The sequence below is a fragment of the Mesoplodon bidens genome, assembly GCF_964165515.1.
Source record: "Mesoplodon bidens genome assembly, chromosome: X".
Taxonomy (NCBI): Eukaryota; Metazoa; Chordata; class Mammalia; order Artiodactyla; family Ziphiidae; genus Mesoplodon; species Mesoplodon bidens.
In genome coordinates this window covers 53906907-53978995 of record NC_138163.1, presented here as the reverse complement: position 1 = coordinate 53978995, position 72089 = coordinate 53906907, and the positions used below count along the sequence as shown (strand labels likewise).

At 41.4% G+C, this 72089-nt stretch overlaps 2 protein-coding genes across 2 annotated transcripts in view; both read right to left on the bottom strand.

The window, feature by feature from the left end:
• Positions 1-33335: 33335 nt before the first annotated feature.
• Positions 33336-49255, bottom strand: LOC308609333 (nuclear RNA export factor 2-like; the record flags this gene model as incomplete). Its single annotated transcript, XM_081223024.1, has 19 exons — positions 33336-33531; positions 34075-34147; positions 34720-34762; positions 34858-34973; positions 35082-35140; positions 35247-35354; positions 35496-35551; positions 35635-35815; positions 36051-36122; positions 37933-38063; positions 38225-38332; positions 38452-38540; positions 38687-38756; positions 38895-38975; positions 39092-39196; positions 39313-39396; positions 40007-40160; positions 40394-40577; positions 49108-49255. 19 exons carry the CDS (start codon positions 49253-49255, stop codon positions 33345-33347), a joined length of 2049 nt encoding a protein of 682 aa, XP_081079150.1. The 3' UTR covers positions 33336-33344.
• Positions 49256-70725: 21470 nt separating this feature from the next.
• Positions 70726-72089, bottom strand: part of LOC308609332 (nuclear RNA export factor 5-like) — a gene marked incomplete at both ends in the record, with an annotated part of 13002 nt that continues 11638 nt past the window's right edge. Inside the window, 1 exon segment of the mRNA XM_081223023.1 lies at positions 70726-70869. Coding sequence (XP_081079149.1) covers positions 70726-70869 — 144 coding nt within the window.

Here is a 72089-nt window from a genome sequence, read left to right as displayed (position 1 = left end):
GGTGTAAATATTACTTTCTTTTGTTGTACAAGGATTCCTTTTATAAGCTCTTGTATAATGACCACAGTCCCCTTTTTGTCAAGGAGTGATGATCCACATTTCATAGATCAGGAAATCAAGAACAAAAATGATGTTACAGAAAAAGGACTAGAAATAAGTAACCTTTTATTCATGCAAATCTCAGTTACAAGTTCACATAGTGAAGGCAGAAATGTCAACCAGATGTCTAGATTACAGAAAGTCATCACTAGTCTTTGCTGAGCTTTGAATACTATTTTTTAAAATTCTATTAATACAAAAGACTCAGGACACCTTTTACCTTAACTTATAAAGTTTTATCTGCTAATACATGAACAGTGTTTACAAGAGAAAAGAAACCTATTTTTCATTCGACTCTGAAAAAAAAATTCACCAGTTCAAAAATCTCATTGTCAAAATTACACAGGAAGCATAGAACATAATTTCCTACTGCAAGATTTTTCTTGAAATTAAATATTTTAATTTTAATGCAATCACCAATATGAGATTGAATGACAATCTATTTGCTTGTGGGTAATATAAATTCAGACCACACCAATTGAGAACAAAATTAGATTGCCTTCATTCCTACTTAAGGGCTGTCTGACAAAAACATAGTCTCACTCTGAATACTCTCTATTAAATTCTCAAAATAAATATGACTGAATACAAAGCATCATTGTTCTCCCATTGAGACAGTACATTTTCATGCACTGGGAACAGAAATGATTTGGCAGAAGGCATGAGTGCAGGGAGTTATTTTTTTTTCAATTTTAACATCTTTATTGGAGTATAATTGCTTTACAATGGTGTGTTAGTTTCTGCTTTATAACAAAGTGAATCAGCTATATGTATACATATATCCCCATATGCCCTCCCACTTGAGCCTCCTTCCCGCCCTCCCTATCCCAACCCTCTAGGTGTTCAAAAACCATCGAGCTGATTTCCCTGTGCTATGCAGCTGCTTCCCACTAGCTATCCATTTTACATTTGGTAGTGTATATATGTCCATGCCACTCTCTCACTTCATCCCAGCTTACCCTTCCCCCTCCCCGTGTCCTCAAGTCCATTTTCTATGTTTGCGTCTCTATTCCTGTCCTGCCCCTAGGTTCCTCAGACCCATTTATTTTAGATTCCATATACACGTGTTAGCATACAGTAATTGTTTCTGTCTTACTTCACTCTATATGACAGACTCTAGGTCCATCCACCTCACTAGAAATAACTCAATTTGATTTCTTCTTATGGCAGAGTAATATTCCATTGTATATATGTGCCACATCTTCTTTATCCATTCATCTGTCGATGGACACTTAGGTTGCTTCCATGTTCTGGCTATTGTAAATAGTGCTGCAAGGAACATAGTGGTACATGATGCTTTTTGAATTATGGTTTACTCAGGGTATATGCCCAATAGTGGGATTGATGGGTCATATCGTAATTCTATTTTTAGTTTTTTTTTTGTTGTTGTTTTGTTTTTTGCAGTACACAGGCCTCTCACTGTTGTGGCCTCTCCTGTTGTGGAGCGCAGCCTCCGGACGTGCAGGCTCAGTGGCCATGGCTCACGGGCCCAGCCACTCCGCGGCATGTGGGATCTTCCTGGACCGAGGCATGAACCCACGTCCCCTGCATTGGCAGGCAGACTCTCAACCACTGCGCCACCAGGGTAGCCCTATTTTTAGTTTATTAAGGAACCTCCATACTGTTCTCCATAGTGGCTGAATCATATCCCACCAACAGTGCAGGAGGGTTCCCTTTTCTCCACACCCTCTCCAGCATTAGTTGTTTCTAGAGTTTTTAATAATGGCCATTATGGCCAGTGTGAGGTGATACCTCATTGTGGTTTTGATTTGCAATTCTCTAATGATTAGTGATGCTGAGCATCCTTTCATGTGTTTGTTGGCAATCTGTATATCTTCTCTGGAGAAAAGTCGTTTTAGGTCTTCTGCCGATTTTTGGATTGGGTTGTTTGCTTTTCTTATATTGAGCTGCATGAGCTGCTTGTATATTTTGGAGATTAATACTTTGTCAGTTGCTTCATTTGAAAATATTTTCTCCCATTCTGAGGATTGTCTTTTCATCTTGTTTATGATTTCCTTTGCTGTGCAAAAGCTTTTAAGTTTCATTAGGTCCCATTTGTTTATTTTTGGTTTTATTTCCATTTCTCTAGGAGGTGGGTCAAAAATGATCTTGCTGTGAGATATGTCATAGAGTCTTCTTCCTATGTTTTCCTCTAAGAGTTTTATAGTGTTTGGCCTTAAATTAAGGTCTTTAATCCATTTTGAGTTTATTTGTGTGTATGGTGTTAGGGAGTGGTCTAATTTCATTCTTTTACATGTAACTGTCCAGTTTTCCCAGCACCACTTATTGAAGAGACTGCCTTTTCTCCATTGTATACTCTTGCCTCCTTTATCAAAGATAAGGTGACCATACGTGCATGGATTTATCTCTGGGCTTTCTATCCTGTTCCATTAATCAATATTTCTGTTTTTGTGCCAGTACCATACTGTCTTGTTTACTGTAGCTTTGTAGTATAGTCTGAAGTCAGGGAGGTTGATTCCTCCAGCTCCATTTTGCTCTCTCAAGAATGCTTTGACTCTTTGGGGTCTTTTGTGTTTCCATAAAAATTGTGAAACTTTTCCTTCTAGTTCTGTGAAAATTCCATTGGTAGTTTGATGGGATTGCATTAAATCTGTAGATTGCTTTGTGTAGTATAGTCATTTTCACAATGTTGATACTTCCAATCCAAGAACATGGTATATCTCTCCATCTGTATGTATCATCTTTAATTTCTTTCATCAGTGTCTTATAGTTTTCTGCATCCAGGTCTTTTGTCTCCCTAGGTAGGTTTATTCCTAGGTATTTTATGCTTTTTGTTGCAATGGTAAATGGGAGTGTTTCCTTAAATTCTCTTTCTGAACTTTCGTTGTTAGTGTATAGGAATGCAAGAGATTTCTGTGCATTAATTTTGTGTCCTGCTACTTTACCAAATTCATTGATTACCTGTAGTAGTTTCCTGGTAGCATCTTTAGGACTCTCTATGTATAGTATCATGTCATCTGCAAACAGTAACAGTTTTACTTCTTCTTTTCTGATTTGGATTCCTTTTATTTCCTTTCATTCTCTGATTGCTGTGACTAAAACTTCCAAAACTATGTTGAATAATAGTGGTGAGAGTGGGCAACCTGGTCTTGTTCCTGATCTTAGTGGAAATGGTTTCAATTTTTCACCATTGAGAACAATGTTGGCTGTGGGTTTGTCATATATGGCCTTTATTATGTTGAGGTAAGTTCCCTCTATGCCAACTTTCTGGAGAGTTTTTATCATAAATGGGTATAGAATTTGGTCAAAAACTTTTTCTGCATCTATTGCGATGATCATATGGTTTTTCTCCTTCAATTTTTTAGTATAGTGAGTTATGTTGATTGATTTGTGTATATTGAAGAATCCTTGCATTCCTGGGATAAACCCCACTTGATCATGGCGTATGATCCTTTTAATGTGCTATTGGATTCTGTTTGCTAGTATTTTGTTGAGGATTTTTGCATCTATGTTAATCAGTGATATTGGCCTGTAGTTTACTTTTTTGGGGACATCTTTGGTTTTGGTATCAGGGAGGTGGTGGCCTCATAGTATGTGTTTGGGAATGTTCCTCCTTCTGTTGTATTTTGGAAGAGCTTGAGAATGAAAACTGTTAGCTCTTCTCGAAATGTTTGATGGAATTCACCTGTGAAGCCATGTGGTCCTGGGCTTTTGCTTGTTGGAAGATTTTTAATCACAGTTTCCATTTCAGTGCTTGTGATTGGTCTGTTCATATTTTCTATTTCTTCCTGGTTCAGTCTTGGAAGGTTGTACTTTTCTAAGAATTTGTCCATTTCTTCCAGGCTATCCTTTTTATTGGCATATAGTTGCTTGTAGTGATCTGTCATGATCCTTTGTATTTCTGCAGTGTCAGTTGTTACTTCTCCTTTTCATTTTTAATTCTGTTCGTTTGAGTCATATTCCTTTTTTTCTTGATGAGTCTGCTAATGGTTTATCAATTTTGTTTATCTTCTCAAAGAACCAGCTTTTAATTTTATTGATCTTTGCTATTGTTTCCTTCATTTTTTTCATTTATTTCTGATCTGATCTTTTTGATTTCTTTCCTTCTGCGAACTTTGGGGTTTTTTTGTTCTTTTGTCTCTACTTGCTTTAGGTGTAATGTTAAGTTGTTTATTTAAGATGTTTTTTGTTTCTTGAGGTAGGATTGTATTGCTATAATCTTCCCTCTTAGAACTGCTTTTTCTGCATCCCATAGGTGTGGGTCATAGTGTTTTCATTGTCATTTTTCTCTAGGTATTTTTTGATTTCCTCTTTGATTTCTTCAGTGATGTCTTGGTGAATTAGTAATGTATTGTTTAGCCTTCATGTGTTTGTATTTTTACAGTGTTTTTACTGTAATTGATATCTAGTCTCATAACGTTGTCTTCAGAAAAGCTACGTGATATGATTTCAATTTTCTTAAATTTACTGAGGCTTGATTTGTGACCCAAGATATGATCTATCCTGGAGAATGTTCCATGTGCACTTGAGAAGAAAGTGTGTTCTGTTGTTTTTGGATGGAATGTCCTATAAATATCAATTAAGTACATCTGGTCTAATATGTCTTTTAAAGCTTGTGTTTCCTTATTTATTTTCATTTTGGATGATCTGTCCATTGGTGAAAGTGAGGTCTTAAAGTTCCCTACTATGATTGTGTTACTGTCAATTTCTCTTTTATGGCTGTTAGCATTTGCCTTATGTATTGAGGTGCTCCTATGTTGGCTGCATAAATATTTACAGTTGTTATATCTTCTTCTTGCATGACCTGTTGAACATTATTTAGTATTCTTCTTTGTCTCTTGTCTTTATTTTAAAGTCTATTTTGTCTGATATGAGAATTGTTACTCCAGCTTTCTCTTGATTTCCATTTGCCTGGAATATCTTTTTCCATCCCCTTACTTTCTGTCTGTATGTGTCCCTATGTCTTAAGTGGGTCTCTTGTAGACAGCATACATATGGTCTTGCTTTTGTATCCATTCAGTGAGCCTGTGTCTTTTGGTTGGAGCATTTAATCCATTTACATTTAAGGTAGTTATCGATATGTATGTTCCTATTACCATTTTCTTAATTGTTTTGGGTTTGTTATTGTAGGTCTTTTCCTTCTCCTGTGATTCCTGCCTAGAGAAGTTCCTTTAGCATTTTTTGTAAAGCTGGTTTGGTGGTACTGAATTCTCTTAACTTTTGCTTGTCTGTAAAGTTTTTAATTTCTCCGTCAAATCTGAACCTTGGTTGTAGGCTGTTCCCTTTCATGACTTTAAATATGTCCTGCCACTCTCTTCTCGCTTGCAGAGTTTCTCCTGAAAGATCAGCTGTTAACCTTATGGGGGTTTCCTTGTATTTTATTTGTTGCTTTTAATATTTTTTCTTTGTATTTAATTTTGATAGTTTGATTAATATGTGTCTTGGTGTGTTTCTCCTTGGATTTATCCTGTATCAGACTCTCTGTGTTTCCTGGACTAGATTGACTATTTCCTTGCCCATATTAAAGAAGTTTTCAACTATAAGCTCTTCAAATATTTTCTCAGTCCCTTTCTTTTCCTCTTCTTCTTCTGGGACCCCTATGATTCGAATGTTGGTGCATTTAATGTTGTCCCAGAAGTCTCTGACACTGTCCTCAATTCTTTTCATTCTTTTCTCTTTATTCTGCTCTGCTGTGGTTATTTCCATTGTTCTCTCTTCCAGGTCACTTAACCATTCTTTTGCCTCAGTTATTCTGCTATTGATTCCTTCTAGAATATTTTTTAATTCATTTATTGAGTTGTTCATCTTTGTTTGTTTGCTCTTTAGTTCTTCTAGGTCCTTGTTAAACGATTCTTGTGTTTTCTTCATTCTATTTCCGAGATTTTGCATCATCTTTACTATCATTACTCTGAATTCTTTTTCAGGTAGACTGCCTATTTCCTCTTCATTTGTTTGGTCTGGTGGGTTTTTACCTTGCTCCTTCATCTGCTCTGTATTTCTCTGTCTTCTCATTTTGTTTAACTTACTGTGTTGGGGATCTCCCTTTCGCAGGCTGCATGTTCATAGTTCCCATTATTCTTGGTGTATGCTCCCAGTGGATGAGGTTTGTTCAGTGGCTTGTGTGGGCTTCCTGGTGGAGGGGACTGGTGCCTATGTTCTGGTGGTTGAGGATTGTTCTTTTCCTTCTGGTGGGCAGGGCCATGTCCAGGGGTGTTTTTTGGGGTGTCTGTGAACTTAGTTTGACTTTAGGCAGCCTCTCTACTAATGGTTGTGGTTGTGTTCCTGTCTTGCTAGTTCCTTGGCATGGGCGTCCAGCACTGGAGCTTACTGGCCATTGGGTGGTGCTGGGTCTTAATGTTGAGATGGTTATATATGGGAGAGCTGTCACTGATTGATATTACATGGGGCCCGCTGTTTTCTTGTGGCCCAGTGTCCTGGACTCGGCTCTCCCACCTTGGAGGCTCAGGGCCAACACCAGCCAGAGCACCAAGACCGTGCCAGCTGCACGTCTTGGAAGAAAAGGAAGAAAAGAAAAAAAAATTGAACAGATAGAACCCCAAACCAAATGGTAAAAGCAAAACTAAACAGACAAAATCACACAAAGAAACATACACACATACACTCACAAAAAGAGAAAAAGGTAAAGAAATTAAAAATTTGAAAAATTAAAAAATAAAACAAAATTTTAAAAGTTAAAAAAATATTAATAAAAGAAGAGGAAGATAGCAATGAAACCAATAAACAAATCCACCAGTGATAGCAAGCACTAAAAACTAAACTAAGATAAACATAAAACCAAAAACAACTCAGACACAGAAAGCAAACCCCAAGTCTACATTTGCTCCCAAAGTCCACTGCCTCAATTTTGGGAACATTCTTTGTCTATTCAGGTATTCCACAGATGCAGGGTTTATCAAGTTGACTGTGGATATTTAATCTGCTGCTCCTGAGGTTGCATGGAGAAATTTCCCTTTCTCTTCTTTGTTCACACATCTCCTGGGGTTCAGCTTGGGTTTTGGTTCCACCTCTGAGTGTAGGCCACCCTCAGGCATCTGTTCCCTGTCCAGACAGGAGGGGGTCAAAGCAGTGGCTCATTAGGTCTTTCTTGCTCACTCAGGCCGGGGAGAGGGAGGGGTATGGTAGTTATAATTGGAATACAGGGCAAGTCTGCGGCAGCAGAGGCCAACATGACATTGCAACAGCCTGAGGTGTGCTGTGTGTTCTCCCAGGGAAGTTGTCTCTGGATCACAGGACCCTGGAAGTGGCATGCTATACAGGCTCTCAAGGGGGTGTGGGTAGTGACCTGCACTTGCACATAGGATTCTTGCTGGCAACAGTGGCAGCGTTAGCGGTCCATGCCCATCTGGGATCCAAGCTGATAGCTGTGGCTCAGGCCCGTCTCTGGACCTCACTTAGTCAGTGCTCTGCCATCTGTGGGCACACAGAGCAAGAATCCCCTCTCCTTGCATACCCGGAAACAATGGTCTCTTGCTTCTCTGGCAGGTCCAGACTTTTTCCTGGACTCTCTCTGGGCTAGGTGTGGTGCACTAGCCCCTTTCAGGCTGTCTTCTCGCAGCCAGCCCTAGTCCTCTCCCTGGGGTCTGACCTCCGAAGCCCGAGCCTCAGCTCCCAGCCCTCACCCGCCCCACTGGGTGAGCAGATCAGCATCTCAGGTTCATGAGTGCTGGTTGGCACTGATCCTCTGTGCGGGAATCTCCCCACTTTGCCCTCTGCACCCCTGTTGCTGTGCTCTCCCCCATGGTTCTGAATCTTCACTTCCCCACTCCCCATCCCCACCAGTGAAGGGGTTTCTAGTGTGTGGAAACCTTTCCTCCTTCACAACTCCCTCCGAGAGGTGCAGGTTCCATCCCTATTCTTTTGTCTCTGGTTTTTTTTTTTTTACCCTACCCAGGTATGTGGGGATTTTCTTGCCTTTTGGGATGTCTGAGGTCTTCTGCCAGCGTTCAGTAGGTGTTCTGTAGGAGTTCTTCCACATGTAGATGTATTTTTGATGTATTTGTGGGAAGGAAGGTGATCTCCACATCTTACTCCTCTTCCATCTTGAAGGTCTCCCCCCAGGGTGTTACTTCATAGTGAAGAGGTAAGGGTCCACAATGAAAAGGAAATAGACTTTTTACTTGAAATATGAACTTATGCATTGATCACTAAACAGAGAATTCCAATTTGATTACCTTCTAGTACAGTAGTGCCCAAATTTGCTCACTCTGCACTCAGAGGAATAAAACTATGTAGGGCTTTTATCTCTGTATAATTCGTGTGGTTGTCCTCATTGGCTCCCACTGCACCTGGCTTTGCTTAGTCCAGCACCCTCCATCTGTCCCCTTGAGACTATACAGTATCTAAGGGTGGCATTTCCCTCAATCCACCTATTCTCCTTCATGAGGTTTTGGTTATATGGGTGTTTGTAGGGTGGTGTTTGTAGGCCAGGGGCAGTGGTGGCTTACTTGACCCTGTGGCACCAGGTTGCTCTCTGCACTGGTGACTGCTGAAGTGTGATAGATGTTGGCTGTGACCTTTTTCTTTGTCTCCATCCTTTGCATCAATGCAGTGTTTTCATAGATAGTTAATTACATCTTTATTACCACATTCACGTATGTAATATTTTATCATATGTACATATGAATGGAAAATAATAACAAATGAAACAGATATTGCTTAGCAGCAAAAATCCTGCTAACAGAATTTTATGAAGATCAGATGAGCTATAGAAAGTATCTGGCACATACGAGGCCTTTAAGAAATGTTAGTTCCAGAGTCCTCCCTTCCATAAATGAGGAGATTCTGATGTAAAATAAATAGCATAACTATAATAAAGGGCGTATGTATATTTATCCACAAGACATGAAATGTACACACATTTATGGGCTGTGGTGCTATTTTGTTGTTTTTGTTGTTGTATATGTTTCCTGATGGAGTTTGGAAGAGGATAGGATATTTGTGCCATTTCTTTTTATTATTTAATGAGTTATCCTATCTGATTCTTTACTCTTCAGTTTAACACCAGAAACACATACACACACTGACTCCACTCACGTAGAAAGGAATTGTAGTCATCTTTCTCCAAGTGAACCCGTCTTGTAGGTAGTTGGAAATGAGAATCCGGGGATCAGAGAGAAGAGTGGGATGGACAAAAGGACTCAAGCTAGCAGTGCCCTACATAGGTGTGCTGAATAAATTAATTGTTGTGAAAGACTCAGTTTTGTGAATCATTACCAACAAGTGAAACTGTATATACACTTTCGGTTTCATATATATATGAAAAATTCATATATGTATGAAATTTTCAAGTATATTTAGGACTATTCATTTCACATCGTCTTTGTTTCTCTTTGCAAAAATTGATACATTTTCTTTGCAGTAAAAGTAACCTATTGAGATGATCGCCACCTGCTGGTCAGAACCAGAACAACATCTCTCAATATCTCTGGGAGGCGGCTAGGTAAGGATTCTGGGAGGGAGGGGTCTCAGGTCTGACCCACCAACCAGGGCTTGTTGGAAGCTTGAATGGCACAGACAGGCCTTCTTACAGTATCAGATGCTGCCTTGTTCTCTTCAGCTCTCCACAGGAAGTTCCACCCGTACCTCATGTAGAGAAAGCAGCCAGAGTGAGGGTGTCTGAGGGAATGTATATCTGTGTGTGCGTGGCTATTTTTGGTTATATCCTTTTAGACACAATGCTTTATATATGTATTTACACATACACATAGGTGTATTATCAACAATTGGGATTATATCGTTCATACGTCATGTAATCTTTTTTTTTAATTCAACAATTAACTGTGAATTCCTTTTCAGGTCAGTAGATTTATATGAAATGTTTCTGAGATTGGATTATAACAAATCTTTTTCCTGTTTTCAAAAGTGTCATTTTACTCAATTATAAAACTAATGTATGTTTGTAATTGGTAGAAATCAAAAGATAAAGATATGTATATGTAGAAAATGAAATGATCCTGTATCTACCTCATTTCCCTCTACTGAGATACCCTATGTCAGCAGTGTGGAACACAATCTGCAGATGCCTTTCTCAAATATATATGTACACAATACATGCAGATGTACAAGATGTATGAGCAGATGTACACATAATTTTTGTGTGTGAGAATGAGATTACAGCAAACATTATCATGCAATTTACCTTTTTTAAAGCTAAAATTACCAAAACTTTAATTTGTATATTTATTGTTGGTATCTTTTCATAAGTTTAATTACAATCCTATAGTTTTCATTTATTTATCTGTATCCTAGTTCAAGAGAGTTCCTGGCATATAAAGTGTTTTCTGAGGTGTATGTGGATAATTTCCTTTCCAATTTTTCATACATCTTTTAATCTTTCAATCTCATTGATTTTTATAATGAAGAAATCAGTACAGTTCATTGTTAATATTTTGAAGGAGTGTTTTGAAATGTCTTTATTGCTGAATTAAGGAATTAATCATGATTTTATTTTACATAGTTTCACAACCTCCATTCAAAGTAGAATTTGCTCATTTTGCCAAATGATTATTTTTTCCATTGGAAAATAAAATTAAAATTGGAGGTCAGTGCCATCTGGTGACCAAATCCAAAATTGCAGCTTGGCATCATTTTTTAGCAATAGGCCTATAAGGGAGACAGGGAAAGAGGACTTTTTTTCTTTCTTCTTTTTCTTTTAAATTTATTTATTTATTTATTTATTTTTGGCTGTGTTGGGTCTTCGTTGCTGCACGTGGGCTTTCTCTAGTTGCAGTAAGCAGCGGCTACTTTTAGTTGTGGTGCACGGGCTTCTCATTGCAGTGGCTTCTCTTCCTGTGGAGCACAGGCTCTATGCGTGTGGGCTTCAGTAGTTTTGGCACACAAGCTCAGTAGTTGTGGCACACGGGCTTAGTTGCTCCACGGCATGTAGAATCTTCCAGGACCAGGGCTTGAACTCGTGTCCCCTGCATTGGCAGGCGGATTCCTAACCACTGCGCAACCAGGCAAGTTCCAGGACTTTCTCTGTGAGAGCCCACTGGAGGAAACTTTCTGGAATTTATATGGCAAAGGAAATGTTAAATGGTGATGCAGACAGAACCCATGGATATTAACTCCTTTGACAGGAAGTTTTTTTCGGCCTTCTCTCAAATTAAAAAAGTGCATGTATGTGCGTAGTTATAAATCTGTGTAACATTTTTTTTCTGCTTTGTAACAAGGTGAATCAGTCATACATATACATCTGTTCCCACTTCCCTTCCCTATTGCATCTCCCTCCCTCCCACCCTCCCTATCCCACCCCTCCAGGCGGTCACAAAGCACAGAGCTGATCTCCCTGTGCTATGCGGCTGCTTCCCACTAGCTATCTACCTTACGTTTGGTACTGTATATATGTCCATGCCTCTCTTTCGCTTTGTCTCAGCTTACCATTCCCCCTCCCCATATCCTCAAGTCCATTCTCAAGTAGGTCTGTGTCTTTATTCCTGTTTTACCCCTAAGTTCTTCATGACATTTTTTTTTCTTAAATTCCGTATATATGTGTTAGCATACGGCATTTGTCTTTCTCTTTCTGACTTACTTCACTCTGTATGACAGACTCTAGGTCTATCCACATCATTACAAATAACTCAGTTTCGTTTCTTTTTATGGCTGAGTAATATTCCATTGTATATATGTGCCACATCTTCTTTAGCCATTCATCCGATGATGGACACTTAGGTTGTTTCCATCTCCGGGCTATTGTGAATAGAGCTGCAATGAACATTTTGGTACAAGTCCCTTTTTGAATTATGGTTTTCGTAGGGTATATGCCTAGTAGTGGGATTGCTGGGTCATATGGTAGTTCTATTTTTAGTTTTTTAAGGAAACTCCATATTGTTCTCCATAGTGGCTGTACCAATTCGCATTCCCACCAGCAGTGCAAGAGTGTTCCCTTTTCTCCACACCCTCTCCAGCATTTATTGTTTCTAGATTTCTTGATGATGGCCATTCTGACTGGTGTCAGATGATATCTCATTGTAGTTTTCATTTGCATTTCTCTAATGATTAATGATGTTGAGCTTTCTTTCATGTGTTTGTTGGCAGTCTGTATATCTTCTTTGGAGAAATGCCTATTTAAGTCTTCTGCCCATTTTTGGATTGGGTTGTTTGTTTTTTTGCTATTGAGCTGCATGAGCTGCTTATAAATTTTGGACATTAATCCTCTGTCAGTTGCTTCATTTGCAAATATTTTCTCCCATTCTGAGGGTTGTCTTTTGATCTTGATTATGGTTTCCTTTGCTGTGCAAAAGCTTTGAAGTTTCATTAGGTCCCATTTGTTTATCTTTGTTTTTATTTCCATTTCTCTAGGAGGTGGGTCCAAAAGGATCTTGCTGTGATTTATGTCATAGAGTGTTCTGCCTATGTTTTCCTCTAAGAGTTTGATAGTTTCTGGCCTTACATTTAGGTCCTTAATCCATTTTGAGCTTATTTTTGTGTATGGTGTTAGGGAATGATCGAATCTCATACTTTTACATGTCCCTATCCAGTTTTCCCAGCACCACTTATTGAAGAGGCTGTCCTTTCTCCACTGTACATTCCTGCCTCCTTTATCAAAGATAAGTTGACCATATGTCCGTGGGTTTATCTCTGGGCTTTCTATCCTGTTCCGTTGATCTGTCTTTCTGTTTTTGTGCCAGTACCACACTGTCTTGATTCCTGTAGCTTTGTAGTATAGTCTGAAGTCAGGGAGCCTGATTCCTCCAGCTCCGTTTTTCGTTCTCAAGATTGCTTTGGCTATTCGGGGTATTTTGTTTTTCCAAACAAATTTTGAAATTTTTTGTTCTAGTTCTGTGAAAAATGCCAGTGGTAGTTTGATAGGGATTGCATTGAATCTGTAGATTGCTTTGGGTAGTAGAGTCATTTTCACAATGTTGATTCTTCCAATCCAGGAGCATGGTATATCTCTCCATCTATTTGTATCATCTTTAATTTCTTTCATCAGTGTCTTATAATTTTCTGCATCCAGGTCTTTTGTCTCCTTAGGTAGGTTTATTCCTAGATATTTTATTCTTTTTGTTGCAGTGGTAAATGGGAGTGTTTCCTTGATTTCACTTTCAGATTTTTCATCATTAGTGTACAGGAATGCCAGAGATTTCTGTGCATTAATTTTGTATCCTTCTACTTTACCAAATTCACTGATTAGCTCTAGTAGTTTTCTGGTAGCATCTTTAGTATTCTCTATGTATAGTATCATGTCATCTGGAAACAGTGACAGCTTTACTTCTTCTTTTCCAATTTGGATTCCTTTTATTTCCTTTTCTTCTCTGATTGCTGTGGCTAAAACTTCCAAAACTATGGTGAATAAGAGTGGTGAGAGTGGGCAACCTTGTCTTGTTCTTGATCTTAGTGGAAATGGTTTCAGTTTTTCACCATTGAGGACGATGTTGGCTGTGGGTTTGTCATATAGGGCCTTTATTATGTTGAGGAAAGTTCCCTCTACGCCTACTTTCTGCAGGTTTTTTTTTTATCATAAATGGGTGTTGAATTTTGTCGAAAGCTTTCTCTGCATCTATTGAGATGATCATATGGTTTTTCTCCTTCAATTTGTTAATATGGTGTATCACATTGATTGATTTGCGTATATTGAAGAATCCTAGCATTCCTGGAATAAACCCCACTTGATCATTATGTAGTGTCCTTCTTTGTCTCTTCTAATAGTCTTTATTTTAAAGTCTATTTTGTCTGATATAAGAATTGCTACTCCAGCTTTCTTTTGATTTCCATTTGCATGGAATATCTTTCCATCCCCTTACTTTCAATCTGTATGTGTCTCTAGGTCTGAAGTGGGTCTCTTGTAGACAGCATATATATGGGTCTTGTTTTTGTATCCATTCAGCCAATCTGTGTCTTTTGGTGGGAGCATTTAGTCCATTTACATTTAAGGTAGTTATTGATATGTATGTTCCTATTCCCATTTCCTTAATTGTTTTGGGTTCGTTATTGTAGGTATTTTCCTCCTGTTGTGTTTCTTGCCTAGAGCAGTTCCTTTAGCATTTGTTGTAAAGCTGGTTTGGTGATGCTGAACTCTCTCAGCTTCTGCTTGTCTGTAAACGTTTTAATTTCTCCATCAAATCTGAATGAGATCCTTGCTGGGTAGAATAATCTTGGTTGCAAGTTTTTCTCCTTCTTCACTTAAATTATGTCCTGCCACTCCCTTCTGGCTTGTAGAGTTTCTGCTGAGAGATCAGCTGTTAACCTGATGGGGATTCCCTTGTGTGTTATTTGTTGTTTTTGCCTTGCTGCTTTTAATATGATTTCTTTGTGTTTAATTTTTGACAGTTTGATTAATATGTGTCTTGGCATATTTCTCCTTGGATTTATTCTGTATGGGACTCTCTGTGCCTCCAGGACTTGATGAACTATTTCCTTTCCCATATTAGGGAAGTTTTCAACTATAATCTCTTCAAATATTTTCTCAGTCCCTTTCTTTTTCTCTTCTTCTTCTGGAACCCCTATAATTCGAATGTTGGTGCGTTTAATGTTGTCCCAGAGGTCTCTGAGTCTGCCCTCTGTTCTTTTCATTCTTTTTTCTTTATCTTGCTCTGCAGCAGTTATTTCCACTATTTTATCTTCCATGTCACTTATCTGATCTTCTGCCCCAGTTATTCTGCTGTTTTTCCCATCTAGAGTATTTTTCATTTCATTTATTGTGTTTTTAATCCATGCTTGATTCATCTTTAGTTCTTCTAGGTCCTTTTTAACTGTTTCTTGCATTTTGTCTATTCTATTTCCAAGATTTTGGATCTTGGAAATAGAATCTTGGATCATCTTTACTATCATTATTCTGAATTCCTTTTCAGGTAGACTGCCTATTACCTCTTCATTTGTCAGGTCTGGTAGGTTTTTATCTTGCTCCTTCACCTGCTGTGTGATTTTCTGTCTTCTCATTTTGCTTATCTTACTGTGTTTGGGGTCTCCTTTTTGCAGGCTGCAGATTCGTAGTTCCCGTTGTTTTTGGTGTCTGTCCCCAGTGGCTAAGGTTGTTTCAGTATGTTGTGTAGGCTTCCTGGTGGGGGGGACTAGTGCCTGTTTTCTGGTGGTTGAGGCTCGATCTTGTCTTTCTGGTGGACAGGTCCCCGTCTGGTGATGTGTTTTGGGGTGCCTATGGCCTTATTATGTTTTTAGGCAGCCTCTCTGCTAATGGGTGGGGTTGTGTTCCTGTCTTGCTAGCTGTTTGTCATAGGGTGTCCAGCACTGTAGCTTGCTGGTTGTTGAGTGAAGCTGGGTGTTGGTGCTGAGATGGAGATCTCTGGGAGATTTTCACCGTTTGATATTACGTGGATCTGGGAGGTCTCTTGTGGACCAGTATCCTGAAGTTGGCTCTCCCACCTCAGAGGCACAGCACTGACTCCTGGCCTCAACTCCAAGAGCCTTTCATCCACACGGCTCAGAATAAAAGGGAGAAAAAGTAGAAAGAAAGAAAGAAAGAAGAAAGAAAGAGAAAGAAAGAGGATAAAATAAAGTAAAATTAAAATAAAATAAAGTTATTAAAATAAAAAATAATTATTAAGAAAAAAATTGTTTTAAAAAGTAAAAAAACGAACAAACAAACAAAAATAAACGGACGATTAGAACCGTAGGACAAATGGTGAAAGCAAAGCTATACAGACAAAATCTCACACAGAAGCCTACACATATACACTCACAAAAAGAGGAAAAGGGGAAAAATGATAAATCTTGCTCTCATCATCCACCTCCTCAATTTGGGATGATTCGTTGTCTATTCATGTATTCCACAGATTCAGGGTACATCAAGTTGATTGTGGACCTTTAATCCGCTGCTTCTGAGACTGCTGGGAGAGATTTCCCTTTCTCTTCTTTGTTCGCACAGCTCCCGGGGCTCAGCTTTGGATTTGGCCCCGCCTCTGTGTGTACGTCTCCGGAGGGCGTCTTTTCTTCGCTCAGACAGGACGGGGTTAAAGGAGCAGCTGATTCGGGGGCTCTGGCTCACTCAGGCCTGGGGGAGGGAGGGGCATGATGCGGGACGAGCCTGCAGCGGCAGAGGCCTGCGGGACCTTGCACCAGCCTGAGGCGCGCCATGCATTCTCCCAGGGAAGTTGTCCCTGGATCACGGGACCCTAGCAGTTGTGGGCTGCACAGGCTCCCGGGAGGGTAGGTGTGGATAGTGACCTGTGCTTGCACACAGGTTTCTTGGTGGCGGCAGCAGCAGCCTTAGCGTCTCATGCCCGTCTCTGGGGTCTGCTGAGCATTACTTTTGTAAATAAAAACACAACCAGGTTTATCTCATGCTGTCATAGTTTTATCTTAGTTATTTTGTTTACTAAAAATTAGTGTACTTTTTCCCCCCAGCCCTTGGAAACACTGCCAAAATATACATCTATAAAAGGAATTATCTTGTATCTCCCCTCTTCAACTTCTATGTCCCACCTCAAGATAACCATTTGATATATTTCTTAATATTCTCCAGATATGTTTGTGTGAGATTGTTTATTTGAAAATAACATATGTACGTTCTTACAAAAATGTATGTTCTTCAAAATTTAGATCATGTTGTACATTATGTTCTGTATCTCATTATTACATTTCTTTCATTTTTGGTGTGGTTGAGCAATTTTACTTATGTTTGATTGCCATTCATTTTTCTTCTTTGAATTACCTGTTGGTACATGTGAACAAGACTCTTTCAACTAGTCAGATTTCCTCATACATCAGGCATATTAATTATGTCTGTAAATGTGTTGTGTCTGGTGTAGACACTCCCCCATAACACTGATCCTATATCTGCCTACTTCCCCCTTGCACAGACACTTTATTGATATTCTCCTGAGAAGGATATTCTCTGGCATCCACTGTGGACTACTAGTGAGCTGTAACTGGTCCCTTCTGCCTTCAGGGAGGTAACATATACTGGCACCCATCACTTACTTCTGGTATCCTGGCCACTGCTCTAGGGGCATTACATCTGTGCACATTGTAGCTTCTTTGCTGTGACCCTAGGCAGTTCTGTCCACTGGCTCTCTCAGCAGAGGGTTGTAGCCATTTAAATATGGTAGCTCTTAAATTGAATTATGTATTTTAAAATAAGAAAGAGGAAGGAAAAATAGTCACTTCAGAATAGGGATAATCATTATTTTATTGAAAAGAGTGTTCCATCACCAGTATTTGAAAATAGCATTTTGGGTATTTTATTCATTTTGCCAAATTAATATATCAGGATATTAATACTCTAGTCCAAACTCCCACCTCAACCAGAAGATAGTCATTATTAATCATTTGGTACATATTCTGTTGATTTTTCCAGTATATATCTTAATAAAATGTATAGATATTTATCCAAGTATAAAAGCATATTCTTTTACAAACTTGTGATCACTCTGTGCGTATTGTGTTGGTATTTACCTGTTTTACTTAGAATGAGAGCTCTTTTGTCATTTCACCACTATAGGTTCGGGCATGTTTTCAAGTATTTCACTGGGTATTTATATTGCTTTTAATGCACATTCTCTGTTGTAATCTTTGGCTTATTTCTCTGTTGGTTAAGAGATCAAAGATATTAACTCCATATCTGCAATACAGGTTGTATTCTTTTATATACATTGTACTTTTATGTGTTTTTATGTATATACAGTGTGTATATATAGCATATATACAGATATATACCACACAACACCACACACACACATATATATATAATATATATCTTCAGACATAAAAGCAGTAAAGCTCATGTTAAAGAGAAACCCTAAACTCTACACTTAGGCTTCCTGTGGACTGCCTGCCCACATAACAGAACAGTAAAACATTGGCACTTTGTGTAATTCCAGATTTTGAGTTTCTGAGGATTAATTTACAAAGTTCTTTTCCCTGGGGAAAGTTGCCTAACTTCTCATAAGTCCTGTACCCTGATCTGAATTATGTCAACAATGAACAGCAACTTGAATAGCTGTAAGGATTAAATTAGATAAAGTATAAAGTACCTATTGATTAAAGTCCTTGTGTAAATGTCAGTAACCCTTTCTCAGGTCACCGTCCAGAGAGAGCAATGGCTCTGCTTTCACTTCAGCCTTGCTTAACACTTCAGGGACCAGCTCAACCATCCTGATAAAAGGTTTCAGCTCATAATCAGTATCATGTTGAGTAAGTATCCATGGACACAATTCCAGGAGAGTTTGAAACAGTCAGTCCTTAAGCTTTGGAAGCCCATCCTTGAAAAGGGAAGCTAATGGATATATTGGGGGGGTGGAAGTAAGAGTACCCCGTTTCTGCTCCTGACTCGCTGCGTGACCCTGGAAGAGTACCATGCTCTGTGGACCTATCCTTGAACATTCATAAAATGGGAATAATGATTCCTTCCTCACAGAGCCCTGGTGTGAAAAAAGGAGAAAACCTACAGAAATGTTTGGCCCATTGCAGGACTAGGACAAACAGTACTGCCCAACCTGCTCCTCCCTCCCATGAAAGAGACTACTTTTAAATAAACCAACAAGCATATCTGTCATAGAGAGCACCTGGAAATGTAGCCAAGGAAGAGAAACTACAGATATTTACCTGATGCATGAGCTTTTGGTGTCATTTCTGTGTTGTGGGATGAATTATGCGAGAATTTTGAGAAAGAAAAGAAAAGAATTTGCTTTTACTCCAGGTGATTTCCTGTCCCCTTCTTTTACCTTCTGGTTTGATATTGGAGCAGCAGTTTCCAACTGAGCCTCAGATGAAGAGAGTGTATATGGGCACAAATCAATAAAAGGTCTGCTGGACAGAAGACTGGGTTCAGCAGGCCTGTGCCTATGCCAAAACACAGGACCTTGGGTGAGTCCCTTACCTTGTGTTGACCTCAGTTTTAACACAGAAGAATGGTCACTCCAGAAACTGTGGTTCAAGGTGTGGGTTTAGACCCTAGGTGCCTTTAGTTGCAAAACGCATGATCTTTAGTTAGCAGTTAGTTTCCTTTCTCTGAGTCTCACTTTTTCTCTTAGGTGGGAATTGAGGTGGTATCTGCTCCTTAAGTTTATGGTGAAGATTAAATGAAGCACTACATTGAAAGCACTCAGAGCACCTGCAGTGCTGAATACATGTTTGCAGTATTCATTGTAATTACCATTATTCCTACAGCCATCGAAAAGGAGAGTCCTGCAGGGGGAGATTTGCATGGCCAGGAAACGTAATTGTGCTGTGGTGCTGTTAATTTCATCACTGTTGGGAGAAAAACTGTAAAGCGACTTCCCCGGTGGTCCAGTGGTAAAGAATACGCCTTACAATGCAGGGGACATGAGTTTAATCCTTTCTCAGGGAACTAAGATCCCACATTCCCCGGGGCAACTAAGTCCGCGCGCCACAACTACTGAGCTCATGCGCCTCAATGAGAGCACCCACATGTTGCAAACTGCAGAGTCATGCCCCGTGGAACCCACGCACTAGAGAAGAGAAAACGCGTACAGCACAACTAGAGAGAAGCCCGCGTGTCACAAGGAAAAGATCCCACATGCCTCAACGTAGATCCCGCGTGCCGCATCTAAAACCCAACGCAGCCAAAAATAATAAATAAAATAAATAAATAATAAATAAAATCTAAAAAAAAATAAAACTGTAGAAAGCTTATGGCTCGAAAGCTCATGGCTCATGAGCAGGACCAGATATATATGTTATTTAATATGAAATGGGTGTGTCATTTCCAAGGGTGTGGATTAAGATGCGTGGCTCAAGAAATTGGATATGTACAACTATAAACGTTCAATAAAAATCAAAGTCAAAATGATGGATGCATGCCATTACACATTTGTCCAAACTCATAGAATGTACAACACCAAGTGTGAACCCTAAAGTAAACTATGGACTTTGGGTGATTATGATGTGTCAGTGTATGTTCATTAATGGTAACAAATGTACAACTCTGGTGCAGGATGCTGATAATTGGGGAAGCTATGCATGTGTGGGAGCAGGGAAGCAGGGAAATCTCTGCACCTTCCCCTCAATTTTGCTATGAACCTGAAACTGCTCTAAAATAATAAAGTCTTTTTTAAAAATCAAAATTAAATTGTTTCCCCATACCAAGTGATTTAATAGTAATTAAAAAGTCAACAAGAGAGTAATAACATAAAAACTGTATATATAGCATCACAGTTCTATGAAATGTCAATGTAATATATATACAATATATTTGCATATATGCAAGCAAATTAAAAATAAGGGAACAGAACTCAGTAAAATGTTTTTTTTCCAGTGATGGTGGGTTTGATGATTATTGATGTTTTCATCTCTGTAGTGAACTGTATTTCAATCATTTGGTAAAATGAATGTCCATTACATTTACGATGAAAATACTTTCAGCCCCTAAAGATTTGTTACTTATCAAATATATCAAATTAAAAAACTGTATAAAGAGCTATAAAAAGGACACGTGTACCCTACTATGCGGGTTATAAGCAATAAACCTGACAAATGCTTTGAGTCCATCTCCTTATTGCACCATCCTTCCTTCCCCCTCAGATGTACATATATACATGTATGTACATATATATATATGTATTTCATACTGTAAGTACCCTTATCTTCCATTTGATAACTTGATTTTAACATACAGGTTTCAGATGTATATATGGCCTAAATCCTATATGTCTAGGGCATTCATTTTTACTATTATATAATATTTCACTGTAAGAATGAATCACAATGTATTTTTTTGGACCACTGTTGATGGAAATTTTGTTCTTTCCTACAGTTTTGCTCTCACAATCAGTGCTGAAATGAGCATTATTATAGATGAGGCTGTCTGCCCACATGCCAGATATTCTCTAGTTCCTTGCTACTCAAAGTATGACCCATGGAATAGCAGCTTCAGCACTGTGTGTTGTATTAGTCAGGGTTCTCCAGAGGAACAGAGCCAATAGCATGTGTGTGTGTGTGTCTGTGTGTGTATTTCCTTATCTTTCAGTTTTATTGAGACATATGACATACAGCACTGTATAAATTTAAGGTGTACAGCATAATGATTCCACTTACATATATTGTGAAATGATCACCACAGTAAGCTTCTTTAGAATCCATCCTCTCCTACAGATATTAAAAAAAGAAAAAAGAGTTGTTTTCCTTGTGATGAGAACTTTTAGAATCTACTCTCTTTGCAACTTTCCAATATACTATACAGCAGTTTTAAATATAGTCATCATATTTTATGTGATATCCCCAGTATTTATTAATCTTATAACTGGAAGTTTGTACCTTTTGACCACCTTCATCCAATCTCCCCACCCTCAAACCTCATGCCTGGTAACCACAAATCTGGTCTCTTTTTCTATGAATTTTCTTAGATTACACATGTAAATGAGATCATACTTATTTTTCTTTCTCTGCCTGACTTATTTCACTTAGTATAATGCCCTCAATGTCTATCCATGTTATAGCAAATGGCAGGGTTTCCTTCTTTTTTTAAGGCTGAATAGTATTCCACTGTATATGTATATATACACATTTTCTTTTCTCATTCATCTGTTGATGGACACTTAGGTTGTTTCCACTACTTGCTATTGTAAATAATGCTGCAATGAATATGGAGATGCAGATATCTCTTTGACATAGTGATTTTTGTTCCTATGGATATATTCCCAGAACTGGAATGACTAGGTCACATGGTAGTTTTATTTTTAATTTCTTGAGGAACCTCCATACTATTTTCCACAGTGGCTGTGTCAATTTACACCCCACTAACAGTGCACAAGGGTTCCCTTTTCTCCACATCCTCACCAGCATTTATTATCTCGTCTTTTTGATGATAGCCATTCTAACAGGCATGAGGTGATATCTCATTGAGGTTTTGATTTGCATTTCCCCAATGATTAGTGACGTTGAATACATTTTCACGTATCTCTTGGCCATCTGTATGACCTCTTTGGAAAAATGTCTAATCAGGTCCTTTGCCCATTTTTTAATTGGATTGTTTCTGTTGTTGAGTTGTATGAGTTCTTTATATATTTTGGATATTAACCCCTTATTACATATATGATTTGCAAAACTTTCTCCCATTCCATAGATTGCCTTTTCATTTTGTTGATAATTTCTTTTGCTGTGCAGAAGCTTTTTAGTTTGGTGTAGTCTGACTTGTTTATTTTTTAAATTGTTGCTTGTTCTTTAGTTGTCATATCCAAAATATCATTCTCAAGACTCATGACAAGGAGATTTTTTCCTAAGTTTTCTTCTAGGAATTTTGTGGTTTAGGTCTTACATTTAAGCCTTTAATCCATTTCAAGCTAATTTTTGTTAGTGGTGTAAGATAAGGATCTAGTTTTATTCTTTTACATGTGTATATCCAATCCAGCACCATTTATTGAAGAGACTATTTTTCATTGAGTATTCCTGGTTCCCCTGTCAAATATTAGTTAACCATATATGCTTGGGTTTATTTCTGGCCTCTCCATTTTGTTCCATTAGTCTTGTGTTTGTTTTTATGCCAGTATTATACAGTTTTGATTATTATAGCTTTATAATATAGCTTAAAATCAGGAAGTGTGATACCACTGCTTTATTCTTCTCTCTCAGGGTTGTTTTGGTTATTCAGGGTCTTTTGTGCTTCCATATAAATTTTAGGATTATTTTTTGTACTTCTGTAAAAAATGCCATTAGAAGTTTGATAGGTGCATTGAATCTATAGAAAGCTTCATGTAGTGTGGACATTTTAACAATATTAATTTTTCCAATCTATAAACATGAGAGACTTTTCCAATTATTTGTGTCTTCTTCGATTTCTTTCATCAATGTTTTGTAGTTTTCAGTGTAGGGATATATTTCACCTCCTTGATTAAATTTATTCCTAAGTATTTATTGTTTTTGGTGCTAATGTAAATGGATTATTTTCTTTTTCAGATAATTTGTTGTTGTGTATAGAAATGCTAAAGATTTTTTTTCACATCTTTATTGGAGTAGAATTGCTTTACAGTGTTGTGTTAGTTCCTGCTGTAAAACAAAGTGAATCAGCTATATGAATACATATATCCCCATATCCCCTCCCTCTTGAGCCTCCCTCCCGCCCTCCCTATTCCACCCCTCTAGGTAGTCACAAAGCATCAAGTTGATCTCCCTGTGCTATGCAGCAGCTTCCCACTAGACAGCCATTTTACATTTGGTAGTGTATATATGTCAGTGCTACTCTCTCACTTTGTCCCAGCTTCCCCTTCCCTCCCTGTGTCCTCAAGTCTGTTCTCTATGTCTGTGTCTTTATTCCTGCCCTACCGCTAAGTTCATCAGTACCATTTTTTAGATTCCATATATATGCATTAGCATACGGTGTTTGTTTTTCTCTTTCTGACTTACTTCACTCTGTATGAGAGACTCTAGGTCCATCCACCTCACTACAAATAACTCAGTTTCGCTCCTTTTTATGGCTGAGTAATATTCCATTGTACATATGTGCCACATCTTCTTTATCCATTCATTTGTTGCTGGACATTTAGGTTGCTTCCATGTCCTGGCTATTGTAATTACTGCTACAATGAACACTGTGGTACATAACCCTTTTTGAATTATGGTTTTCTCAGGGTATATGACCAGTAGTGGGATTCCTGGGTCATATGGTAGTTCTATATTTCATTTTTTAAGGAACCTCCATACTGTTCTCCATAGTGGCTGTATCATTTTACATTCCCACCTACAGTGCAGGAGGGTTCCCTTTTCTCCACAACTTCTCCAGCATTTATTGTTTCTAGATTTTTTGATGATGGCCATTCTGACCGGTGTGAGGTGATACCTCATTGCTGTTTTGATTTGCATTAGAAATGCTAATGATTTTTGTATGTTAATTTTGTACCCTGCCACTTTACTAAATTCACTGATTAGATCTAACAGATTTTTTGGCAGTCTTTAGGATTTTCTCTGTATAAAATCCTGTCATCTGCAAATAGAGACAATTTTACTTTTTCCGTTCTAATTCTGATGCATTTTATTTCTTTTTAACACCTAATTTATCTGGCTAGGACTTCCAGTACTATATTGAATAGGAGTGGTGAGAGTGGGCACCCTTGTATTATTCCTGACTTTTGAGAAAAAGCTCTCAGACTTTCATCATTGAGTATGATGTTACCTGTGGTCTTGTCATATCTGGCCTTTATTATGTTGAGGTACATTCCTTCTACACCTAATTTGTTAGAGTTTTTAATAATTAATGGATGTTGAATTTCGTCAAATGTTTTTCTGTGTCCATTGAGATTATCGTATGATTTTTTTCTTTCATTCTATTAATGTGATGAATCACATTTATTGATTTGTATATATTGAATCATGCTTGTATCTCAGGGATAAATCACACTTGATCATGGTGACTGAACCTTTACTTTTTTATTTTATTTATTTTTTAAATAAATTTATTTATTTTTGGCTGTGTTGGGTCTTCGTTGTGGTGCGTGGACTTCTCATTGTTGTGGCTTCTCTTGTTTCGGAGCATGGGCTCTAGGCACGTGGGCTTCAGTAATTGTGGCTCACGGGCTCTAGAGCGCAGGCTCAGTAGTTGTGGCTCATGGGCTTAGTTGCTCTGCGGCATGTGGGATCTTCCCGGACCAGGGCTCGAATGTGTCCCCTGCATTGACAGGCAGATTCTTAACCACTGTGCCACCAGGGAAGCCCCTGATCCTTTATTTTTATTTTAATGTTTCATTGAAGTATAGTTGACTTACAATATTATATTACTTTCAGGTGTAAAACATATTCAATATTTTTATAGATTACACACCATACAAAATTATTATAAAATAATGACGAGATTCTCTGTGCTGTACATTACATCCCTGTAACTTATTTATTTAATAATTAGTAGTTTGTACCTTTTAAACCCCTTCACTTACTTTGCTCCTCCCCCACCCCTCTCCCCTCTGGCAACCACCTGTTTGTTCTTCATATCTGTGAATCTGCTTCTGTTTTATATTTATTCATTTGTTCTATTTTTTAGATTCCACATATAAGTGAAAATATACAGTATTTATCTTTCTCCTTCTGACTTATTTCACTAGGCATAATACCCTCCACATTCATCCATGTTGTCACAGATGGCAAGATTTCATTCTTTTTTATTGCTGAGTAATATTCTATAGTGTATACACACACACACACACACACACACACACACACCCCACATTGTTTTTATCCATTTGTCTGTCGATGGGCACTTAGGTTGCTCCCATATCTTAACTATTGTAAAATAATGCTGCTATGAACATTGAGGTGCATATATCTTTTTGAATTAGTGTGTTTTCATTTTCTTTGGATAAATGCCCAGTAGTGGAATTGCTGGATCATGTGGAAGTTCTATTTTTAATATTTTTAGGTACCTCCATACTTTTTCCCATAGTGGCTGCACTAATTTGCATCCCCACTAACAGTGAATGAGGGCTCTCTTTTCTCCACATCTTCACCAACAGGCACGTGAAAAGATGCTCAACATCACTAGTCATCAGGGAAATGCAAATCCAAACCACAATGAGATACATCACAGAATAGTAAGAATGACTATTGTCAAAAAGACAAGAATGATCCTTTAAATATGTTGCTGAATTCAATTTGTTAGTGTTTTGTTGAGAGTTTTTGCATCTATATTCATCAGGGATATTGGCCTGTAGATTTCTTTTCTTGTAGTGTCCTTTTCTGGTTTGGGTATCAGGGTAATAATGCTGGCTTCATAAAATGGTTTTGGAATGTTCCCTCCTCTTCAGTTGTTTGGAAGAGTTTGAGAAGGATTGGCATTAATTCTTTAAATGTTTGGTGAAATTTACCAGTGAAGCCATCTAGTCCTGGGCTTTTCTTCATTGGGAGATTTTTTATTACTTATTCAATCTCCTTACTAGTAATTAGTCTGTTCAGATTTTCTATTTATTCTTGATTCAATCTTGGTAGGTTGTTTCTAAGAATTTTCCCATTTCTTGTAGGTTATCCAATTTGTTGGCATCTAGTTGTTCATTTTTTAAAAGGAATTGGCTCATGCAACTGTGGAACCTGGCCAGTTCAAAATCTGCAGGGTAGGCTGGCAGGCTGGAGACCTAGGGAAGAGCTGCAGTTAGGGTCTGAAGGCAGTCTGCTGGCAGAATTCCCTCTCTCTCTGGGGAGGTCAGTCATTTTTCTATTCAAGCCTTCAACCAATTGGATGAGACCCACCTATATTATAGAGAGTTATTTACTTTACTCAGAGTCTACTGATTTAAATATTAATGTCATCCCCAAAATGCCTTCACAGAAATATCCATAATAGTGTTTGACCAAATATCGGGGTACCACAATCTAGACAATTTGACACATAAAATTAACCATCACACCTGGGATCCTGTTACAGCTGCAGAATTTCAGGCCTTGCCACAGACACTCACCATCCTCAACCCCTAGGAAGTGTGCCCTCCTACCAGTACTTCACAACCTTTCTTTGATGCATGTTAGGGTGCTAAGAACAGCTGAACACCAATTCTTCCTTCTTTATATTATTTTGGTGGGGGTGAGGTACAATGTCTAATCTTGCATGATATGGGTCTGAGGTTTCTTCCCTTCCATATGGCCACTGAGGGAATGAAGTGTTCACATCCAAACTCTGGCTTTCTCCGGCAGAGGGGTTACAGGGTGGTAGGATCATAAGGAGTAGTGTCTGGAGGGAAATCATGTGATCATTCAGGGAATGATACCACTAAAATCTTATGAGCAGGTAAATAGGATAAATGGAATACATATTTTGGAAGATAAGCAGTAGTATGGTTGGGGGTGGGGGGTACAAGCAGGGATCCCAGGGGTAAGGGCATCAGTTCAGACAAAAGTTCTGGGACAAAGTGTGGGGAGTGGAGAGTACCACATAGGAGCCAGAGCAATTCTGAGGGAAGGCACACAAGTTAGTTGGAGATTAAAAAGAGAGACAGAGACAGAGAGAGAGGCAGGCTGCAGGGTTAGCATTTGCCAAGGTTCATGAGAGCAAGGGAATTGAAAGCAAGGAATTGAATGGAAGACCAAGGCAGCATCTGAGCTGGCTAAGGAAGGAGGTGAAGGATGTGGAAGCCTGATGATGTAGAGAGGAAGTAGAGGGCCCATGTGATGAGTTTAATTTTCCGTGTCCACGAGGGAACTCCAACAGCTTGGAGAGCCTGAATTAAGCCAGACAATGCAATTGTTGGTTTACATCTGAGTCTACCTCTATTCTTCACAGTGCAGCTGAGAAGTATACACTGTGATCTCTGTTCAGTTCTTTAGGTGAGAATGCTAAGATTGTCTCTGATCATTGAGGCACTACATGGAATAACATGGAATTATTCCTTATGTAATGGCAATCATCTCCTTAGTTCATATTTTTAAAGACATTCACAAGCCAATATATGGATCTTTCATGTAAATGACATAAAGAACTGAAAAGTGGCAAGTGGTAGGAAATAACTTATGCAAGACCCAAAAAATGGAGGCATAATTTGTAAACTGGTGGTACCTCACCTGTGTCTTCAATTATACGATTGTAACTTGAAATTTGGTACTGCTATTATTTTAATTTCAAAAATTATGCCTGCTTGTTGTCTAAAGTGCAAAAATTACAGAAGTACAGAAAATAAGTTGTGCAAGTGTCCCTTTCAACTCTTGCCTGCAATTCTCTACTGCTAATTGCATTGATGAGAAAGGTCACATAAACCTGACCATAATGTGAGATTCCATGTTATTGTTGTTTGTTTGGAAGTGAAATGAAATGGCTCAACCCCCTCAAGCACATGAGAAATGCATGGGCAGACAGGCTGACTCTCCCCTACTCTAAGGTACTGAAGTGAGATCCCTCCCACAGTGCACCTTCAGAAAGGGAGAGGGGGCAGTACAGTGGATGGATGAGAATCCCTATGGAAGCATGGTGAGAGGTGTGAAAAGGCCTGTTTCTCATTCACCTGTATGCAAATCTTGAAATTGTTCACGGTATGGTCTTTGGAAATGATTATGGACAAGAAGTAAAACATGTACATCCTCACCTTCCTTCCTTCCTTCCAAAGCCCTCCACTAGCCAATCGGCATCCTTGCAAAGCCTCTGTTGTTCTGGGTCATATGCCTGTTTCTGAGAGTCTCCAGGTAGAGCATCTGACTGAGTCACACTGCCTCCAAAAACCAATCCCTGGAAGCATATCATGTCCCCTCTCATCAGAATTTATTGACAAACTACCTATGGAGTCAAGCCTGATATATCTGCTAGGGATTGCCAGGGTCAATGGGGGTTGGGCAGGAAGGCAACCAAGGCCTTTCAGGCCTGGACTCACTGGCTCATGATTGGGGCAGGGATCAGCAATGCAGAACACCAATATACAACATGCAGCATCACTCTTTATTATGAAAACAAACAGCAATCGTGAGTGGGGAAAATTCAGAAACAACTGACCCTTCAGGTGGCTATGTTATGTGGCCTGCAACGTAACTTTGGATTCTTGGTCAGCCAGGCCTCCAACCCCAGGCATGGGCGTGGCCTGAGGCTGGAGATAAAAGATGATGTGGATGAAGACAAGGATGGCATCCAAGGGCTCCTTTCAGGGGATTTCTTTGAAGGCCTCCTCTGGGATCTTGTCCTCGGTCTGGAGAGAAGGAGTCGGAATGTCAGAAGAGCCCGCTCCCCGAGTTCCATTCCCAGGACACTGGCCTCCACCTTCTTGGCCTCTCTGAAGGCCCAGAAACGTTATTCTTTACCCCACTTGATTCCCAGACCTCACCTTGAGCATACTGCAGACCTGACCAGCTCTGGTGCAGTTCCATTCGTTGTCCTGAAGGCACCTGCAGTGAGAGAACAACAGGTGATCTCCATTAGTACCACAGTACAGTCACGCTGACCATGCAATGCCACCGCTAAATCTATGCCACTTTCCTGCTGGGACACATGCACCAGTATGAACACTATGTGTAATGATGAAGGAAGACCCAGTGAAAAGCAAACCATCTATCACTAGCATTCATGCCCACTAGAATTCAAAACAGAAAAGTAGAGCTGTGAAAAAGAACAAGGGAACTTAATACACACTGATCAAGGAAGATGTTCAAGAAAATAACAAGTGAAAATTTTTTTTGCTTTTGTTTTTGTTTTGTTTTCCCTTCCCTTTCCCCGTGTCCTGAAGTCCATTCTATTTCTGCATCTTTACTCCTGTCCTACCCCTAGGTTCGTCAGAATCTTTTTTTTTTCTTTTAGATTCCACACTGGCCTTTTTTTTTTTAACATCTTTATTGGAATATAATTGCTTTACAATGGTGTGTTAATTTCTGCTTTCTAACAAAGTGAATCAGTTATACATATACATATATCCCCATACCTCTTCCCTCTTGCATCTCCCTCCCTCCCACCCTCCCTATCCCACCCCTCTAGGTGGTCACAAAGCACCGAGCTGATCTCCCTGTGCTATGTGGCTGCTTCCCACTAGCTATTGATTTTATATTTGGTAGTGTATATATGTCCATGCCACTCTCTCACTTTCTCCCAGCTTACGCTTCCCCCTCCCCATGTTCTCAAGTCCATTCTCTAGTAGGTCTTCATCTTTATTCCCGTCTTGCCCCTAGGTTCTTCATGACCTTTTTTTTTTTTTTAGATTCTATATATATGTGTTAGCATACAGTATTTGTTTTTCTCTTTCTGACTTACTTCACTCTGTATGACAGACTCTAGGTCCATCCACGTCACTACAGATAACTCAATTTTGTTTCTTTTTATGGCTGAGTAATATTCCATTGTATATATGTGCCACATCTTCTTTATCCATTCATCTGTCAATGGACACAGGTTGCTTCCATGTCCTGGCTATTGTAAATAGAGCTGCAATGAACATTGTGGTACATGACTCTTTTTGAATCATGGTTTTCTCAGGGTATATGCCCAGTAGTGGGATTGCTGGGTCATACGGTAGTTCTATTTTTAGTTTTTTAAGGAACCTCCATATTGTTCTCCATAGTGGCTGTATCAATTTACATTCCCACCAACAGTGCAAGAGGGTTCCCTTTTCTCCACACCCTCTCCAGCATTTATTGTCTGTAGATTGTTTGATGATGGCCATTAAGTGAAAAAAATTTAAGTATAAGTTTCCAGCCGTCTTTTTTTGAGATATAATGCACACACTATTTTAAAGAATACAAGTCAGTGCTTTTTAGGATATCCACAAGATTGTACAACTATCTAATTCCAAAATAATTTTATCACCTCGAAAAGAAACTCCTTAACCATTAGTCATCACTCCCTATTCCTCCCCTTCCCCAGAACCTGGCAACCACTAATTTGCTTTTGGTCCCTGTGGATTTGCTGATTCTGGACATTTCATACTATATTCAACTTTTGTGACTGGCTTTTCACTTAGCATAATGTTTTCAAGGTTGATCATGTCATGACATATATCAGAACTGTACATTTTTATGAGTGAATAATATTCTACTATATGGATGTACCAGATTTATTCATCCATGCATCAGCTAAAGGATATTTGGGCTGTTTCCACTTTTTGGCTATTATCAATAATGCTGCTATGAACGATCCTGAACAAGTTTTAGAGTGAACATATGTTTTCATTTCTCCTGGTAGATACTTGGGAGTGGGATTACTGGGTCATTTTGGTAACTCTGTGTTTAACACTTTGAGGAACTGCCAAATTTTTTCCCAAAGTGAGTGTTCCACTGAATCTTGATACCTGTAATATATGAGAGTTCTAATTTCTCCATATCCTCACCTATGCTTATCTTGTTTCTTTGATTAAATCCATCTTAGCGTATGTGAAATGGTTGTTTTGATTTGTATTTTCCTAATGATTAATGATGTTGAGCACGTTTTCATGTGCTTGTTGGTCACTTGTATACAATCTTTAGAGAAATATCTATTCAAATCATTTCCCCATTTTTAAATAGGATATTTATCTTTTGATTGTTGAGTTGTGAAATCCTTCAATATTCTAGAGAGTAGATCTTATCAGATACGAGACTTGCAAATATTTTCTCCCATTTTGTGGGTTGTATTTTCACTTTCTTGATAGTGTCCTTTGATGTACAGAAGTTTTTAATTTTTATTTTATTTTTTATTGTGGTACGTGGGCCTCTCACTGTCATGGCCTCTCCCGTTGAGGAGCACAGGCTCTGGACACGCGGGCTCAGTGGCCATGGCTCACAGGCCCAGCCGCTCCGCGGCATGTGGGATCTTCCCGGACCGGGGCATGAACCCGTGTCCCCTGCATTGGCAGGCAGACTCTTAACCACTGCGCCACGAGGGAAGCCCAGAAGTTTTTACTTTTGATGAAGAGCAATTTATTTGTTTCTTTGGTTGCTTGTGCTTTTGGTGTCATATACAAGAAACCGATGCCTAATTCACGATCATGAAGATATACACCTCTGTTTTCATCTAAGTGTTTTTTTAAATTTTATTTTATTGGAGTTTAGTTTACTTACAATATTGTGTTAGTTTCAGGTATACAACAAAGTGCATCAGTTACATATAACTCCATTCTTTTTCAGATTCTTTTCCCATATAGGTTATTACAGAATATTGAGTAGAGTTCCTTGTGCTATACAGTAGGTCCTTATTAGTTATCTATTTTATATATAGTAGTGTGTATATGTTAATCCCAATCTCCTAATTTATCACTCCCCCCCCCACATTTCCCTTCTGGTAACCATAAGTTTTCATTTCGAGAACTGTGAGTCTGTTTCTGTTTTGTAAATAAGTTCATGGGTATTGTTTTTATTATATTCCACATATAAGTGATATCATATGATATTTGTCTTTCTCTGTCTTACTTCACTTACCCAATCAAAAAATGGGCAGAAGATCTAAATAGACATTTCTCCAAAGAAGACATACAGATGGCCAAAAAGCACTTGAAGAGATGCTCAACATAACAAATTATTAGAGAAATGCAAATCAAAACTACAATGAGGTGTCACCACACACGGGTCAGAATGGCCATCATCAAAAAATATACAAACAATAAATGCTGGAGAGGGTGTGGAGAAAAGGGAACCCTCTTGCACTGTTAGTGGGAATGTAAGTTGATACAGCCACTATGGAGAACAGTATGGAGGTTCCTTAAAAAAACTAAAAATGGAGCTACCATATGATCCAGCAATCCCACTCCTGAGCATATATCCAGAGAAAACCATAATTCGAAAAGATACATGCAACCCAATGTTCATTGTAGCACTATTTACAATAGCCAAGACATGGAAGCAACCTAAATGTCCATCGACAGAGGAATGGATAAAGAAGATGTGGTACACATACACAATGGAATATTACTCAGCCATTAAGAAGAATGAAATAATGCCAGCTGCAGCCACATGGATGAACCTAGAGGTTATCATACTAAGTGAAATAAGTCAGTAAGAGTTTCTACAGTTGTAGATTCTACACTAGGCCTTTGATCCATTTTGAGTCAATATTTGTATATGGTGTGTGATAGGGGTCAAAATTCTTGCATGTTAATACCCATGTGTCCCAGCACCACCTGTTTAAAAGACTATTTTTTCTCCATTAATTATTTAAATAATTTCTCCACAACTATTGAAAATTAATTGGCTACAAATGTCAGGGTTTCATTCTGGACTCTCAGTTCTATTGCATTGACCTATCAAATGTCAGTGTCATGCAGTCTTGATTATAGTACCTTTGTAGTAAGTTTTGAAATTGTGAAGATCCGGACTTGTGAGTCCTCAACTTTATTCCCTTTCAATATTGCTTTGACTATTCTGAGTCTATTGCATTTCCATGTGAATTGTAGGATCACCTTATCAATTTCTGGAAAGGAGCCAACTGGGATTTTGATAGATATGGTGTAGACTCTGTAGACCACTTTGAATAGTATTACCATCTTAACAATATTAAGTCTTCCAGTCTACAAACACAGAATGTCCTTCCATTTTTTTAGGTTTTGTTTAAGTTATTCCAACAATGTTTTGAAGATTTTAAAGTATAAGTTTCTCACTTCTTTAGTTACATTTCTTTCTAAGTATTTATTCTTTTTGATTCTATGATAAATCAAATTGTTTTCTTAATTTCAATTTAGGATTTTTCATTTTAAGTGCATAGAAATACAAATGATTTTTGTGTATTGATCTTATATCCTTAGATTCTGCTGAACTTGTTTATGTATTCTTACAGTTTCTTAGCGAAATTCTTAGGATTTTCCATATAAAAGATGTCATCTGAGCATAATACTATTTTTAAAATGCTTCACATACATCATCATAAAATTAGGATACGTTTTTCATGAGCTTTTTTCCTGGAAGCAAAATATCCAAATACTTATTTTTCCAAATGTCTGTGTGTTCCCTTTTTAATTTCGTCATTCTCCCAGCTCCCTCTTATCCTCATGCAAACACAATACTCACTTTTGAGAACACTGGAGGTTCATCCCAGACTGAGTGGAGAAAGCTTGTACCATTTGCTGCTGCTCCCAGTAGAAACTGGGCATGGAGCGGGTGGAGGGTGTGGGTACTGGGATGGAGAATGTGCTCTTGGTCTTTTTAGGGCTGACACCCCATACAAACAGCTTGCCATTCATGATGAAAAGACTGGAGGAAAAATGGTCACTCAGATAACTGGACAGATGAACACCACCACACCCCCTAACAACAACCTTGCTCCCACTGGCACTCAGCAAACAGATTCCTTCCATTACCTCTCCTGTGTCTGTCCCCCAGGTTCACTGACTAGTACCTCTGCCCCTCCCCACAGAGCCCACCTTTGGAGAGATTGTCTACCACCTTCAATCGATTTATAGGTTTATCCCCAACCCACGGACAATTTCGCAATTACACTTTACCACAGCCCAAGGGGTGGACAGTCTGATCCCCATTCTTGGAAGGAGACACTGAGTCACAGAGAGGTCATGCGACTTGACCAAGGACACACAGCGAGTGAGTTCTGGGTCAAGGAGACAACGCATAGGCCGATTCCAGAGCCCATGCTCTTCTTAACCATTAGGCTAGACTGCTCCTGGGATCTCCGTGCTGGCTTTCCACAATACTGAGTAAACCTAAGGTCTGCGCCACCACATTCCCATGCCCCTGAGCCCAGGCTGGGATGGGTATTCCCGCCCAAAACAGGGCTCTCACCTGCAGTAGCTGGCAGGGGTAGTGATGAAGGTCCGGGTGAAGGCACGCACACAGCCCTGAGAACTTCCTTCCACTTCAACAGCAAACAAACAACAGTACCCCTTAGAGCCACACGTGCTGTACACGCTCACATGGTGGTCCCCAGTCAGGGCGTGACTAGACACTCATGCTGAGAGGGCAGTTGTTCACGGGGCCCAGGGTGTCGGGAATGGGGAGGGCAACTATAGGAGCAGTCTGCACCCAGTGACAGGGCCCCTGACAAACACTATACAAGTTCATAGGATGCATTTTTCACAGCCACCCAAGAGGTGGATACTACTACCCCATTGTGCAAATGAGGAAACTGTGAGGTTATGTAACGGCCGAAGTTCTCAGAGTATCTGGGTTGAGAGCCACCAAACTCCACAGACTGTTTCCCCAACGCCCAGGGTGTGCAGGGCAGACAGCCATGGACACAGCTCAGAACTGGATTGTCTGTGGGAAGCATGAAGGCAGGAGAACACAGTGGGGAAGGGGAGGGGAGGGGCGAGTGCAGGGAAGGGAAGGGGAGGGAAGGGGTCAGGGAAGCTGGGTGGTTCTGGGAGTGAGCCTGGCCAGGGGGAGGCAGCAATGGGGCATCTGCGGTGGGGGTCTACACATACTCACCTTCCTCGAACACCCCGCTGACGGAGAAGCAGAGCATCGTTTCCTGAAAGGGAAGAGCCCAGGCGCCCAGTCACCACCTCCACCTCCTACCCACCCGCGGCTTCCTGGGCCCGCCCGAGGGAGGAAGCAGGGGCTCACCGTCTGGAACCAAATGTCCACCACGAAGGAGCTGAACTCATGCTGAGTCTTGGGCAACACACAGATGGTGTGCACAATGTCACGTTTTGTGTGCTTCAGCAGCTGGACCCGCAGGTCTGTGAGGGGAGGGCAAGCGAGCGAAGGTCAGGGGCTGCCACGCCCTGGGCCCTATGATTGACCCCTTCACTCCCCTTTCCAACCTAGTCTTCCCATCACACACTCACAAGGGCCCTTGAGCTTCTTCATATTCCTGCTGTCCTTGAAATACTCGCACAAGCTGCTTCTAGGAGACAAAGAGCAACAGTGGGTGGTGCGTATTTGCAGGAGCTGGCCTGTGTCTGCTGGGGAGCCACACAGCCCAGGAGCAGAGCCTGTGCTGTGATACTCACGGGGCTGGGTCCTCGGGGTGGAAGGGAATGGCCAGGGAGAAGCAGGCCTCCTCGTGATAAGCACCCGCGAGACCCTGTCGGTCTCCACAGTCAAAGATCAAGTAGTATCTGAGGAGGAGCAATGAGGACAGTCTTATCTCTGTGGTCTGGTCAAATGAGACTTGAAAACTCCCCTGAGCAGACCTGTGCTTAGTTGGCCTCCCCTGTCCTAGCCCTCCTCCCCTTGCTCAGCTTCCCAGAGGTACTTACTGCTGTAGGAATTGCAGGACTAGGCTCTTCAGCTCATCAGATCCAAGGAAGCTGCCCTGGAATCAAAAGGCATTTGATACTATGCAGTGGATAAAGCTTCCCCACAACACCCCAAATGTTATTTCATTCTCTTCCTCACCTTGCAGGGCTTTACTATGTAGGGACAGTTAATGTCAATGGTGAATGGTGACGGTAACTCCTGGCCATCCTGGAGAAGGGAAGAGGAAGTCAGGAGTGGAGACAAGGGGAGTGGCCCTGGATGATCCGGGAAAAGGATGGGCCCAGGAGGGTGAGGGTCAGAGGTCAGGTGTGAAAGGGCCCTGGAAATTCCATGGGAAAGCTTACAGTGGATGTCTTCATCATGAGGTCCTGGAAGTCTCTCGTGTAACATTCAACTTGTGTGTGTGCATGTGTGTATTTATGGGTATTTTTCAAGCAAGTATATCCATGTCATTATCAGGAGTCCATGTCCCCCAAAATGGTTAAGGATCTGATGCTAATATGTGTTCTAGGCAAGACCCAAAGGGCTTGAGGGCAGGTGCAGAGACCACCGACATTTGTAAGAGACAATGATTTACATAGGCACTTACTAGGCGTAACAACTTCGGGAAACGTTCTCTGATGGCCCTGTCCAAAACCAAAAATAGAGAAGAGGTGGTTGATAGTTCAAGGTTGCAATGCTTCCTTTGAGTTAAAACAGTAATACCATAAACAGAGATCAGTGTGTTCTGGCCCATCCAGCAGCCCCCTTTGTCCACCTCTGCTCTGGACTTTAAGGGTTTTCGGTCCACTTCCCTGTTGAGCACAGAGCATCTGTCATCTGATTGTACAAAAAGCACTGTCTTCTCATCTCTCTCAATACATTCACTTTAATATTCCTTTCCTCCAACCTTCCTCTCCTTCCCCTGTGTAGCTCCTACCCAAACTACTCGGACTCCCTTCTCCAGTGCCACAGGGACCAGCATTTCAAACCCATGCTCCAGGGCTTCCTTCTCCTCCCTTCCTTCCTCCAGGGCCCCACTGAAGGCTGTGGGGAGAAGAGGGAATGGGGTGGGAGACCGGGCCTATGCTACCTCACTGGGGGTCCAGTACACCAAGACCCAGACACCCCCCCCCGGGATGGCCCAGGATGCTGGGGCAGGGAGGTGAGTGAGGTGGGGCTCAGGGAGGGAGATGGAGGGAGATGAAGACAGAAAGGGAGTGAAGTTAGAAGCGGAGAGATGAGCGAGACGTAGGGGCACAGAGACAAGGGAGAGAGAGAAAACAAAGGGAAGGGAAAGAAGCTCTCCCGTGGTTGGGGTCAGGGAAGAAGAGAGAAGAAACGGGAAATGGCACACCAGTTGCGGCTCTTCACCTGCCCCAGAATCGCCCAGACATACCAGGTAGGAATGGAAACGATGCACATGTTGGGCTGGGGGCCCACTGGATGCTGGCTGAAACTTTGTCACCTGTGTGAACTGAGCCAGACTTGGGCATGGGAAAACGAGCAGCCATGGGGGCAGATCTTCCCCAGAAGGTGGAAAGGGTCAGGTACCAGCTCAGCATGGGGCTGAAGATCCGTGGCCCCCTCTGATGACCACCGTCTTCCCTCCCGATGACCCCTGCACCTGTCTGAGTTGGTTCTTTATCTGAGGAATCATACCTGTCTCAGGCTGCCCAGGCCTCCTGTGAAGGACCAGGCGGGATGATGTGACGTGTGCAGGGAGGGATGGCAAGTGCCCCTGAGAGGCCTGTCCTTCTGTCTCCTCTACCGCCTCTGCCCTCTGCCTTCCACTCCTGCCTCAGGAAGCCCTCTGATCACTGGCGGGGGCCCACGTCTGGCCCCTTGACTCAAGGAGCCATGCTTTTTCCCAAGCTGGACCCCAAGGAGGGTCCAATTCCTGGCACTGGGCCAGCAGAATGCATGTCATGACAGCAGCCACCCACGGCCTCAGCCCTCAGCATGGCGCAGGAAAGCCCCCATGTCAACCTCTGAGAGGAGGGGGGACCCCTTTGGAGGCAGGGGAAGAGGGCCCCTCTCAGAGCGGGGGAGGCACACCCCATCTCAGCACGAAGAAGGAAGGCTTCGCTCAGCAAGAGGCCCGGGACTGGAGGACCCTTCTCAGTCCAGGGCGCCAGCATCTGGATCAAGGCTGGTCGCTCCTGGTCCTGGTGAGGAGGAGAAGCCCTGCTTCCTGGGGCACACTCTTGGGAGGCCTTGGTGCAATATAGCTGGGCTCAGAGAGCTGGAAACAGACCCCAGAGCGCCTGCAGAGGTGAGCAGGTCAGGGCAAGGAAACTCCTCACCGGTGATAGGCACAGAGAGAGCAGAAGGTGGGGCCTGTGATCCTCCCAGAAGACCAGGGCTGCCACCTCTGGCATAGGGGCACTGTCACAGATAGTCTAGGCTCCCATGGGTGAAGGTCACCAAGAAGGGTGACAGGGTGTTCACACTGACCTTACATAGGTGGACTGGTCTGCGAAGGTGCTACACAATGGGTTCCCTTGCAGCCACAGCTCTTCAAGCTTCAGCCCTTGCAACTTGCTCAACTCCCACACAGACTTCAGCTGAGAAATATGGGGTGGAAGTGGGAAATGGAATCCCATGAAAGGGGACATCCAAATCCCTGCACCCCCAGACCACTCCCTCCCTCACAGGTACCTTCACCTGCCTCCTGTCATCACTCTGATGGCCACTAACACGCCCTCTCTACTCTCAACCCAACTTTGACCTGGCTCCCTCTTCTCACGTGATTTTTGGAGAGGTTCAGGATCTTGACCATGGGGGCCATCTCTATAATGTCAGACAGGCCATCCAGCTGGTACAGTTTGTTGCTGCTCAAGTTCAAGGACAACAGCTTTGGGGCAAGAAGAGGTAGAGTGAAGGTTACTATCGAGGACCTTGGAGACAAATCTGCCCTGCACCCCAGCTCTTCCACCCCCTACCCTAATACCAGCACTGGGCCTACAGCCTTACCTCAGGGAAATTCTTTTTGATGACATGCAGGGTGGCAGCCATGCAGCTTCTTCGATTCAGAATTATATCAATATCATGGCCTACCAAGTCTTCAGGAAGGAGAGGGGAGGGAATCAGATGGCTGAGTGGGGTCTGGGGCCAGCACCAGCCCCTCCCCACGTTACCATCCCTAAGTCACCCTCCAGGAAGACCCCTCTGCCCTCGCCCGCCCTAGAATTACTGCTGTCAGCCGTACCTGGGTCAACGCAGAGCCTCTGGAGGTCAAGAGCTTGCTTGAAGATATTATATCGTTTGCTCAATGTCAGCTGCAGAGTGAGAGATGGAGACAGCCGCTCTGAGGCTGTGGTGATGGCAGGGAAATCGGGGGTGAGGGGGACGGGGGACTGGAGGAAGGAGAGGTGGGTCTGAGCGTTGGCACACAACACGCCTTGAATCTGCATTACCTTTAGCTGCTCCATTTCTTCTGGCTTCAACTTATACCGCACAGAGTAGGGAACAGCGGAGGGGCCGACAAAGACAGGTATCTGCAGGAAGAAGAGGTGGGGTAAGCACCAGGAACTCTAGTTCCAAAGAAGACAACCAGCCCCTGGCCTGTCCTCCTTCCTCAGGATGAGGTACACGTAACGCCCTCGACACACACCTTTCGTCTCTCCTCGTCACAAATCTTGTAGCTGACATCCATCAATGCACAGGCAGTGCTAGCTTCCTGGACAAAGAACTGAGCCCCATTTTTCACAAAGTGGAACTACAGGATTGAATGCAACAGCAATAGTATCAGAAGCCAAGAGACCCTGCTGAACCAGGTCTCTCTCTCTCCCCCTTCCCTGTGCCCACGCGTCTGGCTACGGCATCCTCTCTTACGTCCACTGGAGTGAAGGGGACACTGCAATGGCTCTGGATTGAGTTCATTAGCCATGTCCTGTCATACTTTACCCCATAAGGAATCTGAGGATGAAAAGAAGGGATGGGAGAGAGGACAGACAGCAGGGAGTTTAGGCTGGAGGACGAACCTTTTCCTGTTCTCTTCCAGCCTTCTACTGAGCTTGAAAGGGCTTCTAAAGAAGGGACCACTGGTCCGATTTCTTATGGGTGTGTGTAATATGGATTTCCTAAATACTCTTTCTCTCCAGTCAAACTCTCTTCCACATAATCAAGGTGACAGAGATGATCTTCCTTTTATACATTTCCAGGAGATCCTACCCAGTGCAGACATTGCTTGCCCCTCAGACAAGGTCTCCAGAGGCTTGACCCTCCATCTCGCACACTCAGCTTGCCAAGCTGAGACCTCCAATGTGGAGTTGCTCCATATCCTTGGCAGTAGTTTCCATCTTTGCTTTGAGACAGGCTCCTCCGTTCGCCTCACCGTCAGCCTGTTCCCTTTACATTGCTTCTCTGAATCTGACCTTAGATGAACAAGACTGTTAACTCTTGGTAATAAAAGGGACAGATTACAAACTGTCCCCAGTGAAATAAACCAGCATGTCTACATGAGACCAACACAACTCCCCCTGGCTTTTCTGTCCTGCACATTCCATACATTTTTCAGGATACTCACTGTGACCCTGAACCAGCTCCCTGGGGTTCCATCATGTGTGTTCTCCCCCATTTCTCTCTCCACAGGTGTTCTCTTTCTCCACACACTCTTATGCCTGTGGCCTTCACTGTGCCATCTCACTCTCCTCTTGTTGCCTCGGATGGTACCGGGAGAGCTGCAGGGGGGATGTGGAGAGAAGGAGGGTGAGGGGCCATAAGTGCTAAGAAAGTCTTCTGTACACCCTCGTCTCTTTGACACCAGCACTACAATTAGCTTTGCTCAACCATTATTTCACTTCGAGCAAGCTTCTGTTTTGCAGTGAGAGAAGAAAAACAAGTCCACAGAGACTGAGAGAGGTGCATGGTCCCAGGGGCTCCTGTGTAAAAACCCTGCTGCCTGGCCACTTACTGTCTTACTTCGGGGTCCTCCTGGACATCCCTCTTCACCACGTTTCCAGCATCCTCCTGGAGGTGTGAGGGCTGAGGCTCACACACATCGTGCTCGTAATGAGGGCTCCTCTTGCCAGAATTACCTGGGAAAGAACTCCAACCTTTCTTTCTTCCTTGAGGTGGTCTACCACCATCACCGTATTCTGAAAAGAGGAACAAAAATACAAGTTTGCAGACACATCTGTGGTCCACTTACCACGTACCATGTCTTAGGCTAACAGCATGGTAGGGCAGGCAAAGTGCCAACCTGGCCTAAGGGACCAATCCCACAAACCTCAGAAAGGACACTCTTCTGCCTGTCCAGAGAGGACAGCCTTATCCGACAGATGACACTATCAGGGGAAGAATCGAGGAGGAGCAGGATGAGGAAGAGGAGGACAAGGAGGAGAAAGAGGGAGGAGGAGGCGGAGGGAGGAGAGGACAACTGCGGTGAAACTTTTAAAACGGTGGAGCAGGACTGATAAAGAACTGCGGTGTATGCGTCCATGGATTAGACTGGACAGCAGTCATATATATACCAGGAAGGCACCCGAATCTTGCCTTCTCTCAGGACTTTCCAGCAACCACACCAATACCTCTCTCGTGCTTCCCAAATCCAATGAGCCACCAAACCGACTGCACTAACAACCAGCAAGCTGGCTGGACTTCCTTTGCCAGTGCACTAGGAGCTTTAATGTCAAGTGGCACAGAGGTAACAACCTCCTGAATGGTCTCCCTCCCTCCAACCTTGCCCTGAACAATATGCTGCTTGAAAGAGCCAGAGTGAGCTCTCTCCTGGGCCAGCCTGAAATGCCTTTCAGCTCAGCAGGCAACTCTTCCTCACTTCAGCTCTTCTATAACAAGGGTGTGAATGATAACCTGGAATGATGTGTCAACCACCATTTCAAAGTGTTTAGGGATTCTACTTCTTGCTTTCTATTACTGGTTTCTAATTTGATTCCATCGTGGCCAGGGAACACACTCTGGGAGATTTCAGTTCTTCTTTTTTAATTTTAATTTTTTTAAATGAATTTATTTCTTTATTTATGGCTGTGTTGGGTCTTTGTTGCTGCACATGGGCTTTCTCTACTTGCAGCTAGTGGGGGCTATTCTTCGTTGTGGTGCATGGGCTTCTCATTGTGGCAGCTTATCTTATTGCGGAGCATGGGCTCTAGGCGCTCAGGCTCCAGTAGTTGTGGCACGTGAGCTCTAGAGCGCAGGAACAGTAGTTGAGGTGTATGGGCTTAGCTGCTCCACAGCATGTGGGATCTTCCTGACCAGGGCTCGAACCTGTGCTCCCTGCATTGGCAGGCGGATTCTTAACCACCGTGCCACCAGGGAAGTCCCTCAATCCTTTTTGAATTTATTGAGGTTTGTCTGATGATCGAGGAGATGGTCTAACTTGGTGAATGTTACAGACACTCTGGGGGAAAAATTGTACTCTTGCTGGTGTGTGGACTGTTCTATTTATGTCATGCAGACCTCGTTAGTTTACTGTGATATTCAGGTCTCCTATATCCTTGCTGATTTTCTCTCTAGTAATTCTGTCACTTGCTAAGAGGGAGGTGGGTGTGGGAGGCCCCCACTATAATTATACATCTGGCTCTTTCTCCTTTCAGCTCCACCAGCTTCTGCTTCATGTACTTTGAGGCTCTGTTGTTTGGTGCGTACTGATTTAGGATCTTTATGTCTCCCTGGTGTCCTGATCCTTTTATCATTCTGTAAGGCCTCTCTTTGGCTCTTGTTCATTTTCTTTACTCTGACATCTACTGTACTGGATTCTGAAGCCACAGGCATGCTTAGAAAGTGTCCTGGGTATACCTCACCTTGTATTCACTCCCAGGAGTTGTGTTGCTGTTCACCCCTCCGCCCACAAATTCTCCCCTCCAACATATCTAATTCACCATGGGAAAACATTTGGAAGTTTTTTGGCACCTACAAAAATAAGATCGAGTCAATTCTCTTCCTCATAGGTGGATTCATTAAGGGTATTTTATTTTTAACATATTCCACTGAAACAGTGAACCAGCAGATAATCATACTAGTGGCTTGTGGGGAGGGAGGATTATGGTAATTACACCCTTAGAAACCAGCTTCCTTTGGGTTGTAATGCTTAAGGTTCTCTAGGTTTGTGTGCTGTGCCTTTTGCACATTAACTATTCCATGTTGTCTCAGGGCACGCTTATGAGTAAAGATCCGTCCACTGCTGAGCACTCCACGATAGAGTGATTACGACCAGGCCTCAGATGAACTCCTCTGGGGAGCTGTTGCTTTCCCCGTGTGGCCCGCTGTCAGGGCAATCCTGCTACTCACAACCTTGGGACTGTCCTTGTGTGGCACTGGAAGTGAAAGTAAACACAGATAGGGCACTTGACCCACAAATGTCACTTGCTCAGTCCCCAAAACTCGGAGGGGGCATGGTGTGCTCTCTTTCTCCCACACTCCACATCCAACTGGTCAGGAAATTCTCTCGGCCCCTCTCTCAAAGTATGTCCAGAAGCCAGCCACTTCTCACCACCCCCATTACCACCACCCTGGCCAAGACACCAACATCTACCTCCTGGACTGGACTGCTGTCCAGCTGGCCCCTCTGCTTTCATCCTGGCTCCCTTACCTGTCTGTTTTCAGCCCAGCAGCAGAGCGCAAGTCACATCATTTCAGTCCTCTGCTCAACACCACATCACAATGGTTTGAAGCCCACCAACATGCTCAAAAGCCAGGAGTTCATAATGACCCTCATCAACAATAACAACAACAAAGAGGAACCTTTTTGCTGACCTTTGGAGAATGCCGGGCAACCAACTCGTTTTCAGGGAAATCCAGCAATGAAAGGGAAAAATTCACATTTTAAAGGGAGAAGTAAGGGCATGTGGTCTACGTACAGTGTATAGGAAGAGTCAGAGTCATTTGCAAGAACCCACATTCCTTCCGAAATAACGCTGCCGAGGGGAAAGCATAAATGAAGCTAGCTGACAGCTACCGCAGTACCCCGGCTGACCAACTGCATCAGGTGCCTGAACAGGGCTAGAGACCTCCCTCAGCAAGGTGATTCAGACACAAGCAATCTCGGACATCGCCTTGTCAAGTATTTGATAGAATAATCCAGTGAAGCCATGTGGTCCTGGGATTTACTTTGCTGGGAGATATTTGATAACTGATTAAATCTCCTTACTCATTAATTGATCTGTTCATATTATGTATTTCTTTATGATTTAGTCTTGCTAGATTGTCTGTTTGTGGGACTTTATCCATTTCTTCTAGGTTTTCCAATTTGTTGGCATACAATTATTCACAGTATTCTCTAATAATCCTTTTATTTTCTGTAGTATCAGTTGTAATGTCCCTCTTTAATTTCTGATTTTAATTTATTTGAGTGTCTTTTACTTTTTTTTCTTAGTGAGTCTTACTAAGGGTTTGTCAATTATGTGTAGCTTTAACAAAAAGCCAACTCGTACTTTCATTTATTTTTCTTCTATTGTTGTTTTATTTTTTCCCTATTTATCTCTGCTCTCATATATCTCCTTCCTTCTTCTAGTTTTGGCTTTAGTTTATTCTTCTGTTTCTAATTTCTTCAGGTGTAAAGTTAGGTTGTTGATTTGAGACCCTTTGTCTTTTTTTTTTTTTTTTGTGATATGCGGGCCTCTCACTGTTGTGGCCTCTCCCGCTGCAGAGCACAAGCTCCGGACGCACAGGCTCAGTGGCCATGGCTCACGCGCCCAACTGCTCCGTGGCATGTGGGATCTTCCCAGACCGCGGCACGAACCTGTGTCCCCTGCATAGGCAGGCAGACTCTCAACCACTGCACCACCAGGGAAGCCCGACCTTTTGTCTTTTTAATGTACACATTTAAACCTCTAAACTTCCTTCTTAGCACTCCTTTGCTGTATCCCATAAGTTTCGGTATGATGGACTTTCCTTTTAATTTGTCTCAAAGTAGTTTCTAATTTCCTTTGTGACTTCTTCTTTGACCCATTCATTCTTTATGAGTGTGTATGGGGATTCCAGAAAAGATGAAAACTAGAACGCCCACATGGCCCAACAGTCCCACTTCTGGGTATGTGTCCAAAAGAACTGAAAGTAGAATCTTGAGGAGATACTTGCACATCTATGTTCATGGCAGCACTACTCACAACAGCTAAGAAGTAGAAACAATTAAAGTGTCCATCGATGGATAAAAGGATGAACAAATTGTGGTATATAGATAGATATATACACACACACACACACACACACTGGAATATTATGCAGCCTTTTAAAGGAAGGAAATTCCGTCATATGCCACAGCATGGATGAACCTTGAGAACATTACGCTAAATGAAACAAGCCAGTCACGAGAAGACAAATACTGTATGATTCCACTTACATAAGGTTTCTAGGGACTTCCCTGGTGGTCCAGTGGGTAAGACTCCATGCTCGCATTGCAGGGGGCCCATGTTCAATCCCTGGTCGGGGAACTAGATCCTGCAAGCATGCTGCAACTGAGAGTCCTCATGCCAAGGCTAAGAAGCCTGCATGCCACAACTGAGTCCACATGCCGCAACTAAGAAGTCTGCATGCCGCAACTAGAGATCCAGCATGCTGCACCAAAGAGCCGGCGCAGCCAAAATAATAAATAAATATATATATATTTTTAAAGTTGGGAAAACTATCGTAAACAGAGTCCATGGGTTTAATCAAAATAAGGTATCTAAAGTAGTCAGATTCATAGAAACAGACAGTAGAATGGGGTTACCAGGGACTGGGGGGAAGGGACAAAGGGGAATTGCTGTTTAATGTATAGAGTTTCAGAATTGAAAGATGAAGAAGTTCTGAAGATTGGTTTCACAGCAATGTGAATCAACTTAACAGTACGGAACTGTACACTTAAAAATGGTTATGATGGTAAATTTTAAGTCACGTATTTTTACCACAGTTTTTAAACCTGTATATTAGAGTGTGATTACTCAAAAGGAAATATTAAGAAAAGTTTTTGTTTGGATATGTAAATACAAACGTAAAGAAGTCAACGTAAAGGAACACGTGAGAATGTCAACCGTGCTTATGAGTAGGTGTTTGGAATGCACAAGAGGTGTACTTTCATGTGCATGCTTTACTTGTATAAAAGGCTGGGTCAGGTTTTGCCATGGGCTTGGGGGGAAGCACTATTACTATTGACTCATTCCATAGCATAATAGGAACAATTACTGATAATCAGATCCACCTGTCTTCTCTCTGATTATTAAGCTACATCACTTTGGACAATTCACCCAACTTCTCCTGATCTCAAATTACTTACATGTAAAAATCAGGGATTAGAGCTAACCACCACCTCAATCAATATATAAAGCATATAGCCATAAAAAGAAATGTAATTGAGCTATTTGTAATGAGGTGGATAGACCTAGAGTCTGTCATACAGAGTGAAGTAAGTCAGAAAGAGAAAGACAAATACCGTATGCTAACACGTATATATGGAATTTAAGGAAAAAAAGATGTCATGAAGAACCTAGGGGTAAAACAGGAATAAAGACACAGACCTACTTGAGAATGGACTTGAGGATATGGGGAGGGGGAAGGGTAAGCTGTGACAAAGCGAGAGAGAGGCATGGACATATATACACTACCAAGCGTAAGGTAGATAGCTAGTGGGAAGCAGCCGCATAGCACAGGGAGTTCAGCTCGATGCGGTCCCTTGTGACCACCTAGAGGGGTGGGATACGGAGGGTGGGTGGGAGCGAAACGCAAGAGGGAAGGGATATGGGAACAGATGTTTATGTATAAGTGATTCACTTTGTTATAAAGCAGAAACTAACACACTATTGTGAAGCAATTATGCTCCAATTAAAAAAAAAAGATATAAAGCATATATCACACCCCAAACGGTTCCTGGTTAATCTTTCCACCTCCCAGCTCCATATAAACCTTGATCTGCTCACAGTCCCTATATATATGTTTTGCCTGCTGTAGAATTTCTTGTAAATGGAATCATACATGCTGCACACCTTTGTGTCTGGCTTTTTAAAGTCAGCATCATGTTTTTGAAATCCATTTATGTTCCTGCCTATTCTATTGCTGAGTAATGTCCCACAGTATGGGTTGTAGTTCTCCACCTCGTTTACACAGTAGAGCCACTTGGGGAGTTTGAGAATATCACCAGCTCCAAGCTATACCCACAATAATTAAAGCAGAACTGGGTTGAGACCCAGGCACCCACATTTTGTAAATTCTCCACGTGACTGCAGTGTGCAACCACAGTTGAAAGCTACTGTATTAAAGTATCAGCTTTTGGTTTATACTTGCCAGAGACCGTAGCAATGGATGCCACCTCATTTTGCTGGCTTTCCACTCTGTTGTTTTAGGGACCTAGTGATTCCATTAGCTTAAATTAGAGACTGGCAGACTACAGCCCATGGGCCAAACCTGGCCTGGGGCCTGTTTCTCTAGGGCCTGCAAGGTAAGAATGGTTTTTACATATTTCAATGGTTAAAACAATAATATTTCTTGACATGTGAAAATTATTTGAAATCCACACGCCAATGTCCATACGCAGAGTTTTAGTGGAACACAGCCATACTTGTCTGTGGAGGCTTCCGCTCTACAACAGCAGAGCTGAGTAGTTACGAAAGAGACAAAATGGCCCACAAAGCATCAAATATTTGTCACCTGGCCCTTTCCAGGGAGTTTGTTGAGCTCTGGCTTAGAGCAAGTGTCCTTAGAGCAAATGCACAGTAACTGTGGTAAATGGCTGATGGTCCCTTTGGCTAAGCCTGGGAAGAAGATTTACTGCAGTAACTTGTGACTTCACCGTAGGGTCCTTCCTCAGTAGTCCACTCATTCATGGTGTTCTGGGTCAAGTGTGGGAATTGAGTAAAGGACTACCATTTGCCATCAAGAGAGGTCAAGTCACCAGACCTAGAGCTTGATTTATTTATTTTTATGTTCTTATATTTTATTACAAATATTTATTTATATTTTATTTATTTTTACACTGATCAAATGCAACTTTGGAGTATGTTCAGGTATTTCAGATCCAAGGGATCTGTTGATCAATTAGGCACCTTCAGAGGTTGCTACAGGTCAAACCAGTGTGACTACCCTTCCATCCTTGCTGTTTATTAAGTAAAGAGCACTCACCTTGAGGCAGGAGATTAAGTGCTCCTACTGGGCCTGCAACTCCAGAACCCCAACATCCCCACTCAAGTGAGGGTGACCATGTCAGTGGCAGAATCCCCGATCTCATCTGTGGCCTACACAAGTCAGCCACTTCAGAACACTTCAAAATGAAGATGCCCTCCACACTAATGTGTTTCTCAATGCTGTAGGGGAAAGGAGTGTCCTCTGGGTCCCAAACAGCAGCTGCCTGGACCACCAACACACTGACTTCAAAGGCATTTCAATTCAAGTGACCAGAGGTACAGCTGGTAACGCTTGAAACTGAGTCCCCCTAAAACCGAGTTCCCTTGCCAAGTTTATGATTAACTTCTCTATCCAAAACTTTATTCCCTCTCTTGCCCCACTCATGATCTCCTCAGGATTTAGGAGTATCATAGAAAAGGGGGGACTGACACTGAACAGAACCCTTCAGGGCCCTCCCGGGTACAAAAGCCCCGCTGTGTTCCCTGTTTCTTGTCTGTAGGAAAAGGCTTTGGCCTCCTAGGCCTTCCCTGAGTTCCAAACAACAGACTCAAGCACTTACTAATTAGGGAAGTGAGGAAATGCAGAAACAAAGGAAAACCAGTCAAAGAAACAAAATTGAGTTATCTGTAGAGAGGTGGATGGACCTAGAGTCTGTCATACAGAGTGAAGTAAGTCAAAAAGGGAAAAATAAATACTGTACGCTAACACATATATAGGGAATCTAAAAAAAATTGGTCATGAAGGACCGAGGGGCAAGAAGGGAATAAAGACACCGACCTACTAGAGAATGGACTTGAGGATACGGGGACCGGGAAGGGTAAGCTGGGATGAAGTGAGAGAGTGGCATGGACATGTATACACTACCAAACATAAAATAGATAGCTAGTGGGAAGCAGCCGCATACCACAGGGAGATCAGCCTGGTGCCTGGTGACCACCTACAGGGGTGGGATACGGAGGGTGGGAGGCAGGGAGACACAAGAGGGAAGAGATATAGGGACATATGTATATGTATAACTGATTCACTTTGTTAGAAACAGAAACTAACACACCACTGTAAAGCAATTATACTCCAATAATGATGTTTAAAGAAAAGAAAGAAAAGCAGGGAAGAACAATAGTGCAGTGATAAAGCAGAGTCCTAGTTTCTCTGCAAGGGATAACAACTTCATACATATCTTTGAGCTGTTATGCAGAAACTAAGATCCCCTGCCCAGGTGGAGGATGGTGACTCCATGCTGACCACAAGCACACCGACCCCAGACTGGTTAGAACCAGAATACTGATGATTAAGATCCCTGAAACAGCACCCTGTTTCCTCACCAACAAACAATCAGAGGAAAGTCATGCACTTCCCTGAAAGTCAGCAGGGAGTTAGAGTCTTCTGAACACAAGCAGCCAGTTCTCCTTGCTTGGCACCCAGAAAACAAACACTGTACTTTCCTTCACCGACAACCCAGCGTCAGTAGATTGGCTTTGCTGTGCAGCAGGCAAGTGGACCCAAGTTCTGTCCAGTCACGCAACTGCAACTCTTTCACCATTGTGTGCCATGGAACACTAATGATTCGTCCTCTGTTACCAACTGGGTCCTTACTATCTTCAGATCCACCTAGACCGGATAACCCATCCCCGATCCCCACTTCCTTCACGGCCCTTTGCTTGCAACCAATTTTGGTGTCAAGTACTCTATTAATCAAAGTCCCCACTTCTTTATGCCAGATATACATTCTAGCTATTTTACAAAAATAAGACATCTTTAATAAAACATATCACACAGCTTACAAAAATTCTGTGAGGGCCAGAAAAGTGGGCATGGATGCCGCACAGCCAGGAGAAGCCCCCTCACGCCGTGGGACTGGTATAGCTGAAACACCCCTGCTGCCTATGAGCTAACCAACATGTATGACAGAGACTGAATTCCAGGCACTCTGCTGTGGCTGCCCATAAAAACCAGAGACCTCTCCCATCATACGTAGCTGATCCTGCTTGTGGCTCCCACATTACTCAGTTCTACCTCCAAGTTTCACTATGGTGCATAGGCTTGATACACAGAGGTCTTCTTTGGGACCCTAGACAAAAGGGGGTCTAGCAAACATACACACACACACACACACACTAACGTAGGTCTCCATTCTTGTTTTTACCTTTCCATTTCTCTACGGTACAAGAAAACATGTAAGAGTGTTTATGAGTGTTGGAATACTTGCCAGCTGAGCCAACTTGAGGTATATTCCACAGGTCCATTTTTTTGGCTATTGGAAATGGTAATTTCACATTGAAAATATAATTTTCTATTTTGTGAAATTATTTTGTGTATATTAGTCTTAGGTGCAATAAACTGGTTAATCACTATTATTATAATTTTCCATAGATCCTCCTGAGCTTTATATGAAGACAACTATACTCACAGTTTTGTTCCTTTTCACTTTTACACATATATTAATTAATGTATGTATGTATTTTGGCTTACTGCAATGCCTAGGAGACTCAGTAAGATGTTGAACAGAAGTGATTATAGGAATCATCTTTGCCTCTTCTGATTTAGAATGGAATGCTTTTAATGTCTCATTATTACTTACAGTGTTTGTTATAGATTTTTTAAAGCACACATTATAATTTGAAAGAAATATCTTTCTATTCCCAGTTAGCTAAGTGTTATTTTTGTTGTTGTTTAATCTTGATTGGTTGTTGAATTTTATTGCATGCATTTTTTTCTGGAATCTTTGTGATAATCATCCTTTTCTTGCTCCTTTATCCTATGAATGTGTTGAACTACGTTATGACTCTCCTAATGTTAAACCAACATTGCAAGTTTGGTATAAACACAACTTTGCCCTGATGTACTATCTGTTTTAGCCATTGCTGGATTAAGTTTGCCTTTATCTTATTTCTATTTTTTGCATTTTTATAACTAATTAAGATTGACCAGGGCTTCCCTGGTGTCGCAGTGGTTGAGAGTCCGCCTGCCGACGCAGGGGACGCGGGTTCGTGCCCCGGTCCGGGAGGGTCCCGCATGCCGAGGAGCGGCTGGGCCCGTGAGCCATGGCCGCTGAGCCTGTGCGTCCGGAGCCTGTGCTCCGCAACGGGAGAGGCCACAACACTGAGAGGCCCGCGTACCAAAAAAAAAAAAAAAAAAAAAAAAAATATTGACCAGTAATTTTGCCTTCTCATGCATGCAATGTCAAGAATAAGCTGAATATTTTGTTTCCCCAATATAATGTTCTTTTGTCTAGAAATTACCCATTCAGTGTTAATTTTCAAATTATCAGCATATCTTTTTCATAATATTATCTTTTAAAGCTTTCCTGTAAATACAAGCAAGACACCTTCTTCGAAAGTGGCTTATCTGTGCCTTCTAATTTTCTTGACCCATACTGCCAAAGGTTTCCTTATTTTTTTATATTTTGAAAGCACTAACATCTAGCATTTGTATTCAACTCATCCATATCTGTTATCAATTTCATTAACTTGTGCTCTTATTTTTTTTTCTTGCCAATATGGAAATGCATGAGATGATTTTTATCAAGTATGTGACAAATCCACAGTCTTTTCATCTACCATCACATTTTCTTTTATAATTGCTATCCTTGAATAGCATGGATATCCAAATATCCAGTACATTTAATTACTTGGAAAAGACCTGTGGCTTACCAATGTGGGGGGTTTAACTAAATCCACTGTTGAAATATCAGATGATTAAGGGAGATGGAACTGCAGCATTGAAGCAAAGAACTTCTATGATAAGTACATACGAACTTCACTGAAGAGGACAGCATACAATATAGAAAGGAGTAGGAACAGAAAGAGCGCAGATTTTGAAATCGTATATCCAGAATGTGCCCAGTCACTTACTGCGTATGTAATTTTAGGCAAATATTTTACCTCTCTGAGCCTCAATTCCATCATGCGGTAGTGCTGTTTGCCATGTGTTTCCATTTGTCCCTGTTCCGGGGACCTAGAAGAGCTGTACTTCTTGACATGCTTTGTTTGGACAGGGCTGTGTATGTGACTGGTTCTGGCTAATGGGTTGTGAGTGACATGTGCTATTTCTGGGCCAGAACATATGGTTGTTGGATTGAGACGTTGCAGGGTCCTCTTCACCTCAGGCACAGGGACTGACAACTATTTAGATGATGGCTGCTCTGTCAGTTTGGGTCTCCAAGTCATTCCAGTAAGAATGGCTTAGACCCCCAAAGTCCACCATCCTGTGAGGGGCATGCACCTGCCATGGACATGTAGTCGAAGTGAGGAATAAGCCCCTGAGATATGGGGACTATTACCACAGCATAATCTAGCCTATCTTGATTCTTGTATCTTACCTGTAAATTAAAATAACATCCTCTCAGTATTTTTCTGAGGTTTAAATGAGAAAACTGGTATGACAAGGTTGCCACAGTGCTTGACATATAACAGGAACTCAAAAAATGGCAGCTATAATGATTAAATAATAATAGAAAACTAGTTTTGAAAAAGTGTGGAAAATTGCTATAAAATGAGAGCTATTTCATCCACTCATCCTTACGGGTAAGTTGTATCATCTTTTCAAGAGTGGGGCATTTTATTTTATTTTTAAGACTTCCTAATGACTAGCACTTATGCACTTATTTCTTGCCATCATGATATCAGAAACATAAATTGAGGTTATACGTAAAGAATGAAAAAGTGGAAAGATTAAGCAAAAGAGAGAATGACTAATGGCATAAGATAAAATGAGTTAGCAATAAGTAGTTTCTCAATGAGAAGAACAGATTATAATTATTAGTAAGCATACATTCTACTTAGTAAACAAAGGTACAAGGTATTAATGCGGCAGAAGAGATTTAGTTTGAACAGGCTTTCCCAAAATGTTTTCTGAGGAACACTAGTACTTCCAGTGGACTGTGGGAAAATGTTCCATCCCCATATAGCTTGAGGAAACTACCTGCTACAGACTGACTGTTTATGTACCAACCTAGGCTCCAAGGTGACAGTATTTGCAGTTAGAGTCACTGGTAGGTGATTAGGTCATGAGGGAGGTGCCGTCATGAATGGGATTAGTGCCTTTATAAAAGAGGACCCACAGAGCTCCCTTGCCCTTTCTGCCACGTGAGGATACAGCGTGAAGACAGCCCTTTATGAACCAGGAAGCAGACTCTCACCAGACACTCAACCTGCTCGTGCCTTGATTTTGGACTTCACAGACTCCAGAACCGGGAAAAATAAATTCTTGTAAGTTACAAGCCACCCAGTCTATGGTGTTCTACTACAGCAGCCTGAACAAGCTAAGACACTACCCTTCTATTTGAGATTCAAGTGGCATATTATCTTAAAAATATGACTTATAGAAATCCTTTTTACCTTCATTTTTGTATGTCCCGTATTTCTTCAATGAATAAAAGCATTTTTGTTGTTGCTGTCTCTCAGACATAGTGTGTTGTAGAACAAACCTGAAAGTGCTGAAATGAGAGGAAAGAAATGGCTATTATATAATAAAAAAATCACCCCTTTAACCATCTCTCAAACAATCTTTAAATCCCTCACAAATGTAAACACCATCTTTTACTTGCTGCATTTTACTCATTAAGTACCATCTACGTGATTTTTATGATATGTATCATCTATAATTTTACTTAATATGGTTTTCTTAAATAAATTCACTGTTTTTTCCCACATGAAGGAAAGGGGAGAACTTTCAAGGAATGTAACAAGGAATGGTTAGAAAATCAAGAGGAAAATCAGAAGCCAATAGTATCTGGCTGGACTAATTTAAGCCGTTTAGAGAGTCCAAGCAGAAAAAGATTATGGCATCCCACCCCACACACACTTTGAAAAACTACTGATCGGCAAAGCATATACAGAAAACAAATTCTGAACCTTAACGTGCTGGCTACTTTCACACTTTTACTGGAAAACTATCAAATTAAAAAAAGTCTCTCTCCTTGCCTCTCTCCACAGAACAAATTAAGAGACAGAAACTCAGATCAGATTTGAAATCATCGATACAAACTGGCATCTAGGAGTTCTCTGCTGTTCCTAATAACAAACGTGGTCAGAGGAGCGCAGAGGACACCATCACATGGCAGGTAGTGAATACGGATACAAAACAGAGATAAGCAAGAGTAGGGCTTTAATGTGGGGGTTGGGAAGGAAGGGGCGAGGGAGGGGTCCACCCAGTTTCCCGAGCCTAGCTGCCGAGAGCAGCCCATGAACGCCTGCCGCCCGCTGTCCCGCCGATTCTGAGTGAACCTCTAGTAATGGAGGGCGCCCCTCCTACCCGACTACCGCCTACCGTGTCAGAATATGAATGTCGATGGAAAGGTTGGCATCAGAGCCAGAGCCTCATCAAGTTCCCCCTCAGCCAGGACAAGTACCTTAATTCTAAAGGTCTTCTTCACTTCTCAGTCTGACTCCTCAGAAGGCTAAGCCGAGCTACCCACCGTTCGGCAGGCTCTCCGCACGCTATAATGGCGCCTCCCTAGGTCACGACCTTACGGCGTCACGTGACTGCGGGATCTACGTAACGTAACGTGCCGCTGTGGGGCCCTACCTGACTTCCAGGGGGTTGGATGGCAGAGGCCACAGAGTAGAAGGATGCATGTGACGTCAGGATTCAGGAGCCCTCAATCGTGAACTGTGACCGAGAGAACTGAGCCTCAGGAGACCACAGCATGTCCCATGACCGTAGAATATACACGACCAACAGCCGAAGGGAAGGTGTGGTGTTCACATGACGGCAGGCGCTTTGCCTGCCATGCGATGGTAGCAGCCACATCCCTGTTGACTCAGGGATCTGAAGATTCTGGTAGGCAGCAATCTTCACGAGATTAGAGATGGCTGAGCCTGATGTGTGACCAAGGGGGATATGTGACGGATCATAGCATCCATATGACTCTCAGAAGCAGGTCACCTTTGTGACTTGGAGGGCTGAGGCTGCCACATGCCACTAGCTCCTGAGGGCCACATGACAGGATGAATCCACATGATGGGCAGGTTTTAGGAGTCTGCCATGCTCTAGCGCCTTGAAAAGCTGGATCTACCACATGATCATAGTGGCAATAGGTCCAGAGAGACTACACGAGCTCAGGGTTTAAGGGCTCATGGTGCTGACATGGCCAGTAGGTCTGGGCCTGCCACATAACTGTCTGGGCCTGCCACTTGATGGCCGCATCCGCGTGAACATAGCCATAGGAGCCCACGGTGCTCAAAAGCTGCGTCAGCCTCCTGAGTGTAGCATAGTGACAGTAGGGTTCTCCCAGCTGCGTGTTTCAGGAGCCCGTTCTCTTCACGAGAGCTGGAGATCTGAGATTGCCCACATTCCTGGGCTTCCCGTTGATGGTGGTGCCTCCGGATGATCTTCCTCAGAACACAAGCTGGCTTCACCTGCCCCAACCCCTTTTTAATGTGCTAATGTGCTTCGTTCGTGTGCTATTTTTTTTCCTAATAACACGTGAAATTTAATGCATAAAGTAACACATAGCAATGGATTAGTTCCTCCCTAAATCCATAACCATTACCATATTTTAGAGTCTACTTCAAAAACCTAAGCAGTGGGTACAGGTAAGCTTTTTTGCCATAATTTCATGCAAGTCTAAGAGAAATTAAAGCAAACACAGTAAGTGAATTTTAGCTGTTAATTTGAAGAAAATGTATATAATGATTACTGTGTGTCAGGCACGTTAAAATGCCAGCTCCTTTAATAGTGGCAATTCTATCAACTAGGTATTACGATTATTATTCCAGTTTTCACAGATGAGAAAGTGGAAGCACAGATGTGTTAAGTCACTTGCCTAAGAGGTAACTGAACCTATAGGTGCCAAACCAGGGTTTACTCCCAGGCACCCTGGCTCCAGACTTTGTGTTTGGATCACTCACAAGAGCTTCCAAAGAAAATTAAGAATAATTCAGTCTTCCTTATTCAGACTAAGTGGAAAGGCATCCGCAGCTACTGAAAAGATGAGATCATAGAGGACCTCTTTAAAGTGCCATTTAAATAATTTCCAGTACTACCAGTAATTAGAACTAATCGTAGCTGAAGCCAGTTAAGGCCCTTGGATTCATTTTAAGGTATAAATATAAACTTATCCTTAATAAGTGAAGTATATGTGTATATAAAAGGTGGTATAAAATGCTAGACCTTAGCTGAAAACGTTTCCTTCTTTTATTTTTAAACACTCTAAAGAGAAATACTGCAGACTTTATGGCTCTTTTTCTCTAAAGAGAAATATTGCAGACTTTATGGCTCTTTACACAGTTCCAAAAGTTAAAAGTAAGCATAATCTGAATTAGATATTACTGCACTTATATTTTGTTTGCATCTGCCTAGAAAGGACAGAGAAAGGGAAAGGAGAATATAAAATATAGTTTTGTTTTTTTTTTTAATCGCAGTTTTACAAACGCCTCTTCTGCTGATTTGTGTGGAAAACTGAATATCTGTCTGTATAACCAAAAGAGATTTGAAGTGAACTTGTGTGTTTGCTGGCTTAGGCAAACTTAATGCTATACAAGCAGTGGGATTATTTTGCTGGCACCCTGCATCGTGGCATGGCTACATAAATAACCTGAAGAAACTATAACAGACCAAATTTTGCACCATGGTTAAATTTGAATATACTACTAAGGATAACAGACTGTTTGTAGTTGTAAGCTTATTGAAGGAAGTAGTGATTTTTTGGAGTGACTCTGTTTGGGCACATGGGTGTTACTTAGATAATTTTGGAAAATTATTTATGGGACAAATGTAAATGCAGGGTATGAAAATGGAGCCACGTGTTTACAATAGAGCCTATTATGAAACCTCAAGATGGAATTAGGAAGCATCTGTATACAATCACTGGATGGAATCCGCCATCAAGACCTGATGTCTGTCCCAACTGAAGCTTCTGTAATGGACAAATCCACTAATGGTGATTGAGGTCAACTTCTTTCACCAAAAGGCAAACCCTGGAGTTCTAATTATAATTTTCTTGCGAAAGGTTAGATATTCTCCTGTCAGAACTAATGGTCGTATCATTTATTCTTGCCCTACGATGATTACCAGGAGCTATTTTAGGATTAAAAAATATATTTAGTTACACCAGTGGGTGCCTGTCAGCTCTTTCTTACATACATTGGGGAAGGGACGCTAAGGCTATGGATAAACACCTGTATGAACACAGCTTATGTGAGCTAGGCAGTTTAGGCACTGCACGTATCAGGCGCTGTGTCTGTTTAGGTGAGGCAGGCTGATAAGCTATTCTTCTTGAATGCTGTTTGGCAAGCTTTACTGGGAACAACTTTTACTTCTTTTATATTTCTGTTTTGGGGTGGACGTTTTGGAGGTCAGTGCTAGTGGCTTTGTTTAACACAGAGAAATGGGAAAGGAGAAGAGCAGACATTTGTGATGCTGCTAAATTAAACACAAATACTCAAATGCTTTTGGTTCAAACACAAATATGTACAACTCAAGTAGAGATCCTAAGTGAATTTACTTTCAGAAAGGAAAATTGACTTAATCTGGTAACATTATCCAAGAGAACTTATCAGATATTGCTGTACCTTTATAGAAATGGTAATCGAAACATGTTTTTCTTTGTTCCTTTAAGAAGCTCGTTAATTAACTAGAAGTGACTTTACTGTCAGTGTCAAGCAATGGGAAAGAAGAGAAACAATTGTAGATAGTGCTCCCTGTCAGAGTACTCAGTGTGCTTCCTTCCCCCAGCACAGTGTAAATTTTAACAGCTCTAGGTGATGAGCTCCTTCTTGGTGACTACCACAGCGAGGAAACAAAAAATTACATCCACAGTGAAAACTTCTTTTGAGGCCAAAGGATGGAAAGGGTCGAGAAGGCAGGGATTCCTTTCACGGTTTTTGCTCATAAACTATGTCATTTGTGATGGTATGATTCTCTGGTACAGTTTGAAAATCCCTTCCGGGTGAAGACCATTTAAAAATTAAATAAGTGTGTTTCAAGGCTTTAAAAATTATTAGACAGGGAGAATTGAAGTGGTCCTAGCTTGGCTCTTGTTATCCACTCATTGTAACTATTTTTTTGCCACACCCCCCAAATAATTCTAACTATAGTCTTTGAAAGTATTGTGATATGTGTTTTTACGTAAACAACCACATTGTTTTCTTGTTACGATATCACACTGCCATCTACTGCTGGTTGATATGTTCCCATATGATGTAAATGAGTGACATTTGCCAGCTTTCTTTAGGATAGAAGCAGGCTTTGAGGACTAAGTCATATCAATGAACTCTGCATTTTTATCACATCACCAGATGATGTTTTAATTATCTAATTCATGTAGCCTGTTTGGGTCCAAAGATCATCTAAAATGTACATGATGCTCTACCTTTTTTCCCCCACAAAATCTGGAAAAACCTGGCATATCCTGTGCTCTCTAAAAACTGACAGGCACATGCGATAGGTAACTATCACTGGATTCTGAAATTCTACTTTAGTCTAGTGTATCTGTTTTTATATGGGACACGTTGATGCAATTCAAAGTCTCCCAAATAGGGAGGAGTATCAAGATGGTGGAGTAGAAGTATGTGGAGCTCACCTCTCCCCACAAACACATTAAAAATACCCCTACATGTGAGGCAGTTCTCACAGAAAACCAACTGGAAACTGGCAGAAGATCTCCTACACAACCAAAGCTGCAAGGAATATCTCTACATATCCAGGAAGGACAGAAAAAATTTTTAAAGGCATGAGGACGGTCCTGGCACCGCTGGGAGAGATCTGTAGAGGAGAAAAGGTACACATAGGCAGTCCCTTGCCCCGGGGAGCCCCCTTGCCTGCTGGAAAAGCCGCTGGGATTGATGGAGGGGCTGGAAAAGCCTAAATTCTGCTCACAAGGAGTGCATGCATGCTGGCTTGCTAACAATCAGGGCAGAGAGAGACTGGCACTGGCGGCTGCTGCCTTGCTGCACTTCCCAATCCAAAGCACACACAAGGTGGTGGGGACACAGATGCACACAGCAGCTGAGCATTGAATCTTAGGTAGACAGGTCCAGGGAGAGGACTTGATCTAGATGTGTGGAGACAGACCACAGGGCCTGGGGTATGGTCTGGGCCAAACCAAGGAGCCCATTGTCAGCCTGCACATAGTGGGGGCAGGTCCTGCCACAGTGCCCATTATCAGTGTGCACACAGTGGGTGCAGGTCTGGCCATGGTGGACTTTGCCAGCACGTGCTCCAGATGGCGCCATGGAAAGGCAGAGCAGCTGGGCACTGCATCTCGGTTGGATGGGCACAGGGCAAGGGTATGCAGTTGTTCATTTCACGGTGGGAGCACACTGGCCCCGCTCACTCTACACCATAGCTAGGAGCCAGATCTGGAGCTGACAGGTCCTGGGAGAGTTCTGACACAGAGGCAACCCAGGTTCCAGGCAGTGGCACAACCACCTCAATTCCTGCAGCCACAGGGCTCCAGCCCCCAGCACCAGCCTACTCCACGCCACATCCCAGCACTAGGTCAGGGGTGAACACAACAGAGAAAGAGATGTAACCTTGGGCTGCTTCTGGGCAGAACCGTGGATGCCTGCACTGGAGGCACATAGGTTTGCAGTGACCACGCGGGCCTCATTAGCTGCAGTGGTCACCTCCTTTGCATCAGGGCATGGGCTCAGGGGCAGTGGAACCTGACTGAACCTGACCCTCAGGGCTTCTACTCCAACAGCTGGGAATCAGACCCCAGCCCCAACAGGGCTGTGACAGCCATAATGCAAAGAGGAGGCCCCAGCCAAGAACCAGTGCAGGCTCTGGTCAAGACAACTTCAAGCACACACCCTATCAAGGGAACAAGGGCCAGCACACTTTAAGGAAATACGTGGCAAGCAGCCACACCAAAACCAGCCCTTGCACCAAAAATATTGGACTCATACCGTCTACAGAGGGATCCTCCAACCTAAAAACACCCCTTCAAGGACACAGTAGATTCATGTCTGTCCTAAATTCAGAGACGAAGAAAGTTAAGTAGAATGAAAAACAGAGATACTATTCCCAATAAAAAGAACAAGAGAAATCCCCTGAAGGAACAAATAATGAAGGAGACCTCACCAGTCTACTAGACCCCAGATTCAGAAAGGAGGTAAGGAAAAGGCTAAAGAAATTAAGGAAGATTATTGATAGAAATGCAGATCACTGCAACAAGGAAATAGAAACTGTAAAGAGAAATCAATCAAACTAGACAATTCAATTGCTGAGATAAAAAACAAACTAAAAGCAATAAATAGCAGACTAACCAAAGCAGAAGAATAAATAAGTGATCTGGAAGACAGAATAATGGAAATCACCAAATGAGAACAGCAGACAGAAAGACAAATTTTTTAAAGTGAAGAAAACATATGAGATCTATAGGATAATATAAAGCATGCGTAATATGCATACTCATATGCATAATGGGCACAGTCATATGCATAATAGGGGTACCAGAAGAAGAGGAGAGAGAAAAGGGGATAGAAAATGTATTTGAAGAAATTATGGCTGAAAACTTCCCAAACCTAAAGAAGAAAACCGATATCCAGGTACAGGAAGCACAGAAGGTCCCACACAAGAAGAACCCAAATAGAGTGACAACAAGACGTAGCATAATTAAAATGGCAAAAGTGAAAGATATAGAGAACTACAAAGTCAATTGGAAAACAGGGTTTAAAATGGCAGTAAGTTCATACTTATCAATAATTACTTTAAATATCAGTGGACTAAATGCTCCCATCAAAAGACAGTGGCTGAATGGATAAAAAAAAAAGAACCTACAATATGCTGCCTATAAGAGACTCACTTCAGGGCACAAGACACAGACAGATTGAAAGTGAGGAGATGGAAAGCTATTTCATGCAAATCAAAACAACAAGAAAGCGAGGTGAGCAATACACATATCAGACAAAATAGACTTAAAGTCCATAAAGACAAAGAAGGACATTATGTAACGATAAAGGGATCAATAAAGAAGAGGATATTACACTTGTTAGCATATATACACCCAATAGAGGAGCACCTAAATATGTAAAACAAATACTTACAGATATAAAGGGAGAAATTAACAGGAATACTCTAATACTAGGAGACTTTAACACCTCACTGACATCAATGGACACATCTTCCAGACAGAAAATCAGTACGGCAACAGAGGCCCTAAATGACACAATAGACCACTGGGACTTAATTTTTACTTACAGGACACTACATCCCCAAATAAACAGAATACACATTATTTTCAAGCGTGCAAGGCACGTTCTCTAGGAGAGGCCACATACTAGGACAGAAAACAAACCTCAACACATTTAAGAGGATAGAAATGACTTCAAGCATCTTTTATTACCACAATGTTATGAAACTAGAAATCAACCACAGAAAGAAAAATGGGAAAAGAACGAATACATGGAGACTGAACAACATGCTACCAAAAAACCAGTGGGTCAATGATGAAATCAAAGAAGAAATCAGGAAATACTTCAAGACAAATGACAATGAAAACACAACCTTCCAAAATCTATGTGATGCAGCAAAAGCAATTATCAGAGGGAAGAACAACGTGATTCAGGCCTTCCTCAAGGAACAGGAAAAGTCTCAAATAAACAAAAAGAGAAAAAGAATTCGAAAAAGAAGAACGAAAAAATTCCCAAAGTCAGTTCTTTGGGAAAGATCAGAGGGAAATAATTAAAATAGAGGTAAAAATAGAAAAGATCAATAAAACCAAGGGCTAGATTTTTGAAAAGACAAACAAAATCGACAAACTTCTAGCCAGGCTCACCAAGAAAAAAAGAGAAAGGGCCCAAATAAACAAAATAAGAAATGAAACAGAAGCAACAACTAATACCAGAAAAATACAAAAAAAAATAATCTCACAAAAAGCAAAACACATAAGAGAATATTATGAACAGTTATATGCCAGAAAATTAGACAACCAAGAAGAAATGGACAAGTTTCTAGAAATATACAGCCTGCCAAATTTGAGTCAAGAAGAAACAGATAATTTGAACAGACCAATCACTAGAAGTGAAATAGAATCTGTAATTAAAACAAAACAAAAACTCCCTGCAAACAAAAGTCCAGTACCAGACAGCTTCACCAGTGAATTTTACCAAACATACATAGAACTTATACCTATACTTCTCAAACTCTCCCAAAAGGTTGAAGAGGAGGGAACAGTCCCAAATTCATTCTATGAAGCCACCATCACCTTCCTCCCAAAAGCAGACAAAGACACGATCAAAAAAGATAATTACAGGCCAATATCTGTGAAGAATATAGATGCAAAAATCCTCAACCACATATTAGCAAACCGAATCCAACACTACATTAAAAAGGATCATACACCGTGATCCAGTTGGATTTATTCCAGTTGCACAACCTGCCAAGACTGAATCAGGAAGAAATAGAAAATATGAACAGACCAATCACAAGCACTGAAATTGAAACTGTGATAAAAAATCTTCCAACAAACAAAAGCCCAGGACCAGATGGCTTCACAGGTGAATTCTATCAAGCATTTAGAGAAGAGCTGACACCTATCCTTCTCAAACTCTTCCAAAATATAGCAGAGGGAGGAACACTCCCAAACTCATTCTACGAGGCCACCGTCACCTTGATACCAAAACCAGACAAGGATGTCACAAAGAAAGAAAACTACAGGCCAATATCACTGATGAACATAGATGCAAATATCCTCAACAAAATACTAGCAAACAGCATCCAACAGCACATTAAAAGGATCATACACCATGATCAAGTGGGGTTTATTCCAGGAATGCAAGGATTCTTCAATATATGCAAATCAATCAACGTGATACACCATATTAACAAATTGAAGGAGAAAAACCATATGATCATCTCAATAGATGCAGAGAAAGCTTTTGACAAAATTCAACACCCATTTATGATAAAAACCCTGCAGAAAGTAGGCATAGAGGGAACTTTCCTCAACATAATAAAGGCCATATATGACAAACCCACAGCCAGCATCGTCCTCAATGGTGAAAAACTGAAACCATTTCCACTAAGATCAGGAACAAGACAAGGTTGCCCACTCTCACCACTCTTATTCAACATAGTTTTGGAAGTTTTAGCCACAGCAATCAGAGAAGAAAAGGAAATAAAAGGAATCCAAATTGGAAAAGAAGAAGTAAAGCTGTCACTGTTTGCAGATGACATGATACTATACATAGAGAATCCTAAAGATGCTACCAGAAAACTAATAGAGCTAATCAATGAATTTGGTAAAGTTGCAGGATACAAAATTAATGCACAGAAATCTCTGGCATTCCTATATACTAATGATGAAAAATCTGAAAATGAAATCAAGAAAACACTCCCATTTACCATTGCAACAAAAAGAATAAAATATCTAGGAATAAACCTACCTAAGGAGACAAAAGACCTGTATGCAGAAAATTATAAGTCACTGATGAAAGAAATTAAAGATGATACAAATAGATGGAGAGATGTACCATGTTCTTGGATTGGAAGAATCAACATTGTGAAAATGACTCTACTACCCAAAGCAATCTACAGATTCAATGCAATCCCTATCAAACTACCACTGGCATTTTTCACAGAACAAGAGCAAAAAATTTCACAATTTGTATGGAAACACAAAATACCCCGAATAGCCAAAGCAATCTTGAGAACGAAAAATGGAGCTGGAGGAATCAGGCTCCCTGACTTCAGACTATACTACAAAGCTACAGTAATCAAGACAGTATGGTACTGGCACAAAAACAGAAAGATAGATCAATGGAACAGGATAGAAAGCCCAGAGATAAACCCACAGACATATGGTCACCTTATCTTTGATAAAGGAGGCAGGAATGTACAGTGGAGAAAGGACAGTCTCTTCAATAAGTGGTGCTGGGAAAACTGGATAGGGACATGTAAAAGTATGAGATTAGATCACTCCCTAACACCATACACAAAAGAAGCTCAAAATTGATTAAAGACCTAAATGTAAGTCCAGACACTATCAAACTCTTAGAGGAAAACATTGGCAGAACACTCTATGACATAAATCACAGCAAGATCCTTTTCGACCCACCTCCTAGAGAAATGGAAATAAAGACAAAAATAAACACATGGGACCTAATGAAACTTAAAAGCTTTTGCACAGCAAAGGAAACCATAAACAAGACCAAAAGACAACCCTCAGAATGGGAGAAAATATTTGTAAATGAAGCAACAGACAAAGGATTAATCTCCAAAATTTATAAGCAGCTCATGCGGCTCAATAACAAAAAAACAAACAACCCAATCCAAAAATGGGCAGAAGACCTAAATAGACATTTCTCCACAGAAGATATACAGACTGCCAACAAACACATGAAAGGATGCTCAACATCTTTGCTCATTAGAGAAATGCAAATCAAAACTACAATGAGATATCATCTGACACCAGTCAGAATGGCCATCATCAAAAAGTCTAGAAACAATAAATGCTAGAGAGGGTGTGGAAAAAAAGGAACACTCTTGCACTGCTGGTGGGAATGTGAATTGGTACAGCCACTATGGAGAACGGTATGGAGGTTCCTTAAAAAACTACAAATAGAACTACCATATGACCCAGTAATCCCACTACTGGGCATATACCCTGAGAAAACCATAATTCAAAAAGAGACATGTACCAAAATGTTCATAGCAGCCCTATTTACAATAGCCCGGAGCTGGAAACAACCTAAGTGTCCATCATCAGATGAATGGGTAAGGAAGATGTGGCACATATATACAATGGAATATTCCTCAGCCATAAAAAGAAATGAAATTGAGCTATTTGTAATGAGGTGGATGGACCTAGAGTCTGTCATACAGAGTGAAGTAAGTCAGAAAGAGAAAGACAAATACTGTATGCTGACACATATATATGGAATTTAAGAAAAAAAATGTCATGAAGAACATAGGGGTAAGACAGGAATAAAGACACAGACCTGCTAGAGAATGGACTTGAGGATATGGGGAGGGGGAAGGATAAGCTGTGACAAAGTGAAAGAGCGGCATGGACATATATACACTACCAAACGTAAGGTAGATAGCTAGTGGGAAGCAGCCGCATAGCACAGGGAGATCAGCTCAGTGCTTTGTGACCGCCTGGAGGGGTGGGATAGGGAGGGTGGGAGGGAGACGCAAAAGGGAGGGGATATGGGAACATATGTATATGTATAACTGATTAAATTTGTTATAAAGCAAAAAAAAAAGCACAATGAAATGTTAAACCCACCTTTCTGAATGGCTGAAAAAAACAGTGACAAAACCAAATGCAGGCAACACTGGATAAACTGAGTCACTCACACATTGCCAAAGGGAATGCAAAATGGTACAGGCCATCTGGAAAACAATTTGGCAGGTTTTTCCAAAAGAAACATGAAATTACCATACGATACAGCAGTTGCACTCTGGGCAATGTACCCAGAGCAATGAAAATTTATGTTTACACAAAAACATTTACATGAAGTTCATCACAGTTTTACTCACAATACTTAAAAAGTGGAAATAGCCCAGATGTCTTTCAACGGTGGAATGGCTAAACAAAGTGTTGTACATTCACAACATGGAATCCTATTCAGCAATAAAAAGGAACAGACGATAGACACACTTTACAACTTGGATGGATCTCAGGAGAGTTATGCTGAGTGAAAGAAATCCATTCCTACAGGTAATGTACTATAGGATTCCATTTCTATGACATTTAGGAAATTATAATAGTGTTTGACAGAGTTTAGGGATGTGGGATCAGGAAGAAGGTGGGTGTGGCTATAAAGGCTAACATGAGGGAAACGTGTGGTGATGAAACAGTTTTTGATCTTGTTTGTGGTGATTGTTAGAACACCTGCATAGCTGGTAAAAGTGCATGGAATTATATGTATGAGTATTATGCACAGGCGTTCTAACACACAAATGAGTGCATGTAGAACGGCAAAACCTGTCTTTAAAACTTTGAACTCAAGGCATACCAGAGAGAGATTTGCTTCCTTCATAAAGATATGTATATTCTCATTAGGAGAAAGAATGAAACACGCATTTCCACAGTGCCTGCCTTAGCCCTAAGGCTGAGCCAGGCCCTGCTACTGAGCCTTGACTTTTAAAGAGCCCTTGAAGTCCCACAGTATGCCATATACTTCGGGCAGGTTTTCTCAGTTTCTCCTTGGGATGGCTGTGGGACAAAAGGATCCTGAGTCCCATTTCACAGACAACGAAGCTGAGGCTCATAGAACTGGCAGCACCTCTTCAGATAAGTGGCAGGATTCAAATGAAGTTACATCCCTTGCCCTAAGAAGAGGACACAGAGCAGCCTCCCTTTGAGAAAATGGGCTTCCAAGGCTTGAGAAGTGAGCCTCTTACACTCCCCTGACATTGTGGCCCCATGGGTGCTCACCCCAAAATCCCTCTTGACGATGAAGATGATAGTGCACATACGTGTGCACATACATTCTTCACGTTATGAACATTCATTACATTCAATTTTATAGAAGAACAAAGTAGATTTTAAAATTGAATTGACACTGTGTGTATGTGTGTGTGTGTGTTTCTATATGTCCTATGGCTTGTATACTCCACGTCACAATCTTTATCTTCATATCAGACCAGAGCTTGATTCCTATCTCAGATTTAGATATGGCAGAAAAATGGTAGATATAGAGAAATTGCCACCAGCAAGTGAACAATTCCGGAAAACACTGGCTAAAACCATTAACCCAGAGCCCAAACTTCGTCCTCACTCTCCTTTGCCAAGCTCCCTGGTCAGAGCCTCAGAGCAGCAATCCTGGATCTGGCCAGCAGGTGGCTTCCACCTCCATTTTTCTTTTACAAAGAAAATGAGCGCATGACGCCAAGAATAAGATCTTGGGATGTTTTGTTTACTAAGACACTAATTATGTTTGTGAAATTTATATGTATTACTAGAGCACTCCCATCTGCTGTTGACCCGAAAAGAACATCGAGTTCATTGAGGTATCTCCTTCCCTCCTAAGTGTAGTTTGAAGTGTCCACACTGCAGATGGGGGGTCCCTCCCAGAGAGTAGGGTGTTCACCCTCCAGCCCCACCCAGCCCGTAGAGTCTGGCCAGAACTTTTCCCACTCCGTGTCTGTCATACCCTGTCCATGACACTGGACACAGCCGCCAAGACCCCGCTCTGGAGCCCCATTCTCTCTTCCACCTCCCACCAGTCCTGCAAAGCCCTTCAACAGCGGACCACTGCCAACACGCTACTGCCACCTGCTATTTCGTCTTCGTATTCAAGACCCGGAGTGTATGTTTTTACCCTCTGCTTTTACACCGAACAGGTTTTTCAGACAAAATTAGAAGCATTCTATACATAGGTTCATGGGCTGGGTTTTGAGGAAGAGGATGGAATTTTTTGCGCTTTGAATGAAAGTCTTTGTGGAGAAGTTTGACCATCGAGGTATGAAGGTGCCAACTCGTGACAGTGGACTGAACTGCAGCATGAACATCGCTGAGCCAGAAGGTGGGAGGGAAAGGCCTAAATCCAGAGAGCTTTCTGGAAGTCTGGGTGGAAAAGGGGCACAGTCCGGCTACAGGGATACTGAGGTATCTAGACAGAAAGTGCAGCTTCTTTCTATGCTGAATGGAAAGCTCTATGTGATTTCCACAGAAAGACCATTTTTATTTTTTATGTTTTAACGGAAAGAGTTTTTGTAAGGACCTCTGGATAAAAGGGTATACACCTATATAAGCAAATCTGAATCCCTGTCATTTATGATCATTGTAACCCACCTTGGCACTTATTGTGACCATATTTCCATGTAAATGAATTTCTGTGATAATATTTTCAGTTACTTGGCAATAAAATTTCACTTATTTTTTTATATTGACCTGTTGTTGCATCATATGGATGCTCCAGAATTCACTTTTCTAGTACTAGTGATGTAAATATAGTTCCTTGACCACGTTTTCTATTACAAACTATAGTGTGCTTAACATTCTTGTTCATATACATGCAGATATCTTAGTAAGCATTTTTATAAGTTCCTGAAGTGTTCTTTCAAAACAATGAAAAACCTATTTTATTTGAACAAACTCTTACTATTTTATATTTCTAACAATACTATATGAAAATTCCTGTTTCTGCACACTTTAGAAATGTGAATCGCTGCTAATCTGATAGGCAACAAATCCTCTCTCCTTGTCGTCACTATAACTCGTTTTTGCTGCCTGACTAGAATTCCATCCTATGGATGTGACATAATGGAGTCTCACAACCTCGTGTCATTTGGAATTCAGTGTTCCTTATATTCCCCATTGTCAAAGCTGTGTGGATGGCATTTAACTGTGCTGAAGGGCACAGTTCAGGATTCATGTGGCTATTTGCACATGAGCTGAATGTGTCCTCTTTGAGCACACATTGCACTCTCTGGTGAGAGTCCTAGGATTCAAAACGCAGCCTGGTCGATGCATGAATATATATGGTGTGAGTGTGTCAGTGTATGGGTGTATGTGTGTGTGTGTGCGCACTGATAACCACATTTCCTTCTGTTTCATTCAGCCCCTTCATGGCCTTGCTTCTCATTCCTTCTCCCTTCCTAAATCCAGGCTCAGGAATGAAGGTAGGGAATTATCAGGATGGCAATCCTTATAACCAACTCCTATCACCATCCTTAACTACGTCCGTCCTGAATGTAATTTGCTTCTTACAAAAGACCAGGCCAACATCATATTTTATTTTTCATTTCCTTTATTTTAAACAGCTTTCTTTGGGTAAAATTTACAGGCAATAACATTCACACATTTTAAGGGTACAGTGTGATGATTTTTAGTAAATGCACGCAACCATCACCATAACTGAATTTTAGGCATTTCTGTAGTTCCCAAAACTTCCATAATGCGTGAAAACACTGAGGCCCCGTACCCATACTTAGTACCAGGCAAGCACTGATTTGCCGTCTGTCTCTATGGATTTGCCTATTTTGAACATTCCCTATAAATTGAATCATATAGTATCTGGTCTTTTATGTTTGACTCTGTTCACTTAGCATACTGGTATCAAGGATCATATATGTTGTACATGTATCAGTGCTTCATTCATTTCATGGCTGAATAATAGTTTGTTGTATGGCTAGGCCAAATTTTACTTGTGCATTTATCAACTGATAGGCATTTGAGTTGTTTCCACTTTTTGGCTGTTATGAGTAATGGTACTATGAATATTTTTCCCCGAGTTTTTATGTAGACGTGTTTTTATTTCTCTTTAGTATGTAACTAGAAGTGGAACTGCTGGGCCATACGGCGCCTCAACACGTGAGACAACATTACAATTTCAGATGATTTAATTCCATAATTGGAAATACCTTGAGAAAAAAAAAAGAGAGACAGGTGAGACAGTCTCTAGTGAGGTGACCCTAATAAACATGGTTATCCTGCTGTAGACCTATTTGTAAAATCCCTTTCAATGATGCAAAAGTATGAGATATGTGGGGGACATTTTCAACTTCATTTGAAAGCCTACTGTCTACAGCACACACTTCCCCATTATCTGACTTGGTCTCCATGAAAGGTGTTTTACAATTCTAGATTTCAGGTAACTGACAGTATCAGTTTGCAATGTAATCCTTGTCTGTAGACAAGCAACTTAATTTTATCCTGGCTAGGGAAACCTCTGTCTCCATTTGACCATGCATTTCAACACTCATGATGTATAAATGTGACAAAAAGGTGGTTGTTGACTTGGGCAAGATCAATTTCAGTGGAGGAGTGGAGGGACGTCCCCATTAGATGAGAGATGAAGACTGAGTTGAAGGGGAGGACGGGGGATGTGAATTGAGTATCAAGAGTTCATTGTAGATCTTTGGTTGCAGAGTGCAGAATATATATGTAAAGAGGTCAGTAACCAGAGATGTGGACAGAGGTCCACAGCATTAAATGATGTTCTATAATCACCATTTATAAGATACTTGAGCAGCTTGAAATCTTAATGAGAAGGATCTGTCTCTTCTTAGATTTAACATCTGAATGTACCACACCAGCCTTCCCACACTTTATTTCCTTGTTTCCTTCCATTCAGGAGAAGCCTAAAACTTACTGAAGGGCTAGTGCAGAGTTTCTTCTTAATGTCTGTTAAACGTATGAACAGATGAATAGGTGGATGCACAATGTGTCAAAGATGTGCTAAGAATTTAAGGATTTTTATCCCTGAGTGCAGAGCTCCTCGTGCAGATGACTGAACCCATGGTGGTGGGTGGCTGAGAGGATGCAGCTTCTCAGGACTCTGCAACTGACAGCTGCAAGATGGGAGCCCTCAACTTCAGTGTTCAGAAGCACATATAGGCAGACTGCCACACCTTATGTCCTGGAGGGATCCATCCCTGACCTGAGCAGGTGAGTTCACAGACAGGCTTGCCTTCCATCTGGGGGAACGAGACTATTGTCTGCTCAGAAGCTTGCTGTGGTCCAACTCTTGTGCCATTTCGAAAGACTCCAGAACGAGCAGATCCAGCTCCTCTCTAAACTTGAACTCAACATATATCACAAAGAGATATTCTCAGTCTCTTTCTAGGGTTACACATTGTCCATAGGAGCCCCCAGAGGACACACACACACACACACACACACACAGACACACACACACAGCCTGGAGCCTTCATGCAGGCAGTAGCCCTAGGAAAACTTGCTGGCTTATAAGGCCGTCACTCATGGTTTGGTAGGTTGCAGAGGTCACTGGAACTTTTTGTATTAATAACTAATGCAAATGATGATTAGCAGAATAGTCTGCTTACTAGGGATACTTTTAAATAACCTTACTATCCAATTAAATCTGATGACAATAAGAGAATTTCTATGTTCCTGTTTTTCAAGTGTAACAATAAACTACTGAGAATTTCTAGTGTGGGTGTGCATATGGGAACTCCTATAAAGTCTGATATTGCTGGTGGGGATTTCACTTAGTACAACTTTTTCACAGGTTGACTTATCAATATGCATTAATGAATCCAGGAAGTTTTGACCTTCTTGCATTTGGAGCCTGTTCCTTCAATTATTCATCCTCAGCATAACACCTGTCCCTCTATTATACTGTGCATATTCCTTATGTTGTCTGGGAATTCACTTTCAAACACTAATGACCTAATCACATTCACTTGTCTCCACAGAATAGGAAAATGAAGTACAACTTGCATAAATACAAGCAGGACTATCGGCCTGGCATCGGAAGTGAAGATAGATTTCAGAAGTGACACAGATCAGCAGGAAAGCAAGACTTATTTGAATACGGTGTCATGTGCGGCTGAGCATCATGCAGTCTGCACTTGGACATACAGGGTGTCAGTCTCTGCTTTTCCTCTTAAGAGAAGGATGACCCCCAGCCAAGTAGCGTAACCTCTGTACATTACTGTTTCTCCAGCTACAACATGATGTAAAGATATGTTATTCTCTACCTTCCAGGAATGTTGTGGAAAATGCATGAGAGAGAAAAAATGCATGCATTCACAATAGATAAGTCCCTATGATTTTCTGGGTCAGAGGTCCTGCCCTACTATATAACTTTTCAGTTCCAACCATCCAAAGACTATTCACAAATGGCCGTTCAAGTACAAAGTAATGCAAGGACTTATGCCTATTGAATTCATTCAACACAGAGTATGATAATATCTGAAGTGTAGATTGGAAAGTAATTACATAGAAATAATAGCTTCTTCCATCCCATCTAAGGTCTCAAAAGTGCTTTCCCAGATGGTATCTCATTAGCCTCTACATCTGAGAGGTTTTATCCAAAAAAATGGCCAGCATGGAGAAAACGATTTAGCCAAGAACCTATGATGTGCCTGAACCCCAGTGATTTACTGTAATGTTCTTCTGCAAAGCCCATTCTTGCTGGGTTACAGTACATGTTATTCTTTCTTTTTTTATTATTGAAGCATAGTTGATTTACAATGTTGTGTCCATTTCTGCTGTACAGCAAAGTGATTCACTTACGCATATATATTCCTTTGGACTTTCTTTTCCATTATGGTTTATTAGAGGATATTGAATATAGTTTCCTGTGCTATACAGTAGGACCTTGTCGTTTATCCATTCTATGTATAATACTTTACATCGGATAATTCCAAACTCCCAATTCGTCCCTTCACCACCCCCTCCCCGCCTTGGCAACCACAAGTGTGTTCTCTGTCTGTGAGTCTGTTTCTGTTTCATAGATAAGTTCGTTTGAGTACACATGTTATTCTTAAGAAATTAACATAATTATTAAAAGTGGAATGGGAAAGGATATGAAATAATGTGAAATGGACCAATGGTTTTCTTTCACACACCCACTGGAAATGCTGGAGTCAGGTTTCCTTTCTCCTAAATTATCTGAGAAATGACTCCAGCACAGAGGAATGACACTGAAGTGAATACGTAATAAAAACTTATACATTTCCCTTCCATTTAATATTTCCATATTATTGTCTTATAATCATGTGGTTTGGATTGTATCAATGGAATCTGCTTTAAAGGATGGTCAGGTATGAAATAAGACTATTCATCCCTATTCAGTACTATATGTATCATCTGCCTGATTGACCTTTTGCTCCTCACAGTAATTGTCTAATATGGATAGAATTGTTTCCATTTTACAAGTGAGGAAAGGCAAATTCAGAGATACTGTGATGCAGCT